The following is a 72,089-nucleotide window of genomic DNA, read 5'->3' on the forward strand; positions in this document are numbered from 1 at the left end:
ATTTTGGTGGGCATCTTTGGCCTCTTTTATTTCCTCACATGGGACAATGCTCCATCAATGATGATCATCACACTTACAACTCAAAACTTAGAGCAATAATGACTCTATATGGAATGCCTTCGGTAGTGTACCGTGACAATGATCTAGCATGGCATGGACATTAATGGAAACATCATGCTAGCTATCTTACGATCATGCAATGGCAATGTAGACGTGGTGGCACATGTCATGGTGGTTGTTGCATGGCAATATATCTCGGAATGACTTTGAAAAAGCCATAGTAGGTAGGTATGATGGCTGTTTTGAGGGAGGCTAATGGTGGGTTTTGTGCACCGGCGTAAGTTGCACGGCACTAAAGAAGATAGTGATGGTGGAAGGTGAAAGTGCATCTAAACCATGGACTCAACATTAGTCATGAAGAACTCATATACTTGTTGCAAAAGTTTTATTAGTAACCGAAACAAAGCATTCAACGCATACTCCTAGGGGAAGGGTTGGTAAGTATAAACCATCGCGTGATCCCGACCGCCACACAAAGGATGACAATCAATAGAATAATCATGCTCAGGCTTCATCACATAGCGGTTCACCATAAGTGCATGCTACAGGAATCACTAACTTCAACACAAGTATTTCTAGATCCACAACACCTTACTAATATAACTTCAATATTACCACAACCACAACTCAAAACTAGTTGAGATGAATCAAACTTCTCTAACTATTCAATGCACATGAAGGTGGAAGTTTTCGTATCCCTTTGGATAACTACCCCCTTTGAGACTACTTTCAAAGCATAGATCAACTACCAAGCCACGCACCGCCGTGCTCTAAAAGATATAAGTGAAGCACATAGAGAAAATTCAACTAGCTCAAAAGATATAAGTGAAGCACATGTGAGCTGAATTGTCTATCAAAGGATATAAGTGAAGCTCGACAAAATCACGGTGAGTGCATGTCTCTCTCTCTCGGTGTGCAGCAAGGATGATTGTGACACAACAAAAATAAAAGACTCCTACGATACAAGACGCTCCAAGCAAAACACATAACATGTGGTGAATAAAAATATAGCCCCAAGCAACGTTGCCGATGGATTGAAGACGAAAGAGGGGATGCCTTCCCGAGGCATCCCCTAGCTTAGGCTTTTACGACATCCTTGAATCTCTTGGGGTCCCTTGTGCATCCCCAAGCTTGAGCTCTTGCCACTCTTCATCTTTTTGTCCAAAAGAACTTCACCCAAAACTTGAAAACTTCACACTTCCTTAGGTACTGTAGCCAACTTGAATTCTACTTATGCTGATGTTGGGTTACTGTATTTTCAATCTTCCATGACTAATACCCCCCGATACTATCCATAGTTTCATCAAATAAGCAACCGACACAACAAAAACAGAATCAGTTAACAGCAGACTAGTATGTAGCAATCTGTATACTTCGTATACTTCTGGTACTTGAAAAATTCTGACAAATTACGACAGTCTGAAGAATTTGCGTAGAAATCAGCAGCAAAACGAATCAACTCAAAAGCTCTTACAGAAAACAAATGAAAATTCTTTTCGTGAGCAGAAAGTTTCTGTCTTTTCCAGCATGACCGAACGATCATCCCCAAGACTAATCATAACGGTTTTGCTTGGCACAAACGCAAAAAAGAAACACAAAAAGCACAATCATAACAGAATTATGAAAGTGTGGAAAACACAAAACAGAAAGAAAAAGGATAGATTCGTTGGGTTGCCTCCCAACAAGCGCTATTGTTTAACGCCCTTAGCTAGGCAAAAGGTGATGGAATCACGTATAGTCATCTTTGGTGCTCAAACCATAAGTAGTGTCATCATTTATCATCTTAAGATCTTCATCTTTATTGGATGACTCACCACTAGCTTTAGGAACAAAAACAGACTTGTCGGTCTTTTTGAGAGAGAGATTTGGAGTATTTTGCACAGCGGCAAAAGCGGAACCCAAGTTGGTTATGACATCTTCTAGTTTGCCAATTCTAGAAGAATCGTTAACTATAAGTTCCTTCTCCCTTAAATTTTTCAAAAAAATTCCCACTTTGGATTCGTACTGAGTAATTTGATTGTGGATATTTCTATCCAAACTCTCAATAAGTTCAACTGTGGCAATTTTGTTTTCAATAGCGTCAAGCCTTTGCATCACGTGTTCCAAGGTTAAGGTAGTTCCATTAACCATGAGCGGCGGTGAGCCTACCAAATTCATGATAGCTCCATAGGAGTCAACAATATGGCTCCCCAAAAAATTCCCGCCTACAATGGTATCAAGGATATACCTATTCCAAGGAGAAATTCCAACATAGAAACTGCGAAGAAGGACGGAAGTGGATTGCTTACGAGTAGATCTACTTTGAGCATTGCAAATCCTGTACCGAGCGTCCTTTAAATTTTCTTCCTCATTCTGCCTAAAATTGAGAACTTCATTCTCAGGGGTATCGTTTGGGGTAGTGGGTCTATCCATTGATGGACTATCCCACGCACAAACCAGCAGGAAGAAAGCGAGTGAAGCGGGCAAAAGAGAACGGCAAAGGAAGACAGCAAAAAGGCAAAAGGCAAAAGAAAATGGCAAAGGAGAAAAGGAGAATGAAAACGGAAAATGTGAAGTGGGGGAGAGGAAAACGAGAGGCAACTGGCAAAAAAAGTAAATGCAGGAGATGAGTTTGTAAGACCTACTTGGATAGATCTCTCCTTCCCCGGCAGCGGCGCCAGAAATACTTCTGCTGATGCAACAAAAGACCTTCCAACGGCGCCAGAAACACGTGCTGACGGGAGACTGTTCTTGATACTCCCCAGTAACGGCACCAGGAATCCTTCTGCTACGACTACGCCTTTAGGGACTTCCTAGGCAAATATGCAAAGGATTTCCCCGTGGCCTTGGAGCCTTGCGTTGGTGTTCCCTCGAAGTGGAAAGGGTGATGTAGCACAGGGAGCTCCTTTCCAAGGTTGTGATGATCCAGATCCACTACCTTGTCTCCTTCAAGCTACAGTTCCACCATATTTGGTGAGATTGTTCCAATCCCTAGCTCTTGAGCCCCAAATCTTGGTGTGTTCATCCAAGATTCAGAAATCTTGATGTATGAGATCCTATAGTGCTATCTAAATAAGAAACTTATTGTATCCCACATTTGATAATAGTGGAAGAGGATTTGGGTGGCTTCGGCCCGTGGTTTTTTCCCTCAAGTTGAGGGGTTTTCCACGTAAGAATCTGGTGTCTCTTTGTTGATGCTTGTTGCTGTCTAGGAAGTTACTCCTGCTACAAGACACTTGACTGAGGAGCGTCTTGTCTGCTAGGTAAAAATTTTCCTACATATATGTTGATGCATATGTTTCCTTCCGTGCTAAGCAACGATCCTTGAGTTAGTACATGATGTGGTGCTCAGATTACTTTGTTTCCGCTGCAGTTTTCAGTTAATCACAAGTGCATTTGTGTGCTAATTCCCAACAGTAGTGTGTGTGCCCGAGCAGAGGCCCGCCACGTTGGGACGTAGAACGGTAGAATGCCATCATTGTGGCCCGCGTACTTGCACACATGATTGCGGTCGATGGCACCTAGACATTAGTACCAGCGGCCAGGACGAAAACTCCATTGACATTGTTCCATAGTCATACCCTCTACCTCTATTTGTTGCCTCGTATATTGCATGTGACATCCAAAGCCTATTGTATTCGGGCTTAGTCTGGCCACTAGTCTCTAGCAGCAACGAGGGTAAGTGGGGATAGAGAGGTAGTAGATTGCGACTTAGTGTTTGGGTGGTGACCGTTGTTTCCTTACGTTCACGCCACGCTCTTGATTTGTGTTTCTTCGAGGTTAGATCCTCTTGTGCTTAAGAGCTTGTATAGAAGAGTCAGGACAAAATTTGTCATATCATTTATTATATTAGTGTTTGTTGCTACTCATTAGTAGAAATGTTACAACATAAGCTAGCATCAGAGCTAACCCAAAGCTTTGCCCCTCCTTCTTAGGGTAGCCACCTCCAAGTGCTCCTTGAAAAGTTCGAGACTTGAGAATAGGGCCTAAAATATCCTCTAGAAAAACAACTCAAAAACTACATGTCTAGTATGTAGCAAAGTGTGGGAAAATGCTCAAATAATGGTGTGCATGCCTTTCACATGAATAGGCTTAGTCATCCTCTCCAAATAAGAAGATGATCATCAGTGATGGATCCAGCAGGGGCAAAGTTGGGGTCATGCCCCCCCCCCCCCGTCGCGCAAAATATACTTAACACACCCATACAAAATACGTGGATCTGTGTACTTGATCTGTAAATGTATAAGATCCAAACAACGCTTAGATTGCTTCCTATATAAATCTAGGGTACACACACTTCAATTCCTTGTGGTTCGATTTCTATGTGTTTTGAGCTCAAACATTCCATATAGTAGGTTAGCGAGTTTAAAATCAAGTGATTTTGAGCCCTAGGGAACACGACATGTGAGTTATGGGAAATGTGATTTAAAGTGCGTTATATCGACTAGAGGGGGTGAATAGGCGATTTTTACAAATTCATCACTAAGGAAATTCCTAATGAGGAAAGTCCTCAGTCATGAACTGAGTGTAGTGGAATAAGTACTCAAACTATGGTGCAAACGCGACTATAGCTTAGTCCTCAGAGTGAGTTATAGAATTCGGTTTGCACATGTCGCGTAAACAGGATAAGCAGGTGATCAATAACTCAAGTGAAGAATTTGAGGTGAGGATTTCAGAGAAAAGCTTCAATCAAATTCTTCAGATAGTGCAGACCAAAGTCATCAACATGCAATTGAGGAAATGAAAGAGTTGCGGAAATAGAACCCATAGCTCGATGAAGACAGTGGTTTCATGAACCAGTTCTAACTGTTGTGAGAGTTGTACATCTGGTTTGGAGCAGCTTGGTATTCAAACGAAAGGACACACAGGCCCGGGACACACAGGCCCGGGACACACAGTCCCTACTGTATTCTCCTTGAGCTAAGGACACAGAGTCCTCGCCCAACACTCGTGGTAAGTCTTCAGGGCAGACCTCCAAACCCTCACAAACTCGGTCACCCGGCAATGTACAATTTACTGTTGGATGCTCTAGACCATTAACGCCTAACCGTCTGGAGGATGCACGGTCCTCAAAGGTAACAAGCGTCCGTTCCACACAGGAACTATCTCTTCAGTGATGCTCAATCACTTTGGGTTTCGGTTTTGGTTTGGGTGTTTGGGGTTTTTCCTCACTTGATGATTTTCTCTCAAAGTCCTCGAGGAATGGGTTCCTCAAAATGACAAGTGTTAGTTTCTCTCAGAGTAGCCAACCATCTAGTGGTTGTGGGGCGGCTATTTATAGCATGGGAGCATCCTGACATGATTTGACATTAATGCCCTTAATGACATGACCGTTGTGTGGATAAGATTGGAGACAGGTGGCGCGCAGCGCGGTAATGGTTGGATCTTTCAACTGTGAAAGTCCTCATGTATCTCATGTTCCTCATTGATGGGCAGTTTGCATTGGTGAAATCCTAACTCCTCAGTTAGTGCAATTTGTTCAGCGACCAGAAGAACTTTGTCTCTGTCACTGAAGACTTTGACTAATCTGCGAGAGATATTCAAAGGCTTCACTATGAGGATTTGGTATTTTGGGCTTTGAGTTGAGCATCATGAGGAAATATTTCCTTAGTAATACCTCGACCCCCTTTAATAGTATGGTGTTCCTATGATTGAAGAAAGAAGAAAATGAAAAGAAAGAGTAAATATTCAAGCTTCAAAGTCTTCAGAATATTTTATTCGGGACACACCAAATCCCTCATATTCAAAGTCTTCATGAGGAATAGCGATTTCTTCGCAATCAGAGTCTTCATGAGGAATAGCGATTTCTTCGCAATCAAAGTCTTCATCAAAGACATACATTTTTAGGGGTCGATATTCTTCGAATAACTCAAACTCCTCAGTGACTTATAGGGCTTGTGTACAATCACAAACATGCCAATATCTTAACCTATAACTCTTCAATCCACCAAAATCACTAAGGGGCACTAGATGCACTTACAGTGATGCGTTCCCTTGGGTGACTCAGCAGACTCACATTGTTGGAACGCTCTGGTCTCATTCTCATTATCCTCTTTTGATGTCATCGCAACCAGCCTCTATCATGGTTGCAACGGGTCAGCACCGAAGGTTGTGAAAGTGCATCTGATCCCCGGGTGATTTTGGTAATTCATCACAACACATATCTCATTGAACTAATGCCTACTCAAATAATATTTCACAAAAGTTCAGTTTAGGTAACCCAATTAGGATGCGGAAGTGGACCCCTCAAAATGCTAAGGACAAATGTTGGTCAAGCCTCAAGACACTTCATTTCATATTTAAATGATCCAAGATCACATTGAGTCCATAGGAAAGGCAATGCTACTAAAAGAGGGTGAGGTTATGATGATGGTCTAACTACTCAAGTGTATAAAGATATTGCTCCAAAATCCTCAAAAAACATCCCACATTCCATTATGTCCAAAACCCTAGGTTCATCTCGGTCAACATCCATGTGGACTCACCCAGATACACAAGACATAGTAATTTCCTAAACCCTAGCATCTCAGTCTAACCAACTTGACCCTTTGGCCCCTCGAAGAGCACTGGCCAACCTTCTGTTGCCTACAAAAATTCAATCGGAATTTCTCATCAGTTTCAATCGGTGACACCGAAGTGTGGAAAGTGCTTAGGTTAGCAAGACTCAGTCTCGCCGATATATTTCTTCTGGTCTTACGAAAATCCTAAAGTTCAAACCGTTTGTATAGGTCGGTCTCACCGAGTGGTTTCATCTGGTCCCTCAAAACTGTGCATAAAGATTTGTAACGGTTGGATTTCTGGTGTTGCCTCTATATTTCCCCACCCACTGCACCAACTCTCATGGAGAAACCAAAGTGAGGCATACACTTCCCATAAATTGCTCCAACCATATTTTTGTGTTGAGATCAAAGGTTTCTACTCCAACCATAAAACTTTGATATCTAGCCACCTCAATTGCTTTACAATCAAATCCATCTCCTACCACATAGCCAAATCTATGAGAGAGTGTTCAAGTGTTGAGGAGACTATATTTTAAAGCACAAGAGCAAGGATGTCATCATAAACAAGAACATGTAGTACCTTTTGAAGGGTGGTGCCTTCTAGATTGGTTATGTGTGCTTGGGAACCTCGCAATCTTGTGGAGTGAACCAAGAAGTTTCAAAGGGCAAGGATATCACCTACTTCATGAAGATCTACTCTGTATGATGCTAGTCCATCACTCCTTAGTGGATGTAAGCCATGGTGTAATATGCAAGGTTGATTGTCCGTGGACCCTTCGTGGGTGGAGCCCTCCATGAACTCATGAAACTCTTATCGTTGAGATTGAAGCCTCAACATGGACGTATGATAGCACTACCTATTGAAACCATGGGTCAAAATCTTTCATGTCACCCTAGCGTCCGCATATCTACAAACCCTTCCTATACTTACTATCACTTGCAATGTCTTTACTTTCCACTGCCTATGACTAGACTTGTGTGTGTTGGCTCTCTGTACATTTGCTAGAATTGCTAAAATCTGCCAAGAACTAAAATTGGGAAAAGGATAGGTTTTAATTGGGCAAGTAGTCTAATAACCCCCCCCCCCCCTCTAGACCTACTTACGATCCTACAAGGTGAGGTGGAGTTCTTCGTTGCACTACAAGTGGGTGATTAAGTCCTCGGGTTTGGCTATCGGTGATGGGTCGAGCCTCAGTTACGGTCGAATCGAGCGTCGATAGCCCTCGTGTGCTTCGTAAAACCTCCTACTTTAGGGTGATCTGTGCGGATATGGCCCGTACAAGCATGGGTTGGGTTCCTCCTAGTTCGGGTGTGATGCTCAACCATCCAGTGTCGGGATGCCTTGTCCCCGTTCTTCAAGTGGGCTTGGTGGTCATGCATGAATGTCATGCTGGACGGAGGCTGGTGAGGTCATGCACTTTGGTGCTTACCAGACTCAATGGGGGTGGTTCAGGTGGGTGGCGAGGTGTGTTGATGCGGGCAAAAGCTATGTGTTGGCTTTTGTTGGCATGAACGATGGTGACGCCTTATGGTATCATCTTTCTCCTTGAAGATGTCATGATGGATACTGAATATGCCGTCCACCCCATGTAGTCTCTAGGCGAAAGCCTCGTATCTAGCTTCAAGATGAGATGACGATAATGTTCTCAAGAGTGCAACCTTTTTGGAGGCATCGTCTTTGAGCCATCAATGATATCTCAATCATAATGAGGTTGGCCGGTATGAGGTATGTGCATGTTGTTGGTGGTGGGGGTGATGGTGATGGTTTCCCTAGATGTGATCAGTCTCGCCATTCAACCATGTCGCCTAATAGCCCCATGATATCATCTGAATCAGGTTTAACTAGTTTGTGATCCACCTTGGATTGCCTCATTCCCCATTGACAATCCTCCGCTTCTTCGAGTGATGTTTCCTCGTGCAAACAAACTCTTGCTTGGTCGGATGAAGATGAAAGCTAGAATCCTTCTCTGTGTTGGCTGCAATGACGAGGTTTATGACTGCAATCATTGTTCTTTCCATGATTAGGGAAACTCCAACATGGTTTAGCAAAAATGACACACCAAATGGCTGCAGACACATCGGAACAAGTCCATGGACAGCGTGAGGGGAGCCAGTCATCCAACTCTAGTCATCAAATCCGTATAGCACAAGTGGGCCAGACATGGGTGAGGTGGACCTAGAGGAAAAAAGCACATGGGCTGTGAGGACACATAGTCTGAGTCGTAGTGGGCCAAGCGGACCACCTAAACGCCTACAGAGCTTGTAGTAGCCCTCTTGGTTAACTACAATGACTCGGATCTACGGCGGTGGCGATGGTGGCGACTTGAAACCGAGTCATCATTTTCTTGGTCCACATTGACTTGAATCTACAGCGATGGTGATGGTGGCAACTTCATGCTTCGGCAGCGGGACCAGCTTATCCCCTTCGTCTCCAACTTCTTTACATCGCTGTCGTGTGCGCCATGGGCGAGTCATTGGCTCCAATGGGTGTAAGTAGCATCCACCTCTCCCTCTGTTACGTTGTCTGATAGGTTGTTAGGCAAGGTGTAGGATCGTTTTTGCAATTGCTCAATGCATCATCGATTTTGCCTAGGTTATGGACGAACAGGTGAAGATCGTTATTCAGGCAGCGGCATTCATAGTTGTTATTCAGGCCTAGCTCATTCGTTATGGTCCACTTTTAATCCGAGATAGGAAGAGATGGCAAATCCAAACTACATCTACAACTGCAACGACATAGAGGCTTTGTGGATGCTTCGAATGCGAAGAGCATATTTTGCCATGCTTGTGGAGACATAGGGCCATCCATGGGGAGAACTAAGACTAGGTTTGTCCTAGCCCTAGAGGTGAACAAGTAATGTGTGTGGGTCTAAGGGGTGGGGGTCTAGATTACGTGCCAACCTACGCTGGTCCAATTTTCCCCGCATCACCGCATACACCCTCCCGCTCCCCCCTTTAGCGCTTGACTTAGTCTCGCTTGCTGGAAACGGTCGACCTGAGCATTCCTAGCGAGTTAGTCTGTGGGCTGCTTTAAAATTCGCGCGTGTATGAGCCAAACCTCCATGTATGCTACCAATAGGTATTTCTTGCACCCACTAGCCTCTTTGGAGATGATGCATGCAGCCAAACGCGTCGGTATACCCTTGTAATTTCCTGGCCCTTCCAGTGGCAAAATTTCGTGTTTTGAGCCTTTTACGAAACCGGATCGAGGTTTGATCCTGTTTTGTAAAAAATCAGGACATGACTCTTTCCCTATAGCCAGGGTCCATGACGGTAGGATATAACAGTCTACCGTCAAGGTCCCTGACGGTGGGAAACTTATCCACGTCAGCACGACGCACCCCTACTCAGTGGCGGAGCCAGGAATGAAATGGAGGGTGTGCACACCTAAAAAAAATTCTACCTAATCCAAGTGTCACACAATAGTTGGCAACAATATAATACATATAGCTCAAAAGTCAGACAACATTATAGTTCCCACATGTACCAAATTTGCAACGTTGCAAATACAAAAGTCTTACATGGATACAAATATGTAGCAAACTACTACACTAAGTAACTCTACGATGTTCCTTTGCCATGAAAGCTTCAACTATGTCGTCCTCGCTTACTTTCAAGAACACATCTCGTTCAATGAATGTCACTAAGCAATCATTCAAGAGATCATCACTCATACTATTACTCAACTTATTTTTCACTAGATTCATTGTCGAGAATACTCTTTCAACACTCGTCGTGGCGACCGGTAAGATCAATACCAATTTGATAAGCATGTAGACCAAATCATAGAGAACATGTTTGTTTGTACCAACAAGCATAACAGAGAGTTCACCAATAGTATGCACAAATCTGAACCTAGCATCTTGTCTCATATCATCAATAGAAGTAGCAAGTTGGAATTCAAGCCTTACCAAATCCATGCTTGATATGTCCTGAGGGTAAAATTCAGCAAGTTTCATTACCTTGAGTGCATCATAAGAAGCAAATGAATTGGCGGGGTTCAAAGCAGACATGCAAATCAACAACTCCATATTAACCTCGTCAAACCTATTGTCAAGCTCTTGAATGATTTGATCAAGGATACCAAGATATACTTCTCTTCTATAACGATCATCATTTGTTTGCACTTCATAATACCGAGGTGATCTTCCATGAGGCACATAACTATCCTCCGGTGTAGGAACTTAAATGCCATGTTTGTTGTAAAACAATGTTACCTTTGCAAGAAATTCTTCCCAACCATGAGACCTCATATGCCGCATTTTATTCTTTGGCAAACTAAAAAGTGCCATTGCATTGACAATATATTGATCCCTCTTTCGCAATGATTGAGACAACTCATTAGTGTGGCCAAGAATAACAAGCATCACATGAAGATTGAAAACAAAGTCATATGATTCCAAGGCAAAAGTCACTGCACGTATTCTTGTCCACTCACCCCTTTGTGAAGGATCTTTTCCAATAGCATCAAGTACTTCTAGTATTGTGGGATACATGGTAACAATGTGCAAAATGGTTCGAAAATGAGAACCCCGCCGAGTATCACCGGGTCTAGGTAATCCCATCTCCTGATTTAAACCACTTCCACTTTCAATTTCACCCATTTCAAGTGCTTCCAAAACCTTTTGAGCTCTAACATCTCGAAGCATGTCATGACATGTCACGCCCAAGATGCGACCCTATCCTCAATTTGGCACGAAGGCCCCGTCAGGGATAGAAGCGCATCTCGTCGTGTCGCAAGAATGGATATCGTTACAAGTACAAGTACTGAAAAGAAGAGATATATATATATAATTGGCTTACACTCGCCACAAGCTACATCAGAGTCACATCAGTACATTACATAATCATCAAGAGTAAGAGCAGTGTCCGACTACGGACGAAAACAAACGAGAAAAGAAGAACGACGTCCATCCTTGCTATCCCAGGTTGCCGGCCTGGAACCCATCCTAGATCGAAGAAGAAGAAGAAGAAGAAAAGCAACTCCAAATGAACAATCAACACGCTCGCGTCAAGTAACCTTTACCTGTACCTGCAACTGGTGTTGTAGTAATCTGTGAGCCACAGGGGACTCAGCAATCTCATTTCCAAAGGTATCAAGACTAGCAAAGCTTAATGGGTGAGGCATGGTTAAGTGGTGAGGTTGCAGCAGCGGCTAAGCATATGTTTGGTGGCTAAACTTACGAGTACAAGAAATAAGAAGGGGGGAGATCTACGCATAACGGACGTGAACTACTCATGATCAAATGAATGATCCTGAACACCTACCTACGTCAGACATAACCCCACCGTGTCCTCGATCGGAGAAAGGAACAAACGAAAGAGACAGTCACGGTTACGCACACAGTTGGCACATTTTAATTAATTAACTTCGAGTTATCTAGAACCAGTGTTAAACAAAGCTTCCACGTTGCCACATAACCGCGGGCATGGCTTTCCGAAAGATTTAACCCTGCAGGGGTGCTCCAACTAGTCCATCACAAATTACCACAAGCCGCATAGAAATCCTCAATCACGAAGCTCGCGATCTCGTCGGATTCCCAAGTGGAAAACCTCAACTCTGAGATTACCCAAAGCATCACCGGAATCCCCATGCACAAGACATCTCGTCAAAGGTAAAACTAATCCAGCAAGGCCGCCCGACGTGTCGACGATCCCGATAGGAGTCGCGTACCTCGTTCTCAGGACACGGCGGATGAGCTAGACGTCGGGATCGCTAAACCTTCGGGTGACCAGAGGGGCGCCGGACATCGCTCAGGTGGGGCCAACACTCATGAGGAGCACTGGCCCGGGGGTTGATTAAATTTCCTCGGGTTAATTACTCCCTATGCAGTTCATTAGTTATTAGGCAAATGTAGTACCAAAGTTGGGCCTTGCCAGACCAGCTTTAATCTAAAACAAATTATCAAGGGGGTCCCCATAACAACCCCGATCGTGTTAGGAGTGCTCATTTATGGAACATAACACCGGTAGCCGAAAACTAAGGGGGCAAAGGTGGAACAAAACACAAGGCTAGAAAGTCCGAGCCTTCCACCTTTTACCAAGTATATAGGTGCATTAAATTAAATAGCATTAATAGGGTGATATAACAAGGAACCCATGTTATCACATGGAAGCAACTGCACCTGCAACTAGCAACGCTAACACATGGTTAAGCAAGCGGTAACATAGCCAATCAGTGGTTTGCTAGGTTGAACAGGTTGAAGGTTATCATGGCATTGTTGAGAGGCTGAATTTAACATGTGGTAGGCAACGAGACACAACGACAGAAACGATAAAACTAGCATGGCAATGATAGTAATGGTATCTAGGGAAATGATCATCTTGCCTGAGATCCCGTTTGGAAGAAGAATGCCTCCGTGAAGCAGACGAACCGACGTAGTCGAACGGGTCCTCACATCCGACACGCTTGCGGAACTCTAACGAGACGGGGAAAAACCGGAAACACAAATCAACACACTGAATTCACCACACGATGCACAACACATATGATGCATGAGCAGTTGAATACATGCAAGTCACGGCATGACAATTCACACATTCAAACACTACACATTAAGTGAAGTTCAATATGCAACGAGTTGCATATTGACGAAACTCCACGTTAATTATTTAGTTATATCCCGGTTATTTACACGGCAATATTAATGTTGTCAAACATGCAAGAGGTGAAGCGGAAATTAAACTACCTATCTAGACATTTTAAATGAGGTCGGAAATGACATATAGCACCTCCGAGACGACCTCATATGTTAATTTACAATTCTGTCCAGATCTGAACTAACACATTCAATTAGTTGTTAAACAGCAAAACAAATAGGTTATCGTGGTTCTATGCGTCATTTCAAGAAATCTACACAAAAAGAACATCTCCAACGGAGCTACGGTTCAAAAGATACAAGCATCGCAAGATATGATGGCATGAATGCAATATGTGTGCAACGACGGTCACGAGCACTTCAAAACATACAACCAGCAAGATAAAATGAAACTACATGAGATTCTAAGCAAGTTTCATGTAGGACACGATCAAATCGGAGCTACGGTTCCACAACTACGAACAAAACAAGAAATCACTACAATCTGCCAAAATCAGCCACATAGCATTTTCTACACCCCACAACTACGACTACACAACTCCGATATGCACAAGCAAGGCATGGCACGGAATAGGGCAAGTAGCACTAGTACGAACAACTAAAAACAACTAGCATGGCAGCAAGGAACACTAGGGAAATAAGTCACAAGATGGCTTCCCACACACTATTTCAGACTTAGTGAAAATTACACCTCATGAGAGTGCAGTTTTCGATCTGAAGCCATATTGACAGCAGCAAAACATATAACTACAGGACTCCAAATGGCATGAAAATTTAAAGCATGCTAGAGAAACACAAGGGGTACAACTAACTCCATTGGACCAACCTTAAAAGAGCTACAGATCACAAGATGCAAGCAAGACAAGACAGCAACAAAATATAACAGATTCCAGACTAAGAAATATTTCAGCTCCTCCAAATCAGCACTATTTCTAGCAACTTGAGGGCAATCAAACCACACCTATGCATGCATTTCTATTGCAACTAAAATACCAGGGGATAGTCTAAACACCCAAGAACAACTCCCTAGTTGACCACTTAATCAAACGGAGCACGGAATAAATCCTACGAATTAAACAAAAGGGCATCACGGCAAAATATCGCGCGAACTAACTTCCTCAAAAGCTAAAACTAATTGCACAGAAAAATCCATTAAAACATATAAAATATATGGGGTTGCGCAACAAAATAATGACACACGAATATGCAGGAAAAAAATAACCTATACACGGGAAAATAAACTACCGACAATCCATACATGCAAAAATACCTATGACCGCTCTAAAATACACGGAAAATAGGTTCCTAAATCATGGGCATTTATACGACGACATCCGAACTAACCGGACTTGCGCGAAAAATAAATACGGGACGTATCCTATTAGAATAGCAAGTTATTCTAGGCATCCGGCACGTCAAACGACGTCAAACAATTATGCATGTTTGAAATTCGTATTCTACGCGCGAAACTACCACAAAACCATATATAATATGCGTCGTTCCGACTTGCGGATTTAAAGGTACGGGCGTTTGAATATACGTCTAAAACCTGAAATAAAACTAAATCGAAAATAACCTAAATTAATAACCGGGCCGAAGCTAAGGCGTAATGTACTAAATAGTGCCTGGGGGAGGGATAGGACTCGGCTGCTCACCTGGGTCGGCCTGGAGGTGGAGAGCTCGGCCTGGTCGGTGGAGTGCACCTGGGCCGATGGAGCGAGGTGGGCCTCGGGGTCCAGGGTAGGCTGGGCCGGCTCGTCTGGCCACCTGGGCCGCGGCGGCTGGGAGGCCCACGCGGGCGAATCGGGCGCTGGGAGCGGCTCGGGCGAGGGTCGTCCTCCTCCCGCACGAGGCTCTCGCGGCATCCATGGCGGCGGCCATGCAGCGAGGCGGGGCGACGGCACCGAACGCGGGGAGCCCGACGCGACAGATGGGGCCGGCCGGATCTGGTGTTGCGATGCCATTCCCGGGGCGGCCAACGGGATCTGATGCGGGAGGAGGCCGGCCGGCCGGCGAGCTTCGGGCAGGGACGTTAGGGACCCCGACGGGAGGAACTCGGGCAGGAGAACGGCCATGGCGGCGGGGCTGGCGACGCAGGCCACTTCGGCTGGGCGGGGTACCGGCGAGGGAGGAGGAAGCCGGCGGGGCAGCTACGGGGCTGGCCGGCGGCTGCTGGAGCGGGGAGAGCCATGGGGAGGCGCTGCTCGGGCAGGGAGATCCATGGGGGCTCGGCTAGGGTTTGCCTCGGGCCCCGATGGGCTTCGGCGGGCCTGACCCGGGCTCGGGCGGGTCCAGCGGCTGGAGGTGGGAGATAGGGGAGAGAGAGAGGGGGAATTAGGGTTTGGTGCGGATCCCGAGGTAGAGGGTGGTAGGCTGTCCCAAAATAATAGGAGGGTCTATTTATAGACAAATGGGGGGCTAGGTTACCCGGAATTTCGTTCCGGATCCAACCGTGCTGTCGGATTCGGACGATTCCGAATGCGGGAATGGGTACGCGGCCGTGTAGAGGGGATATCCGGGGATGAGAGGGAGAACGGGCGGCGCGGCAACGAATTTTTAAAACACCGACAAACGTCCGACGGTAGACCGAATACGGTGCCGCTACGGTCGACCGTTCGGGTACCAGACGAACTCCGATCGCGACGAAATTCGACAGGCGGCCTGGCTATATTAAAATATCACCGCACGTCAAATCTCAACCCAAACAGAGGAAGTTTTACGCATGCTTTAAAAACAGGGTTTCGAACGATGTCGCGGGCGCGTGCGAGTGCGGTCGGACTCAGAACGGGCAACGTCGAGAACCGGCAACTACTAACGGATGCAAGTTTGAAAAACTGGCGGCAACGGAGATGCCGATGCAATTCAGATGATGTGAATGATGCGATGATGATGCGACAAAAGACAATAGGCACACGACGAAAACGGAATAAAGGGGGAATCCTCTGGAACGTCGGCATCGGGATGTCACAACTCTCCTACACTACAAGAGGATCTCGCCCCGAGATCCAAGAATGAAAGGGGGAGAGGATGAGAAAGAATAATAGGTAAGAATTTAGTCGCTTCTTTGACAAACGAGTGAAACCAACGATCCTTGAAGGTTGCAAAGAGATGAGGAATGATACGGGAAAGAAGCAAGAATTCACGGAAAATTTCGGCAGAACTTCGGTAGGAAAATGGGACAAAAAATTTGATACGAAGAGAGAATTAGACAATATTCACAACAAACAAGTAAATAGAACAAGGGAACACCATGATCTTGATAGAACAACATAATAAGCCCAAAAGAGCAACATCACAATGCCTCCGGAACAAGAGAATATGAACTAGCTCAAGCGGAAGAAGAGAATGAAGAAAAGAATGACAACTACTAACTCCAATGAACTTGGCAAGCATCCTTGCAAGAAGAATTGGAAGGAGTTGTTGGAAAAACAACAACGAAAAGAACAAGACAGTAATGGGCTTATGAAAATCATCTCAACATATATGATGTGGAAACCAACCACTAAAAGAAACAAGGATAGATTGGGAGCAACAAGATATGAACAATTCCTTACACCAAGAGGGTGCATTGAGAACTAGGATTAATGATAAGCACCCTAATAGCAACAATCCATAGGAAAAGCTTTAGGTGAAATCCAAACCAAGATAGCTCAATGAAGAAACCATGAGTTAAAAATAATCTCATGATCAAAGGATTGGTGGATTTTAATTATCTCATTCTTGAAAGGAAAACTCTTCGAGGCTCCTACACTAGCAAGAAGGCTATAATACCACCTCAAAGGATAAAGGAAGAACAAATGCACTTGGGAATGCAAGAGAACGGATACTTGAGAAAAGAATTGATATCATGAGTCCTCCGGAAGAAGAATTGAAATCTCTTGGAAGAAGGAAGGACAAAAATAAGAATTATGTTATGCTCATCCTTCATCAAGTTTAATTGATGACAAGCAACGGATTTAGCATGCCACTTATTCTTATAGAAATGAATCTTGAAGAGGCAGAGAGATAAGCACCACTTGAAGCATAATTGAAGGAAGCACCGGTAAGAATTCACAATTGAATGGAAAAACCAAGAATTAATGGAGATACAAGAGAATGAAGAGATCATTATCCACCTGAGAGGAAAAATTTAAACAAGACACCAGAATAATTGAGAGACGAACGAAGAGACAACAATTGAGAAGAATTGAGGATGAAAGATGAAAGCTGAGAACGAAGAATCTTCTGAAATGATGGCCTTCGGAGAATCGAGAATGAAACAACTCAGAAATGCACCGGATAGCAAGAAAGGGATTACTCATGATTGAAAACAATTGAAGATGATAACACAAAGCTAAAATGATGAATATCCAAGAGGATGGACCAAGATTTGAGAGAAACACTCCTTCGAATTTGCAAGCTGAGAATGATGACGAGAAACAACACCAAGAATACTGAGACACTCCGGAATAATAAAGAATGAAAGGTTGAGCCAAATATGAGAATTAATTCAAATAGATCTTGAGGAAGTAATATGACTGATGGAAATCATACTTACGTCATAGTTGAGAAGATTTAATGATCTCCGGGAAAAGATTAAAAGAGCCAGGAAAGATCCTGGGAAGAACCTATGGGTTATGGGCCCACTCAAAGAAACCACCGTTGCAAGGATTTCTTAGAAGAGAGATATTGCATCGGTACAAATGAAAACTAGATGAGGTTAGCACCTCGAAAATAATTGAAGGATTGAAAACCAGAACTTCTGAAATATCTTTAACACTCCGGATAGAAAGAGAGAGGAATCAATAACAAGATAGTCTGAAAGAACCTCCAACATAGGAAAGAATTACAAGTACGAAAAGGATATGATGAACACGGATAGCTGAATTAAATTCACCGGTAAGGATGACAAGAATGAATAAAGATGAACATGAAGCTCCTGAGAATCTTCACAACGAATCACCGGGTAAGAGAGAAAAGAACACACAGCGGAAGCACAATGAAAAGAAAATTGAACCACTGAAGAAAAGGGTGGGAGGGCGGGAAAAACAAAGACAACATGGGACAGATGAGATGAACTCCGGAATAAAACGAGAGAATGATCTGCAAAATTAGAGAGGATTGAATTCACTGAAGAGAAGCACACCGGTTAAAAGAAATAAACATGACGACTCCGGTTAACAAGAATTGACAAGACCACTGATTAAGAAAAGGATTAGCATTCACATAAAAATATGAGAACAACTCTTGGAAAGGTCTGAAATCACCACTTGACATTGAAGCAACACAAATTACCATATTCCAACAAAACAAAGAGTGAGGCTTATGAAACAAGCCAGAACAAACTCATGAGAAAGATTTCATCCGATATTTTCGTCGACAGGATCGCACGGGCTCGATTTTACAGTAGCCATCAAGTGCAAGGCAGTGCACCCGACATACGAAGCATCCCCGAGTCGTAGCAAGCTACAAGGACTCTTTAAGACACAACGTGTACCGCTGTAAGTCGACCGTGAACAAACAAATCCACTAGATGTTGAACCCCAACCTAACATCATGCATTTGTTAGAATATTGTCCTATAAGCAACTACTTGAATTCCCACCTATGAATTCTCGAAATTATCTGGTCATGCAATCTGGTACACGGATACAAGGAGTAATAACACACAACTCCTATACTAACCCGTCACATGTATCACATCCGTCAATACACAACCAGAATCTCGGACCTTCATCTACAACAGACCCTCGTGATCACAACGATACAAAGTATGGCAGTACTCCCGAACAATCTGCACCAGTACCGGGGACATCGGGGTTATCTCGCCACTACTAGTATTGAAGAAATTACGAACATCCTTCGTTCTGAGATACTAAGAAACCTGAATGATAACGATGTGCTCAAGAATCCCCTGGAGCTCAACTCCCCTGAAACTTAAAGCAGATAGGAGGCACCAAGACAAAACTCCGTCAAATCGGCATCATATAGATTCCACAAATATCCGCGTCATCCTAAATTTTATTTTTTTGAGTGGGAAGAGAAGTAGAATAAATTATTACGTCAAGATTCCTCACCAGAGCATAGAAGAGGAGAAAAAAGAATCCTACTCTCCGATATATAAGTAGACTCAAAGTATTTTTTTTCTCTAGACTCGACTCGGCCAAGTTCGATCAATCAAGGGGGCTCCTAGGTCGGTACTGCTCTGATACCAACTTGTCACGTCCAAGATGCGACCATATCCTCAATTTGGCACGAAGGCCTCGTCAAGGATAGAAGCGCATCTCATCGTGTCGCAAGAATGGATATCGTTACAAGTACATGTACTGAAACGAAGAGATATGTATATATATATATAATTGGCTTACACTCGCCACAAGCTACATCAGAGTCACATCAGTACATTACATAATCATCAAGAGTAAGAGCAGGGTCCGACTACGGACGAAAACAAACGAGAAAAGAAGAACGACGTCCATCCTTGCTATCCCAGGCTGCCGGCCTGGAACCCATCCTAGATCGAAGAAGAAGAAGAAGAAGAAGCAACTCCAAATGAACAATCAACATGCTCGCGTCAAGTAACCTTTACCTGTACCTGCAACTGGTGTTGTAGTAATCTGTGAGCCACAGGGGACTCAGCAATCTCATTTCCAAAGGTATCAAGACTAGCAAAGCTTAATGGGTGAGGCATGGTTAAGTGGTGAGGTTGCAGCAGCGGCTAAGCATATGTTTGGTGGCTAAACTTACGAGTACAAGAAATAAGAAGGGGGAGATCTACGCATAACGGACGTGAACTACTCATGAACAAATGAATGATCCTGAACACCTACCTACGTTAGACATAACCCCATCGTGTCCTCGATCGGAGAAAGGAACTCACGAAAGAGACAGTCACGGTTACGCACACAGTTGGCACATTTTAATTAATTAACTTCGAGTTATCTAGAACCAGTGTTAAACAAAGCTTCCACGTTGCCACATAACCGCGGGCATGGCTTTCCGAAAGATTTAACCCTGCAGGGGTGCTCCAACTAGTCCATCACAAATTACCACAAGCCGCATAGAAATCCTCAATCACGAAGCTCGCGATCTCGTCGGATTCCCTAGTGGAAAACCTCAACTCTGAGATTACCCAAAGCATCACCGGAATCCCGATGCACAAGATATCTCGTCAAAGGTAAAACTAATCCAGCAAGGCCGCCCGACGTGTCGACGATCCCGATAGGAGTCGCGTACCTCGTTCTCAGGACACGGCGGATGAGCTAGACGTCGGGATCGCTAAACCTCCGGGTGACCAGAGGGGCGCCGAACATCGCTCAGGTGGGGCCAACACTCATGAGGAGCATTGGCCCGGGGGTTGATTAAATTTCCTCGGGTTAATTACTCCCTATGCAGTTCATTAGTTATTAGGCAAATGTAGTACCAAAGTTGGGCCTTGCCAGACCAGCTTTAATCTAAAAAAATTATCAAGGGGGTCACCACAACAACCCCGATCGTGTTAGGAGTGCTCATTTATGGAACATAACACCGGTAGCCGAAAACTAAGGGGGCAAAGGTGGAACAAAACACTAGGCTAGAAAGGCCGAGCCTTCCACCTTTTACCAAGTATATAGGTGCATTAAATTAAATAGCATTAATAGGGTGATATAATAAGGAACCCAGGTTATCACATGGAAGCAACTGCACCTGCAACTAGCAACGCTAACACATGGTTAAGCAAGCGGTAACATAGCCAATTAGTGGTTTGCTAGGTTGAACAGGTTGAAGGTTATCATGGCATTGTTGAGAGGCTGAATTTAACATGTGGTAGGCAACGAGACACAACGACAGAAACGAGAAAACTAGCATGGCAATGATAGTAATGGTATCTGGGGAAATGATCATCTTGCCTGAGATCCCGTTTGGAAGAAGAATGCCTCCGTGAAGCAGACGAACCGACGTAGTCGAACGGGTCCTCACATCTGACACGCTTGCGGAACTCTAACGAGACGGGGGAAAACCGAAACACAAATCAACACACGGAATTCACCACACGATGCACAACACATATGATGCATGAGCAGTTGAATACATGCAAGTCACGGCATGACAATTCACACATTCAAACACTACACATTAAGTGAAGTTCAATATGCAACGAGTTGCATATTGACGAAACTCCACGTTTATTATTTAGTTATATCCCGGTTACTTACACGGCAATATTAATGTTGTCAAACATGCAAGAGGTGAAGCGGAAATTAAACTACCTATATAGACATTTTAAATGAGGTCGGAAATGACATATAGCACCTCCGAGACGACCTCATATGTTAATTTACAATTCTGTCCAGATCTGAACTAACACATTTAATTAGTTGTTAAACAGCAAAACAAATAGGTTCTCGTGGTTCTACGCGTCATTTCAAGAAATCTACACATAAAGAACATCTCCAACGGAGCTACGGTTCAAAAGATACAAGCATCGCAAGATATGATGGCATGAATGCAATATGTGCGCAACGACGGTCACGAGCACTTCAAAACATACAACCAGCAAGATAAAATGAAACTACATGAGATTCTAAGCAAGTTTCATGTAGGACACGATCAAATCGAAGCTACGGTTCCACAACTACGAACAAAACAAGAAATCACTACAATCTGCCAAAATCAGCCACATAGCATTTTCTACACCCCACAACTACGACTACACAACTCCGATATGCACAAGCAAGGCATGGCACGGAAGAGGGCAAGAAGAACTAGTACGAACAACTAACAACAACTAGCATGGAAGCAAGGAACACTAGGGAAATAAGTCACAAAATGGCTTCCCACACACTATTTCAGACTTAGTGAAAATTACACCTCATGAAAGTGCAGTTTTCGATCTGAAGCCATATTGACAGCAGCAAAAGATATAACTACAGGACTCCAAATGGCATGAAAATTTACAGCATGCTATAGAAACACAAGGGGTACAACTAACTCCATTGGACCAACCTCAAAAGAGTTACAGATCACAAGATGCAAGCAAGACAAGACAGCAACAAAATATAACAGATTCCAGACTTAGAAATATTTCAGCTCCTCCAAATCAGCACTATTTCTAGCAACTTGAGGGCAATCAAACCACACCTATGCATGCATTTCTATTGCAACTAAAATACCAGGGGCTAGTCTAAACCCAAGAACAACTCCCTAGTTGACCACTTAATCAAACGGAGCACGGAATAAATCCTACGAATTAAACAAAAGGGCATCACGGCAAAATATCGCGCGAACTAACTTCCTCAAAAGCTAAAACTAATTGGACAGAAAAATCCAATGGATTTTTCTACCCCGAAAACATATAAAATATGTGGGGTTGCGCAACAAAATAATGCCACACGAATATGCGGGAAAAAAATAACCTATACACGGGAAAATAAACTACTAACAATCCATACATGCAAAAATACCTATGACCGCTCTAAAATACACGGAAAATAGGTTCCTAAATCATGGGCATTTATACTACGACATTCGAACTAACCGGACTTGCGCAAAAATTAAATACGGGACGTATCCTATTAGAACAGCAAGTTATTCTAGGCATCCGGCACGCCAAACGGCGTCAAACAATTATGCATGTTTCAAATTCGTATTCTACGCGCGAAACTACCACAAAACCATATATAATACGCGTCGTTCCGACTTGCGGATTTAAAGTTACGGGCGTTTGAATATACGTCTAAAACCTGAAATAAAACTAAATCGAAAATAACCTAAATTAATAACCGGGCCGAAGCTAAGGCGTAATGTACTAAATAGTGCCTGGGGGAGGGATAGGACTCGGCTGCTCACCTGGGCCGCCCTGGAGGTGGAGAGCTCGGCCTGGTCGGTGGAGTGCACCTGGGCCGAGGGAGCGAGGTGGGCCTCGGGGTCCGGGGTAGGCTGGGCCGGCTCGTCTGGCCACCTGGGTCGCGGCAGCTGGGAGGCCCATGCGGGCGGATCGGGCGCTAGGAGCGGCTCGGGCGAGGGTCGTCCTCCTCCCGCACGAGGCTCTCGCGACATCCATGGCGGCGGCCATGCAGCAAGGCGGGGCGACGGCACCGAACGCGGGGAGCCCGACGCGACGGATGGGGCCGGCCGGATCTGGTGTTGCGGGGCCATTCCCGGGGCGGCCAACGGGATCTGATGCGGGAGGAGGCCGGGCTGTCGGCGAGCTTCGGGCAGGCAGGTTAGGGACCCCGACGGGAGGAGCTCGGGCAGGAGGACGGCCATGGCGGCGGGGCTGGCGACGCAGGCCACTTCGGCGGGGCGGGGTACCGGCGAGGGAGGAGGAAGCCGGTGGGGCAGCTACGGGGCTGGCCGGCGGCTGCTGGCGCGGGGAGAGCTATGGGGAGGCGCTGCTCGGGCACGGAGATCCATGGGGGCTCGGCTAGGGTTTGCCTTGGGCCCCGATGGGCTTCGACGGGCCTGACCCGGGCTCGGGCGGGTCCGGTGGGTGGAGGTGGGAGACAGGGGAGAGAGAGAGGGGGAATTAGGGTTTGGTGCGGATCCCGAGGTAGAGGGTGGTAGGCTGTCCCAAAATAATAGGAGGGTCTATTTATAGACAAATGGGGGGGCTAGGTTACCCGGAATTTCGTTCCGGATCCAACCGTGCGGTCGGATTCGGACGATTCCGAACGCGTACCAGACGAACTCCGATCGCGACGAAATTCGACAGGCGGCCTGGCTATATTAAAATATCACCGCACGTCAAATCTCAACCCAAATAGAGGAAGTTTTACGCACACTTTAAAAACAGGGTTTCGAACGATGTCGCGGGCGCGTGCGAGTGCGGTCGGACTCAGAACGGGCAACGTCGAGAACCGGCAACTACTAACGGATGCAAGTTTTGAAAACTGGCGGCAACGGAGATGCCGATGCAATGCAGATGATGTGAATGATGCGATGATGATGCGACAAAAGAAAATAGGCACACGACAAAAACGGAATAAAGGGGGGAATCTTCTGGAACGTCGGCATCGGGCTGTCACATGACACTTGGAAGAAACTCCAACAATATTGAGAAAGTAAGAAACATGATCAAAAAACCATTTACATGGTTCATTTCCCTTTGCCACGGCAATAAGAACCAATTGAAGTTGATGTGCAAAGAAATGAATGTAATAAGCAGAGGGTGACTCATTCATGATCAAAGTTTTCAACCCTTTTATCTCCCCTTTCATATTGCTAGCCCCGCCATATCCTTGTCCACGGATTTGAGTAAGAGACAAATGATGATCAATAAGCAAAGATTCAATTGCATCTTTAAGTGACAAGGAAGTTGTGTTGGCAACATGAACAACACCAAGAAATCTCTCACACCCCTTTCCAACTTTATCAACTTCTTCATCATTTTCAGGAGCATTGTGCAAAACAATCTTCTCAACTTCTTCATCATTTTCTGCAAGCCATTTTAGATGTTCAAGAAAGTTCCCCCTATTACTAGATTCTTCACTCTCATCATGTCCACGAAATGCCAATCCTTGGTTCAAAAGAAACCTCAAGAATCTAAGTGAATAGGTTAGCCTAGCCTTGTAAAGACGCATATCCTCTTTAGACACCCTCACAATGATATTATCAGTTGCCGTTTGAGGTGTCACAAATGAATTATACTTCTCTTGAGCTTGGTTGCCAATGCTACCAATACCACCAACATGCTTGTCCAATGCATCAGGTTTGTTCCAATTTCTCCAACCATTTTTAACAAAGGCATCACCCCTAGGCCCCCCATTAGTTTTCTCTTTGAACAAATCGCACACAAAGCAATACGCCGCTTCCTTTGAGACACTATATTCTAGTCAACTATACTTTTCAAACCAAACAAAACTAAAGTGTCGGTTTTTACCATAGATTTTCCTGACTTCAAAAGCATGTCCATATGGACGACATGCTGTTTTTGCAATATATCTTCTCCGAACACTGTCTTGATCATTAAAATCATACTCTAAAATAGGAGTTCTTTTCGCTGGATCACCTGAAAAGACATGTGCACTTGGTTGTTGAGGTGATGGAAGACTTGGCGTTGCCTCTTCGATTTCAGTATCCGAATGGATAGGAGATGGGGAATTAGGACACCCCGCATTTCCAATATCTTCAGTGTGATGTTCAGTAGCAATCTTCCTCGCTTTCTCTTCATGTTTTTTAAAAAGATCCAGAATGGCACTTTTCCTCTTCATGTTCTGCTTTGCAACTGCAATTATATCCAGTGAGAATGTGTGATTATATCTTCACAGAGGCTGCAATGAGAAATCCTACAGCAGAAAAAATGAAACACCTAAAAATCCTACAGCAGAAATTACAGAGGCTACAGGAGGGGATCTGGGGAGAGGAGAGCGCGGCGGTCGGTGAGAGGAGGGGAGGGGCGAGCGTGGCAACCGGCGGGAGGAGGGGAGCTGCGGGTGCGGCGGCCACAGGAGGAGGGAAGGCAGTGAGGGAAGGGGCGAGCAGGCGACCGACGAGAGGAGGGGAGCTGGGGAGGGAAGAGCGCGACGGTCGGCGAGAGGAGGGGAGGGGCGAGCGCGGCGGCCGACGAGAGGACGGGAGGGCCGAGCGTGGCGGCCGGCGAGAGGAGGGAAGGGCCGAGCGCGGCGGCCGCGGGAGGAGGGGAGGGGCGAGCGTCAGGGCGACGGGGCGAGAGGGCGAGCGTGAGGGTGACGGGCCGTGTGAACTGGGCTTGGTCAAAGTCTAATTTTTAATACATAATAAAAAAATCCAGATTCTGAGTGGGCCACGGCCCACCGTGCCTATACGATGGATCCGCCAGTGCCCCTACTGTCAAATAGATTGACACTAGCATGTACAATCCCATCGCCGAGGTCCCGGTAGTAGGTGCGAACACGCACTGTATCTGATACTTCGAAAACTTTTACGATAAAGCGTAAACCTCTACCATCAATGACCTCCATGGTAGGCTGTTATAACCTACCGTCATAAACTTCAACGGTGGGAAAAGAGTCATATTCCGAAATTTTTACAAAGTAGAGTTGTAGCTCAATCAACTTTCGTAAAACGATCGAAACATGAAATTTAGCCCGGTTCCTCTTACCGAAGGAAAACACAAAAAAACATGGGCTGGTAAAAGGTGCAGGAGACGCGGTAACTGTCAGCGACCATTACTAGCGCTACAGACATGCAGCGTGTCGGCACGACGGGAGCTGGGTCGGCAGCGAACTGTCGTGTCATTAGAGCATCTTCAACAATCTGTATGTTCAATCGTTGGTATAAATGTCCACATCAACAACCAACAGCACATCATACAAGCTCTTCAATGGAGTGTATGTTAATCGTATGTAAAATAACTAAGCGGGTCCACTAAACATGGAAGAAATAACCATGCTTGCCTCGGAGCTTGTGCGTGAACCGTTGCTTCAAGTTCATACGATTTCATTCTCTCTCTTCTTTTATTATGCGCCATGTCATCAAAATCATCTATGTGGCAATTTTACCAACGATGATCATACAACCATTGGAGATGCCCTTATTGGTGACGACAAAACACAAAGGCATCTACTACAGACTACAGTAGTACTACTGTGTCAATCGAGTCTCGGATGGCAATTTGTCCCCGGTCTGTGCAGCAGCAACAGTGCTAGCCCGGGTCATGGCACTGAATGCACCTTGCCATCCGTCGCGTCAAGCTGCATCTGCTCATGCCGCCAAGTGAAACTTGAGCCATGGGCGGACAAATTTTTTGTTTTAATCTTTTATACTACCAAAATCATGAATTGATCTCGTTTGAAAGTAAATTTTGAATCTGACATTTTTTTTAGTCACACCAACATCTCTGGTTTTTAGCTTACACATGAGACGTCAGGAATCCTATCATCTGGCCCGCACGACCCGCTGGCCTGTCGGTCGACTTATGTGACAAATGACCAAACTTCATGCACCCTAACGTTTTGTCCCTGGCCCGTATGATCAACCAATGCCAAACGTCATGCACCCTGGCGTCTGGTCCCTAACCCATACGATCAGTCGGTGCCAAACGTCATGTACTCTGACGTCTAGCCCTTGAATTGTGCGGGCCAGGGACCGGACGTCAGGATGCATGGTGTTTGACCTTTTGCCATGTCAGTCGGGCAACGGCCAGCGGGCCAGAGACCAGATGTCAGGTCCCTAACGTCTTTCGTGTAAGCTCGACGTCAAGGATGTTGGCGTGTTACAAAAAATGAAATTCAAAATTTATTTGCAAACGAGGTCAGATTCGAAATATATATATCATGCTTCGACTAATCTAAGATGGAAAAAAACATGGTAGAATTATTATTTTTGCTCGCTATGAATCTATGATGTGTTCAGTAGCATTAGGATAAGTCTACGTCCGGTTTTGTGTTTCGAAATTATTGTTATGGTGGAGCTGTCTTGCTGGCTGACTAATCTGACCAAGATCAGGTCAAGTCTAAGGCCCTGTTTGGAACCATAATAGATTATAATAATCTGGTTTATGAACATAGATTATATAAACTGGTTTATAAAAATAATCTTGGTGGGCATGTTTGAAGGCCAGATTATATAAACTGTAAACCAGCTTTTAAATTGTGCAATGACATGTTTGCCCTCTGTTTTTTTTGCGATGGGAAAACGGTGCGGTGGCAGTACCTTGTAAATAGCTCAAAGTTAATAAGGGTAACATGTCTTTATTAATCCATAATCTGATTTTAGCTGGGTTAGAGTAGCTTATGAGTTTTTAATAATCTGGTCATCTAGTTTTTATAATCTATAGTATAAACTGCCCTGTTTGAAAACATAATAGCTTATAAAAACCAGATTATATAAACTGGATGAATCCAAACAGGGACTAAGTCAGGCTCGCCGATATATCATTATTATTTTTAGTTTTGCAGCGGATCCAAGATTTGTTTACTACTCCGTATTTGAAACAAGTGGGTCCAAGATTCTGGGACTTGTAGGCGCATCCAAATTCCCGTCGGCTCCACCTGATGATGAAAGTCAAAGGAGAGGGGAGGAGCCAGCGCCTCATCAGCAGCATTCACCTGCTCTGCTGGTGCATGATATCATATGCAGGGAAACTTTGCTGCTGTCATGCCATGCCATGCCAAACCACTCACTCAACTTTCACTGGAACGCACCCCTAGTCACCCATGCTTTGAAAACACAGCCATTGCTGCCTGCAGCTAAGAGTAGGGGAGGGGCACCCCATACAAGCAGACGATGGAAGTAACAGCACAGCATGGATCACAGGTCACAGGTGCACTGAACTGGACAAGGGAATCAAGGCATTATGCTTAGTACAATCAATAACAGCCATTATATTCTTCCTTGAGCATCAAACTATTTCTTGTTCAACATACAACTGAGATACATACTGGAGGTATAGATAGGTTGCCGGTTATGGGGAAAAGCACAGGACGGTTGGTTTTAACCGACAGTCCCTGAGCCAAAGGATTTCACTATGGTGCTCACTCTCGCGCCGAAGCTTCTCGACGCGATCTTCTTCCCAGGGACGTGGAAAGGGTTCGAGACGGCATCCACGTATGCAGCATGGAACTTCCTGAAAAACTGAAAAAAAGAAAGAGAGAGGGTGACCGTGAGAAGGTTCCCTAATTTTTGCATCGCAAAGCAAGCATGAGGTGCACTCCATATTGTCTTTTTTTTTCTAAGGGGACACTCCATATTGTCTACACAAGTTTGATGAGTTTACGAGTTAATGAGCAACTTGTGGTTCTCATTTATTCAGAAGCTGGACTGAGAAAACCTGACACTTTCCATGTTGTAAAGTATGACTTGGTATGAACAGCAAACTCATCACAGTAGTCAAGAAGCAGAGCGGAAGTATTCTAATCAAATATCTCGGTACTTGCGCTTTCCCATTGAATGAAAGAAGAGAGATACACCGGGAACACTTATTCTGTAATTCTACTAAAATATGCTGCAAATAAACAGTTTTAAGAGCTTACATTTCGGGCATCCGCATCTTTCACATCAAGATCAGTTGTAACCATTAAAAATTTGACCTTTGTGTTTGTCAAATAGCCATACCTGCATATGATAGATTGTCACAGTTCATGAATTGTTAGCAGTAAGTGCATCCAGCACTAATGATAAATTGGTAATGAAGACAAATATAGAAAAACTAGTACCCCCTCCAATCCATATTACTTGTCTTAGATTTGTCTAGATACGGAGGCAGTAGCACAGTTCAGATTCCATTTTTCTCACTTTACATTTACACTGTAGGATCTAATACAGTCTTTCTGAAAATGAGCTATTGTCTTTACTTCTTTCTGAATAATTCAGATAAAACAACTTGTGTGACTGTAAAGGCAAGTAACTGGATTTTGTAACTTCAGTACCATCTTGACACACACAGGAAGTAAATGAAAACTACCCTCTCCGTTCCAAATTACATTTAGTTCTGGCTCTATCCTAAGTCAAACTTATTAAAGTTTGACCAAGATTATTTAAAAAAATATTAACATCTACAACACCAAATTAGTTTCCATAGTTTTGTCATAAAATATATTTTTCATACTATATATTTGATGTTCTAGATAGTACTCCTCTCAGTACTCCTCTTTCTATAATCTAAATATTAATAGAGAAGTTTAATACTCCCTCCGTTCCTAAATATAAGTCTTTTTAGAGGTTTCATTAGGATACTACATAGGGATGTATATAGACATACTTTAGAATGAGATTCACTCATTTTGCTCCGTATGTAGCCTCCTAATAAAATCTCTAAAACTACTTATATTTAGGAACGGAGGGAGTAATACATTACATCAATATGTATATATTCATACTATATATATTTGATGTTCTAGGAGTAGCATATTAATTAACCTAAATACTTGATCAGACTTAAAGAAGTTTGACCTGGGACAAAGCTAGAACTACAAGTAATCAGAAATAGAAAAGTACTAGGTGATAACAAAAACTGCAAAAGGACTTACACTTTGTAGTTCTCGGTAGGATATAGAAGACCCAAAAATGTCTCGTTCAGTGTAGGTGCGCTCCTTTTAGGATTGTTCACTGTCAACGGAATGAATGTGAACAGAAGTAATATAAATAGCATTGTTCCAAATATCAACCAGTTAATCGGCATCTCGGTCAGTTAATTGCTACTCGGTGGGTCACAGAATAGCCGATTAACTGATTTATAGGCCGAATAACTGATTCATTGGCCGATTAACTGGAAAATTCGCCTATTTATCCCTACTCAGCACCCGACCGATATGGTACCAGATATCCTGAACATTGCTAAATAGTACTCCCTCCGCCCCAAAATAAGTGTCGTTGATCTAGTATAAAATTTGTACTAACTTAATACAAATTTTGCGACACTTATTTTGGGACGGAGGGAGTAAGACAAAGACCCGTGTGAATTAAGTCTAACTCTAATGAGAGATAGATGCAACCGTCGGACTCAGCTGGAACCGCTATAGCTCTATGCACATCAAAAACTTTGCAGAGCAGATTGCTAAAGTTAATCGCGATTTCTGTACCCATACAACATGGAATTTGTAACTACTCCCTTCTACTTAATGTGGATCACTTGCCTAATCTGACATATAATCAACATTCATTGACAGTTACAAACTAGATTTCGATGCATTTAACCAAGGATTTGACAGGAGATGAGTTAGATTTGAGCTATCTCCAGTTCATTTGCATTAAAAAATCAGTGAGATGGATGCAACCACCACACTTATCAGGACTCATCTGGAACCCCTACAGCTCTATGCGCGCCGAAAGCTTGCAAAGCAAGAACGCTGAAGTCAATTGCGATTTTTGCTTCCATAACCATAGTCTCCGTTTACACTTTTACTCAAGGTGGATCAGTTGTCTACTCTAATCTGACATATAATCAAAATCCATTGACAGATACAACAAGATAGCGATGACAGTAATGATGATTTGACATGAGATGGTATCGAATTTGAGCTATCTCGGTGCATTTGACAGGAACAGATACCTAGATCTAGATCGCCACGGGGGGTAATGCGCCTACCTCGCTCGTCGATGACGTCGAGGGAGCAGTGGACGACGTGGTGGAGCTTGAGGGCGTCGTCCGCCTCCGTGAAGCTCTGGAGGTACAGCGGGTTGTTCTGCAGCAAAGCGCCAGAGGGTCCGTCAAGAAGATCAGAGCTTTACTCCCGCCGGCGCCGGCGAGGAGACGAGATCGGGATTTCGGGATCTGGGGCGAGGGGGCTGGGAGGGAGAGGTGGTCCTGACCTGGTGGCCGACGACGGCGACGCAGACGATCATGTTTCCGCTGGGCAGCTGGTCGGGAGCAGCGCTGTCGGCCGGCCGGCAGTTGACACGGCTACAGCGAGACGGAGGCGCGCGGCGGATTGACGGAGGCTGTTCCCTGCTGGTTGTTGGACCGTGCGCGCGGGGAGGAGACGAAGGAGATGGCATACACTAGTAGATCGGAGGGCCACTGTCTACGGGTGCTCGGAGTCGCACCAATCTTGATGCAGTCTGTTCAGGTTCAGTTCTTCAAACGTCCAATGACGTTTTTCAGTACACAAGTTTCAACACCAGACGATGTATCAAACAAAAATCAACAGATCATACCATAGATATTGAACAAATTAATGAGCATGGCGGAAAAAATCAGATCACAAATACTGAACAAATTAAAGATTTGTGCATGAATTCCAATTCCAATCATGCCATCACAGACCAAATGTCGATAACAGAGTGTGATATCACCAATCTTGAAAAGTCACAGAAATAAATCTACTTGGATTAATCATCATAGTGCTTATTCTGTTCTCAACCTCCTTTTTTTTGTAGAAGTTACATAATTCAGAGAATGAGTTCCCGCCTCTGAGTTCAGAGGATAACAAGAGTTCCTGCGTATGAAACTTTGTTGCAAGTGCAGGCATCCATGACCTGACAAAAATCAAACAAGTGCAATGGCACCAGACGGCAGAGTGGAGTAATTTACGGCGTCGCCCCATTGCGGATGCCCTGGAAAGTGGACCTTGAATCCTGGACTGGATGCGGCAATCTCCCAGAGCACTTGCAATAAGACACCTATAAGAACAAGTGATATGATAAGTACAAGACAGAGTACAGGCAACTTATTCTATTCTGTTGCAGTATATACTCAAATTTTATTCTGTGGCGGCATATACTCAATGAAGCTGAATTTCATAATTAATACTGTATGATGACAGCAAGTAAACCTAGAAATTTCTCAACATCCTACTGCATTTAGCAAGCAACCACACTCTGGTAAAAAGCATATGACAATCCACGCAGAATAGAACGTTATATCGAGAATATGTATGCGCATGACCTTATAATTCGTCTATTCTTCAAAAACAAGTATAATCCGACTATTTTCAGTGTTCCACGCCATGGTTGGATTCCGGTTGACATGCATCTGGATAATGTCTGGATCTGAGACTTTGAGTATAAGGGTGTCTAAGCCTGGCTCACAGACATGTTTACATTTCCGTTGAGTTTCTGTATGTGCTCCAGTTTCAGTAATAATATTTGGGAGCGCAGAGCTCATTGATCAAAATTTTATAGTTTACTTGTATACTAAATTTTATTGAGCAGTGAGCACACCATGCCTGGCTTGAAATGAATGTTCTTGCACACTGCAAAGTAGGCTTGAGAACACTATGCAGTAACAAGGTTCAAAGAATGGCTACAAATGAATCAAAGGGACATACCGCCTCCATTCCTAAATATAGAGTGTATAGTTTTTGGCACGGAAATTAAAGAACGCACGTGGAGGGAAAATTTCATAAGTTTTGGGTGAGATTACACCTCACTAATTGACATCAGAAAATAGAGGAGCTTGCGTGATATAAGGAAATGTAATTAAATCCCTAAAACAAATATCCAAACGAGTGGTGCAATGCAATACACCTTATATTTCCGATTTTTTCTCAAAAAACTATACACCTTATATCATGCAAATTTTGCTACACTGTACTATGTCAGGCCGCCCCTGATATAAACTACATGTTCATATACACTCAAAGAGCTTAGAATTTAGTAATAGTCATTCGAAATGGTTTTGCTCAAAAGGCAGTCATGAGTCTATTACAATTCTCTTCTAATTTCTGATGCATTGACTCTAGTCACAGTGGTCACTGGTGTTAAGAATTTAAATTGTTCAAAACAGAGTATTTTAGCCTGTACACAAAAGAGATACAGGTAACTACACTGTCAAGGTTGCTGGAACTAAATCCAGAACACTGCAAAAAAAGAGGATTGGCTAGATATTTGAAACAGTGTATTAATATTGTAACTTGTTCAAAGCAGTACAAATGAAGAACAGTACTGCAGAAAAGAAAAGAAGCTACCAATTACATTGCAAAGTTACCAATCCAAATGGTTAGGATAGAAGACGGGCATAATTCACAAAACCTCTCACAGCTAAACCAATCGTACAGTGTAGCAAAATTTGCATCTAATTTTGATTCCAACTAGGCGATGCTGAAGTCGTAGAGGGGGAATCATTGGGCTCACAGCTCAGGTCTGCTTGAGGCTCTTGACGAGCTTCCAGCGGGCGAGGAGCCTGGCGATGGGTGGCGTGAGCGCGATGGTGATGGGGACCCTGACGGGGAACAGGGCCTTGTTGCACAGGACGGCGAGCGCGAGCGCGCCGCCGCTGGACGCCGCGAGCTCCCCGGTCCGGTTCCGCGGCGCCTCCTGGCCGACGACGACGGCGGGGGCGGGGAGGGGGAGGGCCCCGTCGCCGGCGCCGGGAGCCGGGACGGGGGCGGGGGCGGGCGGGGCCGCGTCGCCGGCGGCGGTGCCGGGGGCGCTGATGCCGATCTTGCGGAAGATGGCGTCGACGTCGACGTTGTTGTTGATGGCGACGTAGAGGCCGGAGACGGAGGCGACGGAGACGGAGACGTGGACGCCGAGGGCCACCTTGCCGTACTTTCTCATGAGGTCCTTCATGCGGGCGGTGAACGCCATGGCTGGTGCCGCCGGCGGCGAGGTCGGGGGCAGGCGCGCTGCGTGTGTGGATTTAAGATTTTGCGGCGGCGGCGCGACGGGCTAGGGTTTTCTGGTCGGTCGGACCGTCGGATCGGCGCGGCGGCGGCTAAAAGAGACGTGGACCCGAGTGCGTGGCGACCCGCGAGCCTTCCCTTTCTTTCTTGCAGAAAGAGGCGAGTCTATGCTCGGACACGGCACGCCGTGCGTGTACCTCAAGGAAAAACACATTCAGCTAGCTTGTGTTAGAACACATTTAAAAAGGGAAAAATCTAACCGCAAATCAACCGTGGTCGGATGGCTAGAGAGACTGTGTTATTTTCAGTCCATCAGAATTTAAATCATAATGCTTACATTTATTACTGAATTTATTTTAGAATTATCAACGATGCGCATTCGATGAAAAGAGATGTTATCGTCAATGACAAGATGTCTATGGTAATTTCGATGATATGGCGGTTCAGTCACTCGAAGGTGCTCATAGAACGGATCTATTGCCCAGTTCTTTTGCCAAAATCTTGGGATTCTCCTAGAATCCAACCCATCCCCAGTTTTCTTTAAAATCTTTGGCTCCCATTTGTTTTATAATCCTAGTTAATTAGACCCTAACTAGATAAGATTGTAAAATAAATGAGGCTCAAATATTCTGGAAGAAGCTGGGGAGGGGTCAGATTTTGGGAGAATCCCAGATTCTGGCAAAAGAACTGGGCTTATGTGTTGTAACAAAACCTATGTTACAAAAATAATTCTACAACAACATCTGTGTTGCAGACCTGTCGGTTCGTCCTCGCTACTTGACTAATCTTTTAAAATTCAATCCTAAATTTCAAAAATGATCAAGCAATACTCTGAACTAACCACACGGTTCAAAACAACCATTGTATCCTCTTTTAACGTAGTCAAGAGGTTTATCGGTGTTGACTGTCGACTCGACAGTGCAAGTCAGCAGGGTATGTGAACTAAGTCTATGACTAGCAAATATTTTAAAATATGTGTGGCTCGACTCTTTGTCTCTCATTTCAATTGTGTGACCCGAGCACCTTAACACTCAGATGGGGCTTTAATGACTCATAACATGATTGTCAAACCGCATGCGGTTTGTGGTGGTGCTTGTGGACGATGGCAGCGATGTTGACTGCTCCTTGAAACCACACGCATGGTTTGTATTGATGAACTATACAAATGCCAACCGGAAAGCTATGTGGGTTACGTATGAGCTCGCGCGTGAGCTGCACGCCGTGAAATGCCAACCGGAAAGCTAGTCCACGTTGATGCTCACATACATGTACATGTATTCACCCTGTGAATACACGCGCACACTTTATCTCTATGAGCAACTTTGAGATACTGAGCCAACACAATATTTTGAGATTGAGGACTATGTCGATGCCTACTGAGTCGACACAACATCTTGAGATTAAAGTCAGTGTATGCGTCTTCGTAGTTGACGTTGATGCCCACATACACACACATATACTCACCCTATGAACGCATACGCACGCACATACCTCTATGAGCACATGTGAGATACTGAGCTGACACAACATCGTAAGATTGATAAAGTCACTGCACGCATCTTCATAGTCGACGTTGACGCCCACATACACACACATACACTCATCCCTTTGAACGCACACACACCGTACCTCTATGGCCCTGTTTGGATCCCAGGGTTAGAGTTAGATTGGGTTAGAGTTGAGCTATCTAACCCTCAAAAATCCAAACAGGTAGGGTTAGATTGGGTTAGATGCATCTAACCCACCCAAAAACTCTAACCCACCCAAGAGGTGCTTTTTTGGGTTAGAGTTAGGTGGGGACAAAAAAAAGAAAAAAAAATCACTTCTTACCGCATCCATCCGCACCGGATCCTCCCAGTCCCTCCCGTCGCCCTCCCTCCTCACCGTCCCAGCCGCCGGCCGCCGCGCCCTGCCGCGGCCCGCCCCGCCCGGTCGCGCCCTGCCGCCGGCCGCCCCAGCCTCTGCCGCACGCCCAGCCCCGCCCCGCCGCGCCCTGCCGTCGGCCGCCCCGCCCCGCCCTTCCTGCCGCCGGCCCGCCCCGCCCCGCCCCGCCGCCGACCTGCCCCGCCCAGCCCCGCCCTTCCTGCCGCCAGCCCGCCCCGCCCCGCCCCGCCGCCGAACTGCCCCGCCCCGCCCCGCCGCGCCCTGCCGGCTGCAGCACCCGCAGGTATGTATGTGCGTGTGTGTGTGTGTCTTTTTTGACGTTTGTGTGCTGAATTTTTTTTCCTCTGATAGTGTTCGTGTGACCCAGTTGCAATGGACGGAGAAGACTTCATGGAGTGTAATATTTTTTCAAAGTTCGATTGACGACTTGTATGTTTAAGTGAGACATCAAATTTGTACGAACAAATTATTTTTTATCATCTTTTTTATACTTCATTTGTGAGCGAGAGCAGGCCACACAACGATCGACCACACCAAATCCGGCAGTGAATATGGACAAAAGTAACCAAATGATTGAGAAAAGACATTTATTGCCAATCTAACCCTCTCATCCAAACACCTTTTGGGTTAGAGTTAGTTTAGGGTTAGTTGAGGGTTAGAATCTAACTCTAACCTCTAACCCGGTTAGAGTATCCAAACAGGGCCTATGAGCACTTCCGAGATACCGAGCCGGCATAATATCTTGAGATTCATGAAGTCAATACAGCGTGTCGGTAGTCTACGTTGATGCCCACACACATCCTATCTCTATGAGCACCTTCGAGATACTGAGCTGACACAACATCGTGAGATTGACAAAGTCACCGTAGACATCTTCGTAGTCGACGTTTATGCCCTATATGATCCATATTTCATCTTCAGCTACTCTCTCCCCCTCCCTCCATCCATCCATCTCTCCCTCTCTCTCCCCCTCTCCCTCTCCCTCCCATCCCCTATCTCTGTCTGCCTCCCTCCCTCCCTCTCCTCAAATTGATTTATAATTTTCCATTTAAAGTATATCTACCCTTATATATTCCTTCACTGATATTTTCGGGTTAATTAGGATTTTTGGGTTGATTGGTGGCTAAACTTAAAGATACATTGTATGTGTGATCGCACTACCACAAATGTGATAATCTGTGACGCACATTCTCTGACAATTCCATGAAAAAAGTCAGGGAATTATCTTAATTTCACAAAATATGACATTTTTTCACTCATTCATCACAGAATGAGCGTCATAGATTATCACATGTGTTGTAGTGTCGCTTCACACTCTATCCAAATACCTAATTCTTATTTTTACAATGTGTTGTGTGCAGGTCTATGGCAAGGAGAAGTAGTCGTCTAGGACTCCTCGGCTGTTTCGTTGATCAATCTTTTTCTGAAGCCCTTTATCTGTCCATCTCTTGATCTCGAAGTCTTTTGCCGAACACTTTTTCGTTCAATCCCAAATCCTCATCCTTGAATGATAATCATGCCACACACTTCAGATAATTCATTTGTACAGGTCATGTAATTGTGCTTTTGAGCTTTCGCTGGAATTTTGTAGTACAAAGTGCACTGGTCTACTATAGAGCTAATTAGCCAATAATCATGCCCGTTTAAATTTAGATGGTTATTTAGTTTACCTTTTTCACATTGCATACAGTTGCAAGTAGCCCAGTACCAAAGTTGATGACTTTTAGTTCACTTATTATTTCCACGTGATTTTCAACTACCTCTTTCTTAAAATAGTTATCTTTAGGTTGCTCTATATGTTTTACAAATTTTATTTATTATCTTTAGCGTAGATTATCCAATTCTTTCTTAAACATGAAATTCACTGTACATGAAGAACATCCCATTCTCTCCTTGGCAATAATTACTTTTAGTTATCAATTTTCTAATTTTAACTCTTGATGTTTCCACCATGCAAAAGAACTAGGTATGGAAAGTTGCATCTTTTGTAATACTACAAATAGCATAATTTATTTTTCTAAAATTTCAAATGTATAGATGAATTGATTTTCAAGTGATCGGTTTTCCAATAACAATTCCATATCTTAAGGGTGTACCAACACATTGTTTTGATGTTCCCTATAAGTTCCTTCATCCCTCCTTCCACATGTTTTTAACAAGCATTTTAACTTAAAAGATGAATCTTTTGGATTGATCAAGCAAACATATGCTTCAGTTCAGACGTTCTTTCTAGCATTATCATGTAGTTAGCTAGGCATGCATGTTTGACACTTTCCAGCTTTTTTGATATGATGTCTTTGTCATGTGTATCCATTGGGAAGGATTGGGTATACTGATTATCATCTATTATGAAAAAGACAAATCTTGCCTGTTTATCCATCAATCCATTGTTGTAGCTATTTTTTGCCCCCTTCTTTTACATGAAAAGTTAATCTTCCAATATTAGCATTGATTCATTTTCCATTAAACACCATTGCTATCAACTAAATCAGTTTCAGGGGGATCTCTTTATGTGGGTCAAACAAATCAAATTAACATAAGGTTGGTTCTTTGGCAGTTACTCCCTCCGTCCGAAATTACTTGTCACACAAATTGATAAAAAATGATGTACCTAGAACTAAAATACATCTAGGTACATGCATCCCTATGACAAGTATTTCCGGACGGAGGAAGTATTTAATTTGGTGGTCAAAAAAATTTGATTATTTTTTTGTAGAAAGAACTCTTTTCGGTGTTAGATTGCCTTGAGTAATAAGTTATTGGTGAGTTTAATTATTAATTTCTCTTCTTTTATCTCTCACTGGTTATAAGCAACCGGTAATATTTTAAGACGTCATAAACTCACTTTATCGTGGCACTATAATTGGAGCTAACTCCCCTATTTTTTCAACCTTGTGGTTAAGATAAATTTGATGTTTTGGTTCAATAATTCATGCACAATATCACGCCTTAATATATTTTTGTTCAAATGTTTAGATCCATATAGAACGTTTAAGCAATAATTAGAACACATTGTGTTTGCATGGCATAAGATTATATAAGGATCGTGTGGAAAGCCACTATTTGCTGATTATGGCGTCATTTGTGTGAAAAAAAACATGTTTAACAATTAAAGCTCGAAAATGCCACAGGAAGGCAATGTAAAGCTCACTTTTGGACGTCCTTGCATAGGGTACCTTCAACGCTTATAAGCATGAGATTAGCTTCTTCATGATCGACTTCCTATTTAGGAATAGTTATTTGAGATATACTTATCTACTCATCCAGCATGTGTACTCCCTTCGTAAACTAATATAAAAACATTTAGAACACTATTTTAATATTCTAAACGCTTTTATATTAGTTTACAGAGAAAGTATTTTATTATTTTTATTATTTTTAAGCAACAACAACAATTGTACAAATCAAGAGCACTTGAACGGACGCGGCGTTAGACTAACCAACTAACCACTCGTAGGATACAGCAAAGAAGTGGAGCACGTTGCTTCCCGCTAGTGGTAGGGACGCGCCCTTGGCACGTCTCTTAGACGGTTCGGTGCGCACCTATCCTGTTTATAATTTTTAAGGACATTTATTTATAGTTTGGAATATAGATGAATATGCTATCTTTGTTGTAGATACAAGCACTTGTTCTGAACTAATGCAACTGAATCAACTATGCAACTATAGGAGTAAGCTCTAAAACAGAATATGACCTCAAATATTTCAGGCCAACTTTCTTATATAGCATAGAAACTTCGTAGGGAAACATTTTAACTAAATATTTTTAGGATAAGTAGGCATAAATACATTAATAGACATAAAAAAATAAACATTTTATGTAGGTGAGGTCATCTTAACCTTTAATGTAATTCCATTGTGCGTTCTAAGAGGACGGTTAAACTCGAGGGATAACATGCTAAGGAAAAATTGTACTTCAATTACATCACATAACGGATGCGACCACTACCCGGCTACGGAATCCAGCAGCCACATTTTACTTCGATGTCGCGTGGATAGTGAAGTCTGGACATCCATAAAATGAAATCATCAGATGAGTATGATGTATGATAACCAGTGGACATAGCCAAAGCCTCCTCGATCAAATTTCTGAATCGTAAAAGAGAATCATATCAAGCCTATGATCTGGACTAAAATTCTGAATCGTAGAAGAGAATCATAGCAAGCCAATAATTAACATGAATTCCCTCCAAAAGTACGTGAAAGCTTCTATCATTTGGTAGAAGAAACCAAATACTAACCAAATTTAAATTCACTAAGGGCTCATAAGATCATGATATGCTAGGTAGCTTTATAGACCCATGAACCACTTAATCGTATGGTTGAACCATTGTATGCTACACAAATACTCTTTAAGGGGCATGTTCTACAATAGCATTAGCATGCTATGTACTGCTTCTCTAGATCATCCTTCTTTTAAGTTAGGATCCCCTAGTGTTTTACCATACTCGATATTAGTGTATATAACCCAGCCCCTTATTTTATACTAATAGAAATACCTATTTAATTTCACAAAACAAATAAGGGACCTAGGGTTGAATTTCTCTATATGTTATAAGTCCCATCAGCTCTATATCTTATTAACTATGGTGTGTTAATTCAGTGTTCAATTTAGCTACTTGATGCAAATGTAAAAGTTGTGTAATACGTGATAATGCGAGGATATTTTTTGGTATGATTCTTACAGAAATTGAGTTGAGTAGTTCACTCCTGGACCTTGAGCATGTAACATTTGAATCTCTCTAAGCTTCAGTTTGGAAGGATTAGTGATAACAAAAATTGACACCCATGCAGCTACGAAGGCAAAAAATTTAGATCTCATTTGAAGCCAAGACACTGTAACCGAGTGTAGCTGCATAATTCAGAAATAGTTCAGAGAATTGCAAGACTTACATTGGCATGGACTCTGTGAAGTTGCGTAGTTAGAATAATATGTTCAAAACTATGTGCTAAAAATGAAAATGTGTAAAACTTGCTTGCTTAAATGTTGGTACACCAATGGTTCGTTGCCCGCTCCATCGGGATTTAAATATAATGCTAGTATATCACGGTCGCAGACTTCATCATCATGAACTACTGGAAGAATCACAGTATGTTGTAACCTTACCTAGAAATGAAGTACGTAACTATGGTCACAATTCAACTCTCAAACAACACGATAGTTCAGGTTTTAGCACACCGTGGAGTTGTGGCAGACGATCCTCTTCAGCGGCGGATGTGGAGAGGTCGCAACCCCGGAGCTCGAGCACCCGAAGGCGCGCCAACGGCAGGAGAGAGGGCGGCACCGAGACGTACCCCGGCCCTGCGGCCACGACCTTGAGCAACATGAGGAGGCAAAGGATATCATCCGGCGGAGCTGGTCGAGCGTGCGGTGGTCCCCTAGGTCGGGGACGTAGGTGCGGAGGTAGTCGACGGGTGCGGGGTGCCCCCGCGCCAACAGCTTCCAGCTCGCGCAACGCCTCGAGGCAGGACCGCAGGAGGCAACGTAGTGGGGGCCGACATGCTGGAGGCACAGGGTGAAGGAGCCGTCCAGCAACTTCCCTGCAGCGAGCAGGTCGAGGAAGCGGACAAGCGATCTCCGGTGACCGAGGAGCGGCACCGGCGCGGGGTCCTCTCTTCTTCATCGGGCGGACGGACAGCTAAGCGAGATCGGATCAACAGAATGGAGGCGGCTGTCTCTACGGCACGCGCTGCTTTTTCCAATCGTTGACGGTGATGCTGTCGTGGACCACCACCGCGTCCGGATCCAATCCGGTCTGGACCGCCGTGTCGGCTTTGGTCTGCTCTACTTGTGACGGCGGCCATGTCCGCTCTCGTGACATGCCGATCTACCGTCGGTCGCTGCTCTCCCTCCACTACCTTCTGACGCAGCTCTATGCACTCGTTGCTGCCACCAGCCTTCCTCGGCCGCCGACCGACGTCGCGCGCGGGCTGTAGGAGAAGATGCGAGAGCAAGGGAGACGAGGATGTCGCGTGCGAGCAAGGAGAAAGGAGAAAGGGAATTGCGTGCTTGGGTCAGGGTAGATATTTACCTCTAGTCTAAGAAAGATGACGTGGAGTGTAGAGGGACGAGAACCACGTCAAAATCTTCGATGGAGGGAAGAGTGTTATCGCTAGCCCCTCCTGCCCACGTGGATGTCGCGAGCATCGGCCGAGCATTCCCCTCTTGAAGAGTGTAATGCCCGAACCATTCAACCCACCTGCCTCACCAGTCACCACTCCCCTACTCGTGCATCAAGTATTGGAACGGGTGATGTACTGACTCCATCCAGCTCCTCACTAACCACTCTAATTCTCTAAACATCTCCTACTCCATCACCACCCTCACTATATCTACGCACCTCATCATGCCACTCCATGCACAGCCACAACCACAAGAACCACAGAGCAGCAGCAAGCACACAAGTAAGAAGTACGAGAAGCTGCTTGAGCTAGCCAGCCATGGAGTACCTGTCTTCCATAGCCGTCCTCCTACTCCTCTCCTGCTCCCTCGCGGCGGCGACGGTGCCGGCCGGCACGATCGAGCGCGTGTCCAAGCAGCAGATCCTGGCGAGCATCCCGCCGGGCGGGCATGCCGGCCCGCCCGTGCTGTTCCTCACGTCTCCGTCCGGCAAGTACGCGGCCTACTTCGTGCGCACGCACACTGTGCCTGGCGCCGGCGGGCTCGGCGCCGACTTCTGCTACGTCGAGGTGATGGCCGGTGGCGGCAAGGCGGCCGAGGGCGGTGAAGGAGGCGGCGCTGCCGGGGGCGCGAGCGCGTGGGAGTCGGAGTGCCGGCCGGTGAGCACGGTGAACACGTGCACCCTGCTCTTCTCGTGGCATGGGCTGGAGGTGTTCGACGGGAGCGAGGAGGTCTGGCACGGCGAGACCAACACCGACGGGACCAACTTCCTGCAGACGCTCGAGCTCGTCGACGACGGCGACATGCGCGTCCGCGACAAGGACGGCGAGCTCGCGTGGCGGGCCAGCGACGAGCCGCGCCACGCGCAGCACTGCGGCGCGCCGGGGTCCCCGGGCCTCGCGGCCGCGCTGCCGACCTTCGCCGAGCCCATCGGCGCGCACAGCAGCAGCCTGCCCTTCGGCCAGGTGCAGGGCGGCAACGGCCACGCGGCCGAGTTGCCGCAGGCGGCGGACCTCGGGGACGGAGTTGTTCCAGGGGCGGGAGCAGGTGGCCTGGGCGATGGCTACGGCATCGCACCGGCGGCAGGAGGGGCTGGAGGTGTTTCCCCAGGAGCAGGCGGCTTGGGCGACGGCTACGGCATTGCACCGGCTGCGGGAAGCGCCGGAGGAGTTACCCCGGGGGCAGGTGGTTTCGGCGACGGCTACGGCATTGCACCGACGGCAGGAGGCGCCGGAGATGTTATCCCGGGGGCAGGATCCTTGGGTGACGGCTATGGAATTGCACCAGGCGCCGGGACAGGAGCCTTCGGCGGTGCCGGGGACGTGGCCGGACAGGGTCAAGCGGCGACGGCGGCCGGCGGTGTCACGGGAGCGGCAGGGTTCGGCAGCCAGCCGCTGGTGGACAACAGCCCCTACGACAGTGGAGCCTACAAGGGCAGCCGTGGAGCCCATCTCGTGGCGATTGGTGCTGCGGTGCTTGTCAGCGCCATGGCCGTGGGCTTCTGATGATCGGGAAGACGGATGAATGGCAGTTTGGATGTGTGCGCGTGCGTTTCTCTTTTCATGTGTTGATATTAGGCATATGATGTGCTTGTGATTGTGGGTGGTATCAAATTTGTTGCTGTATTTGTGCGATTTGAGTAAAAAACTCAAACTTTAGTAAAAATGGTTTTGTTCTAAACTGGATGCGCGTCCCCATAACTGTGGTTTCAGTTCAAATACTCAAATAGGCAGATTGGCATTTACTCTCCAGGTAATACTTGCAGATTGTACATTTTTCTCATGGTAATACATACTCCCTGTGTCTCAAAATAACTGTCTCAACTTTGTACTAGCTCTAATACAAAATTATACTAAACTTAAGACACTTATTTTGAGACGGAGGGAGTATCATTTAGTATATCATAAATACAAGCCACATACGCACCAACATTATAAATCTGAAAAGACAACATATGTTAGTCTTTATACGCAGAAATACCAGCTAAAAGTAAACAATTTTGCGTCGACTGACTGAGAGTTTGTTATGTCTCAGTCAACACTATAATCCATTGATCTTCTATGGAGATTCGTATAAATAATTTCTTTTTAGTTTTTCTTTTTTTCTTCTTGCAGAATTGAGACTTGGTTAAGTTTAAACCGACTGAAACTTAGTCACTCTCTAAAAATAACAAACAAGATCGAAGAATCGTCTATGCTTGACATCAATTTCCTTCACCTCTCTCTAGCACAATCATAGCAGTCATCAAATAAAAAAAGAAGAAGATAACACTCACACCTGTGACAGTTAACACTCACCACTCATCAGAGATTGAAGCGGTACCCCCCTCACGTCGCTCTCGTGGCAACCGAGGGGGAACCCTAGCGTCGCCGCCCCCGTGCCCACCTCCTTCCTCTCCTCCTCGCGGCCGCTGGGGCGCGCCACTGGGCGAAGCCCAGCTGGCGGCGGCGGCGGGACTCCTTCTCCCCACTGCTGACGGGAACGGCGCGGGGCGGTCTTTTCAGTGAGTGGCGGCGCGGGCTAGGGCAGCGACGATGGGGCTCCCGTGCGTGCTCCACGACAGTTGTGGCCCTGATGATGACTGCGTGGAGGGCTGCCTGGGGCGTGCCCGTGGTGTCTTCGGCCCCGATCTGGTGAGGTCAGATCTGAGCGTCGGCGACACGGGTGGCACGGGGCTGCTCCCGGCGGAGGTGGCTAGTCCGGGCTGGGGCGTTGGCTAGCTGGCTCCGCTCCCGATCTTCGCGGTTGGGAAGCTCATGGTGGTGGCGCTGATTGTGAGTGTGGTCGCGGCACAACGATCATACTCGACGACGGGGCAGGGGGGTGGACGTTTCGGGCGGTGCCGGCTTGGCTTGTCGGGACCTTGGCCTGTGGCTGCGGGTGAAGCTCATGAAGGAGATTCAGATTGGGGAAACTCTTAACTGGCCCTGCCCGGACGCACCGACGATGATGCTCGAGGGCGCCGCTTTTCTTCTTCGAGACGTCGGTCTACGTCTACTCCTCTACTTCCCTCCTACCTGCACTCGGGTGAAAACCCTAACTCTGGTGGGCGACGACGGCATCCTTGACGTTGTGACCTTCCCGAAGGCGTCGCTTTGAAGGCTGGTTGGTGGTAGGCACTATGTGGATCCTTGTCGGTTGCTGGTGGTGGGCACTGCTTCAGGGGAAACCCAAGGATCTAGTCTTTCAGATCGAACAATGGCGGTACTCCGGTGCCGTTTTTCTCTTGGGAACATCGTTTGTGAAGTAGCGCTCGATGACACAGGCTGGAGGTAGAGCGGCTTCGTCTTACACGAAGTTTTGGTGGAGATGCCAAGTCATGCCTGGCTAACAGGGGCTACGCTAAGTCATGCCTCGTTGGCAGGTGCTACGCACGAAAGTTCTTCCATAGTCTTCACGTCTGGACGGATGAGCCCATGGCGGTGGTGCCATTGGGCGCCGTGGTGGCTTCGACAGATGTATGGACTGTTGGGTAATGTAGCATAAATTCAAAAAAATTCCTACGCATATTCAGATCTTCCTATGAAGAGACCAGCAACGAGAGAGGGGTGAGTGCATCTTCATACCTTTGAAGATCGCTAAGCGGAAGCGTTACTAGAACGCGGTTGATGGAGTCGTACTCGCGGCGATTCAGATCGCGGTGTGATTTCGATCTAGTGCCGAACTACGGCACCTCCGCGTTCAACACACGTGCAGCCCGGTGACGTCTCCCGCACCTTGATCCAGCAAGGAGGAGGGAGAGGTTGGGGAAGAACTTCAGCAGCACGACGGCGTGGTGTCGATGGAGAGACGAGGTCTCCCGGCAGGGCTTCGCCAAGCACCGGTAGAGAGGAGGAGAAGGAAGGGCAGGGCTGCGTCGAGGGAGAGGGAAAAGTCTGTCTCCAAAAGCCCAAAAGTGCCCACTATATATAGGAGGAGGGGAGGGGGTGCCACCCCTAGGGTTCCCACCCTAGGTGGTGCGGCAGCCCCCCCCCCCAGATGGGAGGTGCGGCGGCCAGGGCAGGGAGGAGGGGTGGCGCACCCCTCTGGTGGGCCTTAGGCCCACCTGCGCTAGGGTTCCCCCCCTTCTCCCCTCTTCCTGCGCCATGGGCTGAGTGAGGGGTCACACCAGCCCAGCTAGGGGCTGGTTCCCTTCCCCACTTGACCCATCTAGCCTCCCGGGGTTGTTGCCCCCTTTCGGTGGACCCTCGGGGCCACCTTCGGTGGTCCCGGTGGTCCCGGTACGTTACCGGTGATGCCCGAAACACTTCCGGTGTCCGAAACCATCCGTCCTATATATCAATCTTTACCTCTGGACCATTCCGGAGCTCCTCGTGACGTCCGAGATCTCATCTGGGACTCCGAACAATTTTCAATAACCTCGTATAACAATTCCCTATAACCCTAGCGTCATCGAACCTTAAGTGTGTAGACCCTACGGGTTCGGAAGACAGACACACATGACCGAGACACCTCTCCAGCCAATAACCATCAGCGGGGTCTGGATACCCATGGTGGCTCACACTTGCTCCACGATGATCTCATCGGATGAACCACGATGTCAAGGATTCAATCAATCCCGTATACAATTCCCTTTGTCTGTCGGTATAGAACTCACCCGAGATTCGATTGTCGGTATACCTATACCTTGTTCAGTCTCGTTACCGGTAAGTCTCTTTACTCGTTCCGTAGCACGTCATCGTGTGACTAACTCCTTAGTCACATTGAGCTCATGATGATGTTCTACCGAGTGGGCCAAGAGATACCTCTCCGTCACACGGAGTGACAAATCCCGATCTCGATTCGTACCAACCCAACAGACACTTTCGGAGATACCCGTAGTGCACCTTTATAGTCACCCAGCTACGTTGTGACGTTTGATACACCCAAAGCACTCCTACGGTATCCGGGAGTTGCACAATATCACGGTCGAAGGAAAATATACTTGACATTAGAAAAGCTTTAGCATACGAACAATACGATCTAGTGCTATGCTTAGGATTGGGTCTTGTCCATCACATCATTCTCCCAATGATGTGATCCTGTTATCAATGACATCTAATGCCCATGACCAGGAAACCATGATCATCTATTGACTAACGAGCTAGCCAAGAGGCTTGCTAGGGACACATTGTGATCTATTTATTCACACATGTATTACTGTTTCCTGTTAATACAATTATAGCATGAACAATAGACGATTATCATGAACAAGGAAATATGATAATAACCATTTTATTATTGCCTCTAGGGCATATTTCCAACAGTGTCCCACTTGCACTAGAGTCAATAATCTAGTTACATTGTGATGTATCGGACACCCATAGCATTATGGTGTTGATCATGTTTTTCTCGTGGAAGAGGTTTAGTCAACGGGTCTGCAATATTCAGATCCGTGTGTACTTTACAAATATCTATCACTCCACTCTGGACCTGGTCCTGGATGGAGTTGTAGCGGCGTTTGATGTGCTTCGTCTTCCGGTGAAACCTGGGCTCCTTGGCTATGGCAATGGTCCTAGTGTTATCATAGAAGAGTGTCATTGGACCCGACGCGCTTGGAACCACTCCAAGATCGGTGATGAGCTCCTTCATCCAAATTCCTTCATGAGCCGCTTCTGAAGCAGCTATGTACTCCGCTTCACATGTAGATGCTGCCACGACTTCTTGCTTGCTGCTGCACCAGCTCACTGCCCCACCATTCAAAACATACACGTATCCGGTTTGTGACTTAGAGTCATCTGGATTTGTGTCGAAGCTAGCATCGGCGTAACCCTTTACGACGAGCTCTTCGTCACCTCCATAAACGAGAAACATTTCCTTAGTCCTTTTTAGGTACTTAAGGATATTCTTGACAGCTGTCCAGTGTTCCACACCGGGATCACTTTGGTACCTCCCTACCAAACTTATGGCAAGGTTTATATCAGGTCTGGTACACAGCATGGCATACATAAGAGAGCCCACGGCTGAAGCGTAGGGGACAGAACTCATCTTCTCTCTATCTGCTGCCGTGGTCGGCGATTGAGTCTTACTCAATCTCATACCTTGCAAAACTGGCAAGAACCCTTTCTTTGAGTTTTCCATATTAAACTTCTTCAATATCTTGTCAAGGTATGTACTTTGCGAAAGACCTATGAGGCGTCTCGATCTATCTCTATAGATCTTGATGCCTAATATGTATGCAGCTTCTCCAAGGTCCTTCATTGAAAAACTCTTGTTCAAATAGGCCTTTATGCTCTCCAACATTTCTGTATTGTTACCCATCAATAATATGTCACCCACATACAGTATGAAGAAAGCTACAGAGATCCCACTCACTTTCTTGTATAGACAGGCTTCTCCGTAAACCTCTATGAACCCAAACGCTTTAATCACCTCGTTAAAGCGAATGTTCCAACTCCGAGATGCTTGCACCAGCGCATAGATGGAGCGCTGGAGCTTGCACACTTTGTTAGCACCCTTAGGGTCGACAAAACCTTCTGGTTGCATCATATACAACTCTTCCTTAAGGTTCCCATTAAGGAACGTTATTTTGACGTCCATTTGCCAAATTTCATAATCATAAAAGGTGGCAATCGCTAACATGATTCGGACTGATTTCAGCTTCGCTACGGGAGAGAAAGTCTCTTCGTAGTCAACTCCTTGAATTTGTCGAAAACCCTTTGCGACAAGTCGAGCTTTATAAACGGTTACATTACCGTTTGCCTCAGTCTTCTTCTTGAAAATCCATTTATTTTCTATGGCTCGTCGGTCATCGGGCAAGTCCACCAAAGTCCATACTTTGTTCTCATACATGGATCCTATCTCGGATTTCATAGATTCAAGCCATTTGTTGGAATCTGGGCTCGCCATCGCTTCTTCATAGTTCGAAGGTTCACCGTTATCTAACAACATGATTTCCATCACAGGGTTGCCGTAACACTCTCGTGCGGAGAGTGCCCTCGTGGACCTTCGCGGTTCAGTAGTAACTTGATCCGAAGCTTCATGATCATTATCATTAACTTCCTCTTCAGTTGGTGTAGGCGCCACAGGAACAACTTCCCGCGCTGCGCTACTATCCTGTTCGAGAGGGGTGTAATTACCTCATCAAGTTCTATCTTCCTCCCACTTACTTCTTTCAAGGGAAATTCTTTCTCTAGAAAGGATCCATTCTTGGCAACAAAGGTTTTACCTTCGGATCTAAGATAGAAGGTATACCCAATAGTTTCCTTAGTGTATCCTATGAGTACACATTTCTCCGCTTTGGGTTCGAGCTTTTTTGGTTGAAGTTTCTTCACATAAGCATCGCAACCCCAAACTTTAAGAAACGACAACTTAGGTTTCTTGCCAAACCATAGTTCATACGGTGTCGTCTCAACGGATTTAGACGGTGCCCTATTTAAAGTGAATGCTGCAGTTTCTAATGCGTATCCCCAGAATGATAGCGGTAAGTCGGTAAGAGACATCACAGATCATACCATATCTAATGAAGTGCAATTACGACGTTCAGTGTGACAGCCCGATGCCGACGTTCCAGAAGATTCTCCCTTCTATTCCGTTTCCGTCGTGTGATTAGATTTATTCGTTGCATCGTCATGTAGTTTGCATCATCGCATCATGCATGGCATCATGTCAACTGTGTTTTGTCGGTGTTGCTTGTTGCCGTGTTGTTGGGTGTTAGAGCTTTGTGAGTGTGACGTCGTTTGTTGGCGTGTTGAGAGCGGGTGCATGAGAGCCACCGCTAAACCCTGTTGCACCGCCGACCTAAACCTTCCCTCCCCTCCTCTCTTCTCTTTGATTTTGTTTTGAGGTTGTGTAAAAGTTCCGTTTAAACCCCTTTTAAAATCGTCTTCTTTCAAAATCATTTTATTAAATGTGGGGACAACCGCTCTGGTATTCGTTATTTTTCCTTTGTTTTAAAACAAGAGACCCATTTTATTTATAAAAGGGGGTATTTTATTGTTTTGTAAAAAAGGGGTTTTATTTTATTCTCTTGTAAAAGGGTTTTATTGTGTTCTTTAAAAAAAAGGTTTTATTTTTTTTATTCATTTAAAAAATGCCCAACTATTTCTTATAGTTGGGAATATATATTTTTTTCAAAAGGGGTCAAAAGCATTTTTTTTATTTTATTTTTGTTAAAAGCCTTTCTTTATTTAAAAATTTCTGTCTTAAAGGTTTAAAAAAATCCAAAGGGGGAGGACCCCAGGCCGAGGCCCAGCCGGCCAAGGCCCAGGCCTCCCCTCCTCAGCCCTAGCGACCAGCGTGTCCCCCCCCCCCGCAGAGCCGTCATCCCCCCTGGTCGTTCTCCCCTCGTCCCGTGCCTCTCTCGTCCTCCCCGCGCCCCCATGAAACCTCTGCGCGAGGAGCCCCTACCCACGCCAGCCCCGAGCGCCGCTCCTCCCTCGCCGTGCCGCGGCTCCCCGCGCCAGCAGCCCCTCCTCCCGAGTCGTCGCCGTTCCTGGCCTCTCCCCGTCCCCGCGTGGTCGCGCCTTGGCCGTTCGCCCCTGCTCCCCGCCGCCTGCGCCTCCCCGGCGGCCTCCTCCGCCGCCCTGGCCGTCCCTGTGCGCCAGCAGCTCGCCGCCTCGCCTCCGTCCTCTAGGTCGCCGCCGTGCTCGCCAGTGCTCGGCGTCGCCCTGGCTCCCGTTCTCGCCGCCCGCCTACAGGTTCTCCCTCTTCTCCGCCGGCGTCGCCCCGTCGGACGCCAGCCGCGCGCCAGCAGCCCTCCAGGGCCCGATCTCCTCCGCCCTGTGCTCTCCCTGCCGAGCCGCCTGTTGCCGTGTGTTGTGTCATGAGCCGTTGCCTGTTGCTGCCTTGATGTTAGCCTGTTGCCTTGCTGCGATGCCTCCTGTCGAAGCTGCTGCCGCCCCTGTGCTTGCGATAGATTGCTATAGGTGCGGTTGCTAGTTGCTCGCTGCAGTTGCTGCTGTGTTTGCCGCTGCGAGCGTTTTGATGTTGCTGTCACGATAGCTGCTAGGCTGCCGTTCTTGCTGTTGCTAAATAGCTGATGCATCTTGCTGCTGCTAAATAGCTGATGCATCTTGCTGCTGCTTGGAGATGCTCTTGAGCTGCTAGCCGCTTGTGTTGCACGTCGTTGCTGCTGCCTGATGCTTTGCTAGTAGTTGTGTAGCTCGTCGATGCTTGCCTGCTAGTGCTGCCGGGCATGCCGTTGCTATGCCATAGCTGCTGCTGTGATTGCATTTTGCGTGTCTGTGCTGCCTTGCTTGCTGCCGCTTTGCCTTGCTGCTACTACTCGCTTAGATGCTTGCTTGCCGGTTTTGCCTGCTTGCTGTTGCCAGTAGTGGCCGTCGCCTAGTGCTGATGCTAGGTTGCTTGCTGTGCCTTAGCCGCTGCTGCTATAGCTAGTGTTGTAGATGTTGCTTTGCTTTGCTTGCTTGCGTGTTGCTGCCGCTTGCGTCGCCGCGTGCACCAACCCCCCTCCATGGAATCGACAAGTTCGCCGCGAGTACCACGGCGTCCTCGACGACCCCGACCATCTTCGAAAAAAAAACGAGTTCGACTACCGTCGCCGAAGACCGTGAACCACGGCGCCGAGAACGACTACCGTCGACAAGACCCGAGTACCATGACGACCATGACTTCCACGACGTCCGCTACGAACCGATCCGCTTCGATATGCACGTGTCGAAGGTATACCGATGAGACGTGGCCGAGAACCGTATTCATGTGATGTATGAGATGTTTATGTTTGCGCCTTATGTTGCCGTTGCACGTGTTCCTCTCGTTGAGCCCCGACACATGGGAACCCGGTAACCGGGATCACCCCATCATATTTACCGTTCCCGCACGTGTTCCAAGTACGTTGGCACTATTGCTCGACGAGTTATCGGGATAGGTACGTTGCCGTGGCATCGTTTCCGTTTTGCCGCCATGGTTCCCTCTCGCTTGCCGTGGCGACATATGCTTCTTTCCCTTCTTGCCGTGATGTTGTAACTCGCATGCATGTCGCATTCATGGCATGATATATTGTGTTGCATGCCTCTTGTGCCGTAGCTCCGCTCTTAGTTCCGCGAGTTAAACTGACTAGGATGACACGTAGGATCAACGCTCACCCCTTGCCATGTTAACTACAATTTAACATTGCCGTGTAAATAATCGGGAGTGAATTAAATAATTAAACGTGGAGTTTCGTCGATATGCAACCCGTTACATATCGAGCTTCATTTAATGTGTTGTGTTTGCGTGAGGTGAATTGCCATGCCATCCCGTGCATCGATGAACTGATCATGCATCATATTAGGGTATGCATCATGTTGTGCATCGTGAGGTGAATATCTGTGTTGATGTTCGTTTCCGGTTTGCTCCGTCTCGATAGAGTTCCGCAAGCGTGACGGAATGTGAGGACCCATTCGACCACGTTGGTTCACCGACTTCTCGGAGTCGTTCTTCTTCCAAGCGGGATCTCAGGCAAGATGATCATTTTCCCACATACCATTACTATCATTGCCATGCTAGTTTATCGCTTCTATGGTTTATGTCTCGTTGCCTAACACCTGTTAAATATCAGACTCTCAACAATGCCATGTTAACCTCAACCTGTTCAACCTAGCAAACCACTGATTGTCTATGTTACTGCTTGCTTAACCTTGTTGTTAGCCTTGCTAGTTGCAGGTGCAGATGCTTGCATGTGAAAACATGGGTTCCTTGTTATATCACCATATTAAATGCTATTTAATTTAATGCACCTATATACTTGGTAAAAGGTGGAAGGCTCGGCCTTTCTAGCCTGGTGTTTTGTTCCACCTTTGCCCCCTTAGTTTTCGGCTACCGGTGTTATGTTCCATAAATGAGCGCTCCTAACACGATCGGGGTTGTTATGGGGACCCCCTTGGTAATTCGTTTTAGATTAAAGCTGGTCTGGCAAGGCCCAACTTTGGTACTACATTTGCCTAATAACTAAAGAACTGCATAGGGAGTAATTAACCCGAGGATAATTTAATCAACCCCCGGGCCAGTGCTCCTCATGAGTGTTGGTCCCACCTGAGCGATGTCCGGCGCCCCTCTGGTCACCCGGAGGTTTAGCGATCCTGACGTCTAGATCATCTGCCGTGTCCTGAGAACAAGGTACGCGACTCCTATCGGGATCTCGACACGTCGGGAGGCCTTGCTGGATTAGTTTTACCTTTGACGAAATATCTTGTGCATCGGGATTCTGGTGATGCTTTGGGTAATCTCAGAGTTGAGGTTTTCCACTAGGGAATCCGACGAGATCGCGAGCTTCGTGATTGAGGATTTCTATGCGGCTTGTGGTAATTTGTGATGGACTAGTTGGAGCACCCCTGCAGGGTTAAATCTTTTCAGAAAGCCGTGCCCGCGGTTATGTGGCAACATGGAAGCTTTGTTTAACACTGGTTCTAGATAACTTGAAGTTAATTAATTAAAATATGCCAACTGTGTGCGTAACTATGACTGTCTCTTTCGTGAGTTCCTTCTCCGATCGAGGACACGGTGGGGTTATATCTGACGTAGGTAGGTGTTCAGGATCATTCATTTGATCATCCGTAGTTCTCGTCCGCTATACGTAGATCTTCCCCCTCTTATTTCTTGTACTCGTAAGTTTAGCCACCAAATATGTGCTTAGCCGCTGCTGCAACCTCACCACTTAACCATACCTCAACCATTAAGCTTTTCTAGTCTTGATACCTTTGGAAATGAGATTGCTGAGTCCCCTGTGGCTCACAGATTACTACAACACCAGTTGCAGGTACAGGTAAAGTTTACTCGACGCGAGCGCGTTGATTGTTCATTTGGAGTTGCTTCTTCTTCTTCTTCTTCTTCTTCAACGATCTAGGATGGGTTCTAGGCCAGCAACCTGGGATAGCAAGGATGGACGTCGTTCTTCTTTTGTTGTTTGTTTTCGTCTGAAGTCGGACCCTGCTCTTACTCTTGATGATTATGTAATGTACTGATGTGACTCTGATGTAGCTTGTGGCGAGTGTAAGCCAATTCTATATATATCTCTTATTTTCAGTACATGTACCTGTAACGATATCCATTCTTGCGACACAACGAGATGCGCTTCTATCTCTGACGAGGCCTTCGTGCCAAATTGAGTATAGGGTCGCATCTTGGGCGTGACATTCAGACAATCCGTTGCGTTGCGGTGTGCTAGGCAGCGTTAGTTGTGAAACGATTCCACACTTCCTTAGGTGTGTGCCAAACTCGTGACTCAAATACTCTCCTCCACGATCAGATCGTAGATACTTAATTTTTTCTGTCACGTTGATTCTCGACCTCACTCTGAAATTCATTGAACTTTTCAAATGTCTCAGATTTGTGCTTTATCAAGTAGATATACCCATACCTACTCAAATCATCGGTGAGAGTGAGAACATAATGATAGTCACCGCGAGCTTCAACGTTCATTGGACCACACACATTAGTATGTATTATTTCCAATAAGTCGGTTGCTCTCTCCATTATTCCTGAGAATGGAGTCTTAGTCATCTTGCCCATGAGGCACGATTCGCATGTGTCAAATGATTCAAAGTCAAGAGACTCTAATAGTCCATCAGTATGGAGCTTCTTCATGCGTTTAACGCCGATATGACCAAGGCGGCAGTGCCACAAGTATGTGGGATTATAATTATCAACTTTACATCTTTTGGTACTCACACTATGAATATGCGTAACATCACGATTGAGATTCATCAAGAATAAACCATTTACCAGCGGAGCATGACCATAAAACATATCACTCATATAAATAGAACAACCATTATTCTCTAACTTAAATGAGTAGCCGTCTCGCATTAAGCAAGACCCTGATACAATGTTCATGCTCAAAGCTGGTACTAAATAACAATTATAAAGGTTTAAAACTAATCCCGACAGTAGATGTAGAGGTAGCGTGCCGACGGCGATCACATCGACCTTGGAGCCATTCCTGACGCGCATCGTCACCTCGTCCTTGGCCAGTCTACGCTTATTCCGCAATTCCTGCTTTGAGTTGCAAATGTGAGCAACAACACCGGTATCAAATACACACGAGCTACTACGAGCGCTGGTAAGGTACACATCAATAACATGTATATCACATATACCTTTAACGTTGCCGGCCTTCTTGTCCGCTAAGTATTTGGGGCAGTTCCGCTTCCAGTGACCTTTTCCCTTGCAATAGAAGCACTCAGTCTCAGGCTTGGGTCCATTCTTTTTCTTCTTTCCGGCATCTGGCTTACCGGGCACGGCAACGGCTTTGCCGTCTTTCTTGAAGTTCTTCTTACCCTTGCCCTTCTTGAAACTAGTGGTCTTGTTGACCATCAATACTTGATACTCTTTCTTGATTTCTACTTCTGCAGACTTGAGCATCAAGTACAACTCGGGAATGGTCTTCTCCATCCCTTGTATATTGTAGTTAAGCACAAAGCCTTTGTAGCTTGGTGGGAGATACTGGAGGATTCTGTCAATTATAGCATCATCCGGAAGTTTGACTCCAAGTGAAGTCAGACGACCGTGTAACCCAGACATTTTGAGTATGTGCTCACTGACAGAACTGTTCTCCTCCATCTTACAGCTAAAGAACTTGTCGGAGACTTCATATCTCTCGACACGGGCATGAGCTTGAAAACTAGCTTCAGCTCTTGGAACATCTCATATGCACCGTGTTTCTCAAAACGCCTTTGGAGCCCCATTTCTAAAATGTATAACATGCCACACCTAACCAGAGAGTAGTCATCACTCCGCGTTTGTCAGATGTTCAGAATGTCCTGGGCTGCTGTGGGAGCGGGAGGGTCACCTAGCGGCGCATCAAGGACATAAGCCTTTTTAGCTCCTTCAAGGATGAGCTTCAAGTTGCGAACCCAGTCCGCGTAGTTGCTACCATCATCTTTCAGCTTGCTTTTCTCTAGGAATGCGTTGAAATTGAGGTTGACGTTGGCCATCTACAATATTTATAAAGACAACTTTTAGACTAATTTTATGACAATTAAGTTCATTTAATCAAATTAAGTATGAACTCCCACTTAAATCGACATCCCTCTAGTCATCTAAGTGATACATGATCCATGTTGACTAACCCGTGTCCGATCATCACGTGAGACGGACTAGTCACCATGGTGAGCAACTTCATGCTGATCGTATTCAACCATACGACTCATGTTCGACCTTTCGGTCTCTTGTATTCGAGGTCATGTCTGTACATGCTAAGCTCATCGAGTCAACCTAGGTGTTTCGCGTGTGTAAATCTGGCTTACACCCGTTGTATGCGAACGTTAGAATCTATCACACCCGATCATCACGTGGTGCTTCGAGACAACGATCCTTCACAACGGTGCACACTTAGGGGAATACGATCTCGAAATTTTAAGAGGGATCATCTTATTATGCTACAGTCGTTCTAAGCAATAAGATGAAAAACATGATAAACATCACAATGCAATCATATAGTGACATGATATGGCCATTATCATCTTTGCTCTTTCGATCTCCATCTTCAGGCATCGCATGATCATCATCGTCACCGGCGTGACACCATGATCTCCATCATCGTGTCCCCGTGAAGTCGTCACGCCAACTACTACTATCACTACTACTATAGCTAACCATTAGCAATGAAGTAAAAGTAGTAAACACATGGCGTTGCATCACATACAATAAATTAAGACAACTCCTATGGCTCCCGCCGGTTGTCATACTCATCGACATGCAAGTCGTGAAACCTATTACAATAACATGATCATCTCATACATCATACATGCAACATCACAACTTTAGCCATATCACGTCACATGTAAAACCCTGCAAAAACAAGTTAGACGTCCTCTAATTGTTGTTGCAAGTTTTACGTGGCTGATTTGGGTTTCTAGCAAGAACGCTTTCTTACCTACGTGACAGCCACAACGATGATATGCCAAAGCTATCTACCCTTCATAAGGACCCTTTTCATCAAATCCAATCCGACTAGAGTAGGAGAGACAAACACCCGCTAGCCACCTTTATGCACGGTTTGCATGTCCGTTGGTGGAACCAGTCTCACGTAAGCGTACGTGTAATGTCGGTCCGGCCCGCTTCATCCCACAATACCGCCAGAAAAGAATAAGACTAGTAGCGGCAAGCAATTGACAAATCATCGCCCACAACCTTTTGTGTTCTACTCGTGCATAGAATCTACGCCTAGAAAATCTGGCTCTGATACCACTGTTGGGTAACGTAGCATAAATTCAAAAAAATTCCTAAGCATATTCAGATCTTCCTATGAAGAGACCAGCAACGAGAGAGGGGTGAGTGCATCTTCATACCTTTGAAGATCGCTAAGCGGAAGCGTTACTAGAACGCGGTTGATGGAGTCGTACTCGCGGCGATTCAGATCGCGGTGCGATTCCGATCTAGTGCCGAACTACGACACCTCCGCGTTCAACACACGTGCAGCCCGGTGACGTCTCCCGCACCTTGATCCAGCAAGGAGGAGGGAGAGGTTGGGGAAGAACTCCAGCAGCACGACGGCATGGTGTCGATGGAGAGACGAGGTCTCCCGGTAGGGCTTCGCCAAGCACCGGCAGAGAGGAGGAGAAGGAAGGGCAGGGCTGCGCCGAGGGAGAGGGAAAAGTCTGTCTCCAAAAGCCCAAAAGTGCCCACTATATATAGGAGGAGGGGAGGGGGGTGCCACCCCTAGGGTTCCCACCATAGGTGGTGCGGTAGCCCCCCAGATGGGAGGTGCGGCGTCCAGGGTAGGGAGGAGGGGTGGCGCACCCCTGTGGTGGGCCTTAGGCCCACCTGCGCTAGGGTCCCCCCTTCTCCCCTCTTCGTGCGCCATGGGCTGAGTGGGGGGGCGCACCAACCCACCTAGGGGCTGGTTCCCTTCCCCACTTGACCCATCTAGCCTCCCGGGGTCGTTGCCCCCTTTCGGTGGACCCCTGGGGCCACCTTCGGTGGTCCCGGTGGTCCCGGTACGTTACCGGTGATGCCCGAAACACTTTCGTGTCCGAAACCATCCGTCCTATATATCAATCTTTACCTCCGGACCATTCCGGAGCTCCTCGTGACATCCGAGATCTCATCTGGGACTCCGAAATTTTTTCGATAACCTCGTATAACAATTCCCTATAACCGTAGCGTCATCGAACCTTAAGTGTGTAGACCCTACGGGTTTGGAAGACATGCAGACATGACCGAGACACCTCTCCAGCCAATAACCATCGGCGGGGTCTGGATACCCATGATGGCTCACACTTGCTCCACGATGATCTCATCGGATGAACCACGATGTCAAGGATTCAATCAATCCCGTATAAAATTCCCTTTGTCTGTCGGTATAGAACTTGCCCGAGACTCGATCGTCGGTATACGTATACCTTGTTCAATCTCGTTACCGGTAAGTCTCTTTACTCGTTCCGTAGCACGTCATCGTGTGACTAACTCCTTAGTCACATTGAGCTCATGATGATGTTCTACCGAGTGGGCCCAGAGATACCTCTCCGTCACACGGAGTGACAAATCCCGATCTCGATTCGTACCAACCCAACAGACACTTTCAGAGATACTCGTAGTGCACCTTTATAGTCACCCAGTTACGTTGTGACATTTGATACACCCAAAGCACTCCTACGGTATCCGGAAGTTGAACAATCTCACGGTCAAAGGAAAATATACTTGACATTAGAAAAGCTTTAGCATACAACAATACGATCTAGTGCTATGCTTAGGATTGGGTCTTGTGCATCACATCATTCTCCCAATGATGTGATCCCGTTATCAATGACATCTAATGCCCATGACCAGGAAACCATGATCATCTATTGACTAACGAGCTAGCCAACTAGAGGCTTGCTAGGGACACATTGTGATCTATTTATTCACACATGTATTACTGTTTCCTGTTAATACAATAATAGCATGAACAATAGACGATTATCATAAACAAGGAAATATGATAATAACCATTTTATTATTGCCTCTAGGGCATATTTCCAACATGGACTGGCAAGGATGATGCGGATCTCTTTCCAGAAGATGGGTCAGTGGTCTGAGGATGGTGACGGCGTGTGCTGGACCGGCTGTTGGTCCTCATTCGTTATGTGGATGGATTGGCGATTGCACCGGTTTTAGATATGAGGAGTGAGAGCACTTCACATTATCGAGTTTGTAAGTGTGAGTGGTGCCTTCGGGTTGATGGATGTATGTTCTTGTCACACCTCTGTGGAATAACTAATAAAGATGACCGCATGCATCGATTGATGCAAAGGTCGGGGTTTTAACCTCCTTTTCTAAAAAAACACGTGTGGCAGTTTGCACTTCGGCCACACGCCTCCATTACTATCCATTTTGCCACGTCAAAAAGAGATGACATCAACGAGAATCTTTTTGATTTTTGGCTTAAATATTTTTTATCTCTTAATTTAAAAATCCGTTTTCATCATTAAATTCGTGTCGACGAGATCTTCAAAACTAGATCCCATGCTGATATTTTTCGATGGAAATTTTTTAGGCCAAAAATTGCGATGATGTTTACACTCTAGTCGCCCTAGTGTTTACACTAAAGTTGTCATGACACGTTCTATCTATTTTTTCTTCTAGATTTAAAGCTACAGTTATATTTTCAACTAGTTTGTACGATAATTTTTATCAATTGACCATGGTAATTTTTAGTAATTAACCACGGCAAATTTAATGCATGGATCATGGCAATTTTTGGTAAGTTTCTTAATTCCCTGTTTTATAATATGTCAAAATTTACTTTTAAAGGTAGAAGAAAAAATAGATGAAATATATCATGACAATTTCAGCGTAAACATCATGACAATTCATGTGCAATAGACATGGCAACTTTTAACAAAAAAAAGTCGTCGAGACATATTGATATGAGATCTAGTTTCGAATATCTAGTCATAGTGGATTTAATTATGAAAACGGATCTTCAATCGGATTTTTCATTTAAGAGATAAATTATCTTAAAAACTAAAAATCCAAAAAGATTCTCACATGCATGCGGTGACGTGACACAATCTGTGTGTTATAGACATGTGAGCGAATGTTGTTCCCACCACACGTATGGACGTTGTCGTGACCCAAAAAAATTACGGATTGCCTTCACATCTGAACTTGAAACTACTACTGTTAGGATTTAATTAAGACACTTAATTAAGGACGCGGCTAGCGAGGGCATCACGCTAGTTCGTGGTCGCAAGCGCACCTGCTAGAAAGGAAAACAACATCTAGACACCCCACGAACAAACGTGAGAAAAGGAAGCCGCATCCCACCGCGCGGGTGAGCACAATCTAGAAAAGGAAACCCCGTGCGATATGGTTCTCTTCTCCAATGTAATTAATTACATTCGTTCCTTTCTTTAAAAAGCTACATCTTTTGAACCGAGCGTCAGAATTGAGATCCGTTTTCACGGCTGGATTTCTTATGACAAGTTCTTCAAAATTAGATCCCATATGGATAGGTTTCGACAATTTTTTAAACAACTTTAGATAATATTGAGGAAACTTTAGTGTTATAGAAAAGCAACTTTTTTTTTGTTTAGTTGGACTACCTATTTGGTTGATTTTTTTTTAATGAAAAATCACCCAAAACATGAGGCATATATAGTGCTACGTACTAGTAATTGCATGGGGGTCTTAGTTGCCTACAAATACTATAAAATTACCAAACATTTATGCCTAGTTGCCTATTAATGACGATCACTTGTCTATGGTTGATGTTTAGTTGCTTGAAAATGTTATAAAATTGTTGATGGTCATTTGCATACGATTCATATTCAGTTGCCTACCATTGATGCCCACTTGTCTGCTGTTCGTAAATAGTTGTATAATTGCACTCGAGTATCACAAAAATATTAGCAACTTTTAGTATGTTTTTGCCCAACTCCAGTGCATTCAACAATTTCCTCGTGCCGCCACATGTGGCGGCGGTGGAGCCCCATTTCCCCGGCCGGCCATGCCTGGCGCCGACGGGATCAACGTCGTCGCGGGAACCCGAGGCACCTTTCCAGGACACGCACGCAATCCGAGTAGCGCTCGCCGGCGAACCCTAGTTTCTTCTTTTGTTTCTGCGATCGAATTTATGACTCGTTTTCTCAACTCGTCGTTTGATCGATCGAGTTCCGAGGCCACGATCGAAACAGGGACCTCCTATAGGGAACCTTCTGCGCTGCGAAACATAACTAGCGTTGAACTCGATCACGATCGAAACAGGGACCTCCTATAGGGAACCTTCTGCACTGCGAAACGTAACTAGCGCCTGCAACTGTGGCTCACAGACATTAGACCTCACGTCCTAGCGCTTCCGCAAAGCGAGGCAAACCACTGGACCAACTAAATGCTAGTCCTTCTTTACATCGTGCATGTTTAAAAGAATAGAAACTTAGACGCGCTATTATTGCACATTACGCCGTAGCGTTTAGATTTTCCAATTATTTAAAAATATGTTCACATATTACAACTGAGGTTCATGAACATGCAAAAAAGTTCATCTATTCAAAAAAATAGTCCACCAAATCGAAAAAGTTCACGAATAAACAAAAAGTTCACAAATTCAAAACAAGTTCACCAAATCAAAAAAGTTCATGAAGAAACAAAAAGTTCACGAATTCAAAACAAGTTCACCAAATAGGAAAATTTCATGTATAAAAAAAAGTTCACCAATTCAAAACAAGTTCACTTTTTTTTCAAAATAGTTCATCGATTTTAATAAAAAAATTCATTGAATTTGGAATCAGTGCATCTAAATTGAAAAACTCAACAACTTTGAAAAAATTTCATCATTTCGAAAAAAGTTCAAAAAATTCAATAAAGTTCATCAAATTTGAAAAAATATGATCATTGATCTTGAAAAAGTTTAATCAATTTTAAAAAAATCACGTGTTTCGAAAAAATCAGCTCATGGATTTTGGAAAGAAATTTATCTATTTGAAGAAAACAATTACGAGTTGGGAAAAAGAAAGAAGAAAATGACATAAAAAAGAAAAAAGAAAAAAAGGGAAATGATGAATGAAGAAATGGATGAAAAACTTGTATGGTATGTCAAACCTAGTGAAGTGGTAGTATTGGTTGTGGATTGATCCCTGAGAACCCTCGACAACGGCTCGAAACCTGGCTTCAGCATATTTTTTGCAGATGGTTTAGTGTTTAGAAAACAGATTAAAAAAATGGGCCGGCCTAACTAAGCCGCACAAGTGCCTGCTGCAGGCGTTGTTAGCAAAAATTGCCTATAACCGATCCATGTGGCGTTAAATAGTATTCGTCGTCGAAACAACTTCCCAGTCAGCCTGGGCCAAATACCCAGCTGCACTCGGCCCGGCCTCAGTCTACTCTGGTCCAAAAAAGGCCGACAACGTTTTCAAACGGAACTCCCTAGCGGGAACTCCTACCTGCCGCTCACTGCGACAGGGAGTACCTCTCACGCACAGGGCGACTCCCGACAGGGCCTGCCTAGTAGGTGCGCGATACTGTAGCTTCTGTTTTCCTTTGCTGTTTTTTTCTTAACTAGCAAAAGGGCACGTGCGTTGCAACGGGAGAAAAAAATACCACACGCTTTTATTTTTTTTATAATCATTTTGATTTATTAAAATAATAAGCTAACTAACCAATGTAGTTAGTCATATTCTATTTTATTGAGAAATCAACCCGTCCATTGTTAATTCCACCATGATGAGAAATTGAGCGGGACAAGGAAAGCAAAACAAAGAGGCTACGTGAATTAATCAATGAACTGTCATCTTATTTCACTCATGGGGTAGAGAATGTGGGATCATATCACAAACTGAAGGTGGTGTTTCATTCTCTTTCTCTACAACAATGCAATCTTACATTTAATATATTCATTCATCAGCAAACAAATTCCGACAAAACAAGTTTTTTTGCCGGTGCTTGGCACACGGTTGGAGGCATGGGGAGGGGATCTCACCAGATGATGAGTTCCTACCGAAGGAGGGGATACGATGAGGGGAGCAAGGGTTAGGCGCCTCTATCTGGCCATAAGAAGAAGACGTTGCCGCGCCATAACCTCGGAGTTCCCCGTGTGAGCCATGGAGGCCCGCCTCCACCTGCAAGTACTTCGCTGTGTCACGCCTTATCCGCGCACCGTCGCCGTTCTGCATCGAGCAGACGCATCATCCCAAGTCGCTGAAGCTGTCGCGTTGATTTGATCCAGAAGCTGTGCTCGAGGGCCGAAACGGGGGCAGCAAGCAGGCACAGGTACGACCGCGGAGGCGGTTGGGTTGAGATCGACAGCAGTGGTGGTTGAGGTCGGCTGCGGCGGCGAGTGGTGTGGCAGCGGCCTGGGCACAGGCCAGGGTGGACCAGGGTCGACGCGATGCGCTCGAGCGCCGCAACGGGGGCAGTGAGCGGGGAGAGGTACAACCGCGGCGGCGAGTGGTGTGGCAGCGGCCTGGGCACAGGCCAAGGTGGACCAGGGTCGACGCGATGCGCTCGAGCGCCGCAACGGGGGCAGTGAGCGGGGAGAGGTACAGCCGCGGAGGCGGGTGGGTTGAGATCGGCAGCGCTGGCGGTTGAGGTCGGCCGCGGCGGCGAGTGGTGTGGCGGCGGCCTGGGCAGAGGCCAGGGTGGCCCACGATCGACGGGAGGAGGCGATGCGTACAGGTATAATTTTTGCAGCGAATCGTTTTTTCCTTTTGCGTTGCAGATAAATGATGGAGCGGGTAGTTGAATAACATAAATTACACGGGCTTTTTTATAAAAATATCCTGGTTGGTATTCCTACGGAAGCAATAACCGCTTTATTATTAGGTATAGATTTAGTCATTTTTCTTTCCATTTTCTTTTTCATTTTTTTATCAAAACGAACAAACGTTGAGTTTCTTAAATCCTTTTTTCAAAACATTAACGTTTTTTAAAACAGGGAACAAATTTTAAAACACAAAAATTTTTTAAAGGACGAATATTTTTTAAATCTTGAGAACAAAATTTTAAACCAAGAACAATTTTTAAAAATCCTGAACAAATTTGGCACCGTGATTTTTTTTTGAAAGCGTGAACAATTTTTGAACATACGAAATTGTTTTGAATTTTGACAAAAAATTCCAAAAACAATAAAATTATCTGAAAAACATTTTCAAAAATCCAAAACATTTTTCGAAAATTTAGAACATATTCTAAAATTCCATTATTTTTTTGAAATCTAGAACATTTTTTTAAAAAAGCAAAATCATTTTTCGAACTAGAAGAACATTTTTGAAAATCCCAAATATTTATTAAAAATTCAGAACATTTTATGAAATTCCAATACGTTTTTTTAAAGAAGCGGAGAAATTTTCCGAATTTGAAGAATATTTTTTATAATTCCAGTACATTTTCTGAAAATCCAAAACATTTTTCTGAAAACAAAATTAAATTTTGAATTTGAAGAACAATTTAATAATATTCCAATCATTTTTAAAACATTTTTGAAGCAGAAACAGAAAATATATGTTTCTCAAACCCGGAATAAAGTTGTAAGCATGAACAAGTTTTTAAAGCACGATCATTTTTTAAATCTCAATAAATAGTTTTAGAAAAACGAGAACAATTCTGCAAAGTACTGAACAAATCATAAACGTGAACATTTTTAAAAATACGAACATTTTTTAAATTTTGAGAACAAATTTCGGGAAAAGGAATATTTTTTGAAAACCATTTTATAACATCCAAAAAAATTGGCAATCCATATTTTTATGAAATTCCAGAATATTTTTGTAAAAAGCAAAAAAAAATCGAATTTGAAGAATACTTTTTGGAAATCTCGAACATTTTTCAAAAGTTCCGAACATTTTTTTGAAAATCCAGAATATTTCTTTGAATAAAAGCAAAAACATTTTTCTGAATTCTAATAACCTTTTTTTAAATCCAGTACATTTTTTGAAAATCCAGAATCTTTTTCTAAAAAACAAAAACATTTCTAAAATTGAAGAACAATTTTAGAAAACTCCAAACATTTTTTTTGAAAAAACAGAAGTTTTTTATGAAATCCAAAACATTTTTGAAACAAAAAAGAAAATAATAATAAAAAGAACCGAAAAAACCCTTTTCAGGGAACCTTTTAAAAAGTTTTCATACCAGAAAAAACCAATTGGAAAAGTCAGGTTCTCAAAACCGGAATCCCCGCAACCGTTAATGAGCCGGTCCAGATTGCATCACTCCCTAGTTATTTTGTGCGAAACCCAAACACGAACAATGGCAATTAGGGTTTCCGCCCCGATCCCCACCTGAGAATCAGCCGGCGACAACGTTGCCGGTGGCTGATCCGCCAACGGCCCCCTTTTCTTCTGGCGCTGTTGTACCGTTTTCCATGTTCCTATGAAATCGGCAAGAGTTAGAGCTGGGAGACTTACCTTCGGCAGAGGACCCTTTCATAAACCTTAGAATGGTTTATATTTGAACCATATCTGTTCATTTATCCCTTAAAACCATACTTGAACCATACCTATCTAATGTCATTTTTAGCCCAACCAAAACCGAACCCACTATTTTTTCCAACCAAACCAATTTAAAACCGATACATAACCGTGGGTTTAAACCCAGTACATAACTACGGGTTTGCTTTAATGTACAAATGAGAAGAAAATGAGATAGAAAAGGCATAAGTCCATCTACAACAGTTTGGAAACAATGTTATCCTTGAGATACAATCAGCACACAGCAAGAGGCAAAAAAACATGCCCATGGGTGAAAAGCTCACTAACAAGTGTATTAAAATAAAATTGCTTAGCGAAAGCACAAGCAAACACTTCAGATTTTCATGTGGTGTTTGACCATAATACATAATTACATAATGCATTACAGCATGCACGCGGATCAAAGATACTCGTTCTCGGTCGTCGTTGATTATTCCATATAACCAATGCCTAGAAACCGGTTTGGACACATAGTTTATAACCGCTAATAACCAACCGTTTAAACTCATAACCAACTATACCCAAATAGGTTTCTCCACATATACCCAAACCAAAACCAAAAAAAAAAATCTCAGCCCAATAAATCCTGAACCAATCTCCCCTAATAATAAAGCGCGCAGCGCTTCTGTCGTTCGTCATGGCCTTTTTGCAAAAAATCCCCTGAGGATTATCGAAATCAACCCGCAATCCTATAGTAAGCGGAAGAAAATGTTTTTTTTTTGTAAAAAAGCCCTCCGCCGCCGCCACGAGCCAGCCCTGAGCTCCTTCTCCTTCCTCCCGATACCGCCTCCGGTGGGCGTTCACCGGAGCTCTGCCGCCGCCGGAGCACCGACAGCTCCTCCGCCCGGATCCCGATCATGGCAGCCCGCGCCACGCCTTCCTTCTCCTTTCTCCCGTCCCCTCTCTCTCATCTGAGGTCTCTCTCTCTTCCCCTGTTCCGCAGGACCGCCATGGCCATGGAGCTCCGCCGCTCATCGTCCTTCTTCGCCAGATCCGGCCACAAGAGCAGTCGTCGTCCCGCGCTGGACCCTGCATCGCGTCGCCGCCTCGTCGGCCCGATCTGGATCGAGGATCCATATCGCCAGTGTCGCCTCACCCCGTTGACCTTGCCAGCCTCGCCAGCGCTCCTGGACCTAACGGAGGAGGGGCAGAGCACAGGGATGGCCGGGAGCATGCAGGCGTTTTTCCAAAAAAAACATGTCCTCCACCGGTCCCTTATCCGTGCGTGTTCTCCACTACCGGGCGTACGCATCGCCGGCGGACGAGCCATGGCGTCGCGGCGGGCGTTGGCTGCGACGGGTGCGAGCGAGACGAAGGACGGCGGCGTCGGTACCAGGGGAGGACGGGGGCGCCAGTGCGTCGCGGCGGCCGTTCGCGCCGTGTCGGGCGTTGGCTGCAGCGGGTGTGAGCGAGGCAAAGGACGGCGGTGCCGGTTCCAGGGGAGGACGGGGGTGCCGGCGCATCACGGCGGCCGTTCGCTGCAGCCCACATGGGGTGAGGTGAGGGACGACGACGCCGGTCGTAGGGGAGGACGGGGGCGTCAGCAGCTGGCGAACTGGACGGCGGTGCCGGTTCTAGGGGAGGATGGGGCCGGCCGGCATGCTCTCTTGAGGCGAGGACGAGGTGGCGGCCGCGACCTTCCTGCATGCTCAAGGCCGCCTCTGCGTCATCCCCTCGCGCCGCACCTCGTGGTAGCCTTCCACCTCTGCCTCATCCCCTTGTTCGCCTGCTCACGGTCAAACTAGGTTTCGCCATCGCGGCGAGGCCGACAGAGTTGACAGCCCTTCTCTTGTCTCTCCACCACGGTCACCACATTTGTTCCGTTCTTCGTCCCATCATTGTTCGCAGTGTCAATCATCACCTGCCTCAACACACCATGGTAGGCTCTGTAATTTTTCTGTGAAACTGTATGTTCTTCCTTATCTCCAATTGAATAGCACAGTACAATAGATGCTAGCAAATATCTTCTGTTTATTGCATGGTATTTGTCTCTTCTTCTGATAAATAGATTTGTATTGATACTCCATGAAAACAAAATAATGTCGATTCCTGAATTTTAATGTGTGTAAGTGTGTAACCTGGTACTTGGCTTACTTTTTCCTTATATCTTGTAACAGGGTACTCAAATGAATACAAGTGGGTGTTTCAGTGATTTATTATGGATGCCTCACAGCCAAAATAAAATATCCAATGCTTGGGAAAATGTGAGTATTAATTGATTTAGCATGTGATCTGTTACACTTAGTTGTTGGCTTAAACTGATTTCTGTATATATTTATGCAGCCTAACATTTGCTTAAACGCACGGTGTCATTGTGTTGGGATCCCATTTGATCCTCTATGTAGCCCAGCTTTAGAGAACCTTGGTTTTTATCAAATTGCAAAGATGAGGAAAATTAAGGTCGACAAATACTTGATATCAGCATTGGTAGAGCGTTGGCGGCTCGAGACAAATATTTTTCACTTACCTGAGAAATGACTATTACGCTACAAGACGTCAGTTGTTTGTGGGGGCTGTCTATCCATGGTAAACCACTTGTTGGTATTGCTGATGCACCATGGTGAGAATTAGTTGAGAGGTTGCTTGGGATTCTTGTGGATGAACAACACATGAAACAAACAAAAAAGGCGAAAAGGTGATGATAGTATTGTTGTTAGGGATTCACTACTCTTTGAATTTGGGTAAACTGCGGGAACGCTTCCATGTGTTGCCGGACAATCCAATGGATAGGGAGATTAATTCACATGCTTGAGCAATTGTTCCAGAAATCATTGGCTCTATAGTCTTTACTGATACATCTGGATATGGAGTGCCAGATATGTATCTCCAGTTTATGCAGAATTTAGAACGGTCAACAGAGTATAATTTGGGAGCAGCTCCTCTTGCTGTGTTGTATAGACAATTGAGCATGTGTGCTGAGAAGGAGAGACTAGAAATTCCAGGGCCTTTATTGCTGCTACAATTATGGTCTTGGTCCCGTTTGCCACTTAGTCGCCCTAAAGTTATTTTTGAGAAGCCCAAAAAAAGACAGGAGCTAGAAGAAGAGGAAGATGAACAAGAAGTACATTTGGATTATAACCCTGTTTCTTGTAGCAAACTGGTGTGCAGCACATGCGTTTGATGTCCCTCATAATGCTGGTATTTTATTCCGATGTCCCTCATAATGTCCGGGAAGAAGGCCAAGGCCGCCGTCGTGCTGAGAATTTGGTCCCCTTCTTCTCTGTTTCTTACTCAAAAATTACAGTAAATCGTGTCGCCGGTAGCTGATGGTTTGGTGTATCGATTTGGCAGTGGGAGGTATGATCATCTGGCGAAGCGGTTGAACGCCATGGATGTCAAGGTTTACGGCATGGACTAGACTGGTGAGTTTCTCTTTCCTTCTCATGTGTTCTCCATTTGATTCTGGTTGCATGATGCTTATACTACTACGTTATTACTGCTTAACATTGCTTGACGCAAAATACTGAAGGCAATTAATCTACTGAATTGTGTGTCCGTAAAAAGACAAATGATGTTGAATTATCTTGTAAGTTTTCCCTGGACTGAACTAAGGCGATTTACTTATGAATCTGAACACTTAAGGGATTAGATAAGTACTCCATAGTCTGTTTTCCTGTCCCTCCAATGATTTTGTAGTACTGTTCAAAGCATAATTTTAAAGAAAAAGGTCGGCTAATGTTTGCCGTCGACAGTGCAGTACGGTTCTTTGTTTTGTGTTGGGCAATCAAGCTGTCAACTTAAATTTGAGACTAACCATGCGGATTTTATTGACTCTGAAGACTAATTTTTGGTGACGTGCAAGGTGCAACCAATGGTTACCTTTTTTTTTTACAATAGTGTCCACAAACAATCAATTTCTATTAAAATTGATTGTACGAAAGTAGAACGATGGCTTAGGCCAGAGGGGAGCTCAGGGAATTCAGAGTGTTAGAGTTGCAACTGCTACTCAAACTCGCTCTTGACCAGCTTTTCCACCACCCGTGCAAGAGTTGCAGCTCTTATTCAAACATGCTCTCGGCTAGCTTTTCCACCACAATCCACCATGCTTCAAATCAGGGTGCCTGGGAGAGAAATAGGTCATGCGTGCAAAAAAATCATGTGCTTTGCTCTAGCTTGCCTTTTCAACCATGGCCCATAGCTCCTCCATTGGTTACCTTACTTATCATCAACATGTTGTTGGCAACAGAGGCTTAGGCGACATCTAGCCCCACCCAACACCACCGCCCCCTGCAGCGATGCCGGAGGGAGCACACCTTTGGCTACCAGGTACTCGGCAGCAAGGCGGCTGACCTTCATGAGTACCTTGTACCTTATATAAATGTCATCCGTGATGGAGCGCCTGCGCTTCCTCGGCCTCTACCGCTTCCGCTCCGATGACTTCCCTCCCGAGTACAACTACAGCCACCCCGTCGCCAGCGACACCGTCGGCACCAAGCAGTACTACAACAGGAGCCGGTCCGAGCCGGTCGTGAGGAAGCCGACGAGCAAGACGGGAGGCGGAGAAGGCGGCCAGGGTGAAGGTGGCGACCAAGAAGGCGGTCATAGCCGAGGTGAGGACATGTCATATTTTTGTTCTTGCGCCGTGGTTCCAGTTTCCACAAAGTAAAGTTAAAGCTTTCACAGGTTGTTGCGTCGATGGATTGGCCTGAAGTGTCTAAGTACACATGCTTGGTGTCTTCACAAGGTCATAGGGAAGAGATCATAGCTGAGCTTTTCACATAAGTGAAAGATCCACAGAAGGGGGTTATATATGCCGGTGTCTGTTACTGTTGTTCTTTTCCTAATGTAATATTTATTCTGTATAAATGCGTCTGTTGCAGAGAATTGCTTTTGTCCTTCTATAAAGCAAACAAGTCTTGCAAACCTGGAAGGATAATATTTTATCGGTTAGTCAAGGAAATTACTTGTGCTCTGATTTCTGAATCAACTCCTTTCTTGTCTGTACCGAGAGCTTATTTCCTTTCCTAGCAGAGATTGTGTTAGCGAAGGCCAATTTTGCCAGGTCTTGCTTTATGAAATGGATGCAATATACAGGGTATTCTTTTTGCCTCCTTTATTTCTCTCTGTTTATGCATCATATTTTATTTTATTTTGTTTGTGGCAGAGAATAATAACGGAGACCTCTGCATTGCATTTATTTATCCTTCCTATGTTCATGTGCTAACTACGATTTTAATCATTATCTTGTTGCTTGCTTTCTCCTAGGCTTGTTCTAGCTTAGAGAACGGATACCTTCCTCAAGTTACATTTGTTGTGGTACAAAAGTGGCATCACACACGGCTTTTCCCTAAAGATCATCGTTCAGGGCTCTATATACTTTTGGTAACTAGCATATCGCTATTGCCCTTTAGTGGCCTGACGCTGAACATTCTAACCATTGAAGTGATTGCCAAGTTTTTATAACTAGGGGAAAAGGTTATGTTTACTGGCTTCCTTTTGAGCATCAAATATCTGCATTTCTCCGAAGCTAATTTTGCAATATAGGGAACTGGATATACAGTAGTGTGTTAGATATTGGCCCTGAACTCTATTCAAATAATGTCCAGTTACAACATATTTTCTGCTGTGCTATCTGTTTGCTGCAAATGACATCGAACCGCACATCTAATATGCATCATGGTTACAGGTACACAAGATCTCAGTCATGCCCTTTCTGTCGCGGAAGCCTGAAGAGAGTCCAGTCCAGGGACATGTGGATGCTCACGGGCGACGACAACGTGATCGACCCCGTGACCCTGGAGAAGGAGAACGTGAGGCACTTCCACAGCTTCATCGACAGCCTGCCCCTCATCGTCCTCGACAACCTCCTGCTGGTCTATTATGACTACCCGCATCTGATGGAAATTTGCATTTTTAACTTTAACATAGATGTTTAGTAAAATCGGATATAAAAACTGATGCACAATGACATATGAATCGGTTATGTTTTTTTACCCGGTGCAACGCACGGGCATTTGTGCTAGTTAAATTTAAAATAAGAACAGAACCGTTACACCGGACTTTTTAATAACCATTCTTAAGTTTACCCTTCCATGATGAAATCGCGAACGGAGCCGTCCGCCAACGAACCACCCGCCGCAAGACCTTCACCTTGTCGGCCTCGCGAACCCCGTCCCAAGCGTCGCTTGCCGGGACGACCGCGTCAATTCTTGCAGCTATCTCCTCTTCCGAATAACCCACACAAAGTGATTCGTAAACATAGTCCGAAGGCGTTGGGGAGTAGACTTTCGTCACTGCTCCGGCGATGTTCCGATCATCTTCCTCGTTGGAGTCGTTGGAGTCCGACCCTGTGAGGGCCCAAAACCTATTTCCCCGCCGGGATAGGTCCGCCATGCCCGCCGGTGGTTTGGCTGCCGCGGGCCGTTCGTGGTCGCTCGTAGATCCGCCTCGGCCCCCTGCTGACATCACACCCTCCCGTGGCAGAGTTGCCCCCGGACTGGGTCTGGCCACCGACGGTGGAGGTGCATCCTCCCGCGGCAGAGTCGCCCCACGGATGGAGACTCTGGCCAGCGCCGGCGGATGTTCAGGTGGCAGAGGCTCGGGGGGAGGGATGTAGGCACAATATAATATTAGTTTAAACTAAAATAGATTTAGCAAAAATAATTATGACTAATGTGAGATATTTTGATTTGGTAGCCGGACGGATCAGGTGCCGCTCTACATTCTACTCGGGGGCCATCCGAATCGCCAGACCCGTGGCCT

The 72,089-nt window shown here is 45.4% G+C and overlaps 3 protein-coding genes across 3 annotated transcripts; 1 reads left to right on the top strand and 2 right to left on the bottom strand.

Annotated features, from left to right (window-relative positions):
• Positions 1–28,376: 28,376 nt before the first annotated feature.
• Positions 28,377–31,505, bottom strand: LOC123400194 (trafficking protein particle complex subunit 2-like protein). Its single transcript, XM_045094619.1, has 5 exons — positions 31,327–31,505; positions 31,103–31,199; positions 30,045–30,123; positions 29,049–29,130; positions 28,377–28,650 (listed from the first exon to the last, which is right to left on the bottom strand). The coding sequence occupies exons 1-5, from the start codon at positions 31,357–31,359 to the stop codon at positions 28,510–28,512; spliced, it is 432 nt and encodes a 143-aa protein (XP_044950554.1). The 5' UTR covers positions 31,360–31,505; the 3' UTR covers positions 28,377–28,509.
• Positions 31,506–31,725: 220 nt separating this feature from the next.
• On the bottom strand, positions 31,726–34,290 carry LOC123400195. Its single transcript, XM_045094620.1, has 2 exons — positions 33,589–34,290; positions 31,726–32,136 (listed from the first exon to the last, which is right to left on the bottom strand). Exon 1 carries the CDS (start codon positions 34,042–34,044, stop codon positions 33,592–33,594), a length of 453 nt encoding a protein of 150 aa, XP_044950555.1. The 5' UTR covers positions 34,045–34,290; the 3' UTR covers positions 31,726–32,136; positions 33,589–33,591.
• Positions 34,291–42,330: 8,040 nt separating this feature from the next.
• On the top strand, positions 42,331–43,764 carry LOC123397665 (uncharacterized PE-PGRS family protein PE_PGRS54-like). The gene has a single exon (XM_045092201.1). It carries the CDS (start codon positions 42,405–42,407, stop codon positions 43,587–43,589), a length of 1,185 nt encoding a protein of 394 aa, XP_044948136.1. The 5' UTR covers positions 42,331–42,404; the 3' UTR covers positions 43,590–43,764.
• The last annotated feature ends 28,325 nt before the right edge of the window (positions 43,765–72,089 follow it).

Source organism: Hordeum vulgare, chromosome 5H, assembly GCF_904849725.1.
Source record: "Hordeum vulgare subsp. vulgare chromosome 5H, MorexV3_pseudomolecules_assembly, whole genome shotgun sequence".
NCBI classification, from domain to species: Eukaryota; Viridiplantae; Streptophyta; class Magnoliopsida; order Poales; family Poaceae; genus Hordeum; species Hordeum vulgare.

Bases quoted from the DNA above. Each gene is read 5' to 3' on its own strand.
- LOC123400194 (XM_045094619.1), bottom strand. From the start codon at position 31,359: ATGATCGTCTGCGTCGCCGTCGTCGGCCACCAG. The intron at 30,124-31,102 runs GTAGGCGCATTA...TTCCGTTGACAG, and splicing joins CGACGTCATCGACGAGCGAG to TGAACAATCCTAAAAGGAGC. The intron at 28,651-29,048 runs GTAAGCTCTTAA...TCTTTTTTTCAG, and splicing joins AAGATGCGGATGCCCGAAAT to TTTTTCAGGAAGTTCCATGC.
- LOC123400195 (XM_045094620.1), bottom strand. From the start codon at position 34,044: ATGGCGTTCACCGCCCGCATGAAGGACCTCATGAGAAAGTACGGCAAG.
- LOC123397665 (XM_045092201.1), top strand. From the start codon at position 42,405: ATGGAGTACCTGTCTTCCATAGCCGTCCTCCTACTCCTCTCCTGCTCC.